This window comes from Lontra canadensis, unplaced genomic scaffold, assembly GCF_010015895.1.
Source record: "Lontra canadensis isolate GAN:19392208 unplaced genomic scaffold, GSC_riverotter_1.0 scaffold81, whole genome shotgun sequence".
In the NCBI taxonomy this organism is placed as follows: Eukaryota; Metazoa; Chordata; class Mammalia; order Carnivora; family Mustelidae; genus Lontra; species Lontra canadensis.
In genome coordinates, this window is record NW_022631075.1 from 444241 (window position 1) to 515231 (window position 70991).

General features: G+C 45.3%; 2 protein-coding genes and 1 non-coding gene across 4 annotated transcripts; 1 reads left to right on the plus strand and 2 right to left on the minus strand.

The window, feature by feature from the left end:
- Window positions 1-28254: 28254 nt before the first annotated feature.
- On the minus strand, window positions 28255-35037 carry LOC116882132 (rhox homeobox family member 2-like). Its single transcript, XM_032882367.1, has 4 exons — window positions 34905-35037; window positions 34214-34739; window positions 32815-32860; window positions 28255-28758 (listed from the first exon to the last, which is right to left on the minus strand). Exons 1-4 carry the CDS (start codon window positions 35035-35037, stop codon window positions 28444-28446), a joined length of 1020 nt encoding a protein of 339 aa, XP_032738258.1. The 3' UTR covers window positions 28255-28443.
- Window positions 35038-47577: 12540 nt separating this feature from the next.
- LOC116882164 lies at window positions 47578-47684 on the plus strand. The gene has a single exon (XR_004385563.1). It is a non-coding gene; the product is annotated as a U6 spliceosomal RNA (small nuclear RNA).
- A 1511-nt stretch (window positions 47685-49195) lies between these two features.
- RHOXF1 (Rhox homeobox family member 1) lies at window positions 49196-58284 on the minus strand. 2 transcript variants are annotated; one of them, XM_032882294.1, is made up of 4 exons: window positions 57754-58284; window positions 57141-57699; window positions 53545-53590; window positions 49196-49422 (listed from the first exon to the last, which is right to left on the minus strand). In XM_032882294.1, exons 1-4 carry the CDS (start codon window positions 57956-57958, stop codon window positions 49306-49308), a joined length of 927 nt encoding a protein of 308 aa, XP_032738185.1. In that variant the 5' UTR covers window positions 57959-58284; the 3' UTR covers window positions 49196-49305. The 2 variants fall into 2 exon arrangements, with proteins under 2 accessions (XP_032738185.1, XP_032738184.1); XM_032882293.1 differs by having other exon boundaries at window positions 57141-58284.
- Between the last annotated feature and the right edge of the window lie 12707 nt (window positions 58285-70991).

The following is a 70991-nucleotide window of genomic DNA, read 5'->3' on the forward strand; positions in this document are numbered from 1 at the left end:
CATGACCCAAGCCAAAGGCAGACATTCAACTGACAGAGTCACCCAGGCAGCCCTCACCTGGACTTTAAATTCCTTTTTTCTTATGGGGGATTAATGAATTAATAATGCAGATGCATAATGTACTTAGGTAACTGATTACCTAAAGAATATTAGTATAAAGAGTTGAAGCCTTGAATTGGAAAATATTTCCTTCTTACTCTAATCTTATATTTCTTGTTTTTCTAACTTTATATTTCATGTTGAAAGGACAATAGATAACTAGTGATAACTAGAATAACTTGTCCAAACCATAATCATTTCATGTCTAAAAACCACAATGCGGCACCTGGGTGGCTCAGTCAGTTAAGCGTCTGCCTTCAGCTTGGGTCATGATCCCTCCTGCTCTGCGGGGAGCCTCCTTCTCCTTCTCCCTCTCACTCCCCCTGCTTGCGTGCTCTGTCAAATAAATAAGTAGTCTTTTAAGAAATAACCACAATCATTTCATTTCATGTCTAAATTCTTTTTTTTTTTTTAAGTAGGGCCCACACCCAACATGGGGCTTGAACTCACGACTCTGGGATCAGTCAGATAGTTGCTCCACCGACTGAGCCAGCCAGGTGCCCCTCGTATCTAAATTCTTATTCCTTGCTCTAAAAATGAGCTAACTGGGGGCACCTAGCTGTCTCAGTCAGACGAGCATGGGCCGCTTGATCTCAGGGTTGTGAGTTCGAGCCCCATGCTGAGTGTAGAGATTACTAAAAAAGAAAAAGAAAAAAAACTTAGAAAAAAATGAGTTGATTGTGTAGCATCCAGTGAGATCTAGGTAAACCAGAAAAAAATGAGTTACAAATGTTCAAGAGATTTCTGGGCTGATGAAAGAAAACTATATGACCACAAGATGGCAATAGGATACACAGGATTTATTGGGGTGAGGCGTTTTGTTTTGTTTTGTTTTGTTTTGTTTTGTTTTGTATTGATAGTTTTGTGTGTGGCCAAGGTTTATGTGTGGAGGCTAAGGCTTCTGGTTGCCACCATTTGGAAGGGGGCTGTCGGGGGAAGGCAAGTTAACTCCTGCGGGAGAAGGGAGTCAGTGGAGAGGGACTTACGGTCTTGGTGATGTAATTTAGCAGCACCTTGGAGAGAGTCTGGGTCAAAAACCACCAAAGGACCGCAGTGGCTTGTGGTCTTTATGGCCCAGGACTTTCTCTATCTCTGTGTTGGGCCCACTGTCATGGGGTATGTAAAGCAGCCAGGCTCTAAATGGCTAAAAACGTGGTTGTCGCGTGGAAGGGAGGGGGTGGGCTGGCTGGCTCAGCGAGTAGAGCGAGCGACTCTTGACATCAGGGTAATGAGTTTGAGCCCCACGTTGGGTATAGAGCTTATTTTAAACATATATATGGTCATGGTTATTTCAGATAGGTTTAAAGCAATTGGATGCATAAAAATTTAAGTTTGGCTCCAGCAGGCTCTTGAGGTAATGGGTCTCGGCTGGCAGTAAAGAAATAAGACAACCTAGGGGTCAATAGACTGAAGCTATTTTTGGCTCATTTGTATAATGTAAATTGAAGTCATCAAGCCAGAAAAAACATCATCTTCTAAACCCAAATTCGTATTTCCTGTTGGAATAAAATATTAGTACTGGAGATAACTAGTAATGCTTCAGCACCTACTTTGCTAGAGTTAACCAGAGGTGACTAAAAAACTTGGTGAATTCAGGAAATTGTAAAATCACTCTTCTCAACACTAGCTTCCTATCTCGTTTGAATGATGAGTATTAATACAAGAGATAGTTAATGGTATCTAGGTAACAAGTTAAGCAGAGATATAAGGCGATTGTGATAGGAGACTGAGAACTGGAAAATATATTATCCTCACATCTAAATTCTTCTGTGTTATTGAATTAGTACATTAGTCCAATAGGAGATTAATCATACCTAGGTATCTATTTTATCAGAGGTATCTAGATATAACAAGATGCACTGGTATATTGATGATGTTGAAAGAAAACATTCTTCTCACATCTAAATTTTCATAACTTTTTAGAACGGGGAAGTAGTACTATAATTAACTAGAATTATCGTGTTGGGTTTATATAGAGAATTATACACTCTCTGAATGAGGATGTGAAGGCAGGGAGCTGAGAAACATATTTCTCAATTTCTCTTTTCTCATTGAAATGCAGTAGTAATATAATTAGTGGTAACTGGATAACTTTATCTAAAGACAACTGGAAAAAAACTGGAAAAGTAATTGAAATCAGGATGCTGAAAAGCAGATTTTTCTGAAGTGCAACTTATTTCTTCTTGAAATAAGATATTGGAAAGGTAGGTAAATTGTAAATAAATGAGTAAGGCATGGAGTGTCAGGTAAAATTTAATTAGAGATAACTAGATGCAACTGGAAAACTTCTTGAAGCCCAGATGCTGAAAAACACATCTCATCTCTAAAATCTTTTTTTTAAAGGAAGAATGAGTTATTGCTAGTAATAATTAGTAATATGTAACTATATAGTGTAAACCATGGGTATCTAGAGATAACAATAACTAGTTAAGGGGCGCCTGCGTGGCTCAGTCGGTTCGGTTAAGCGGCCAACTTGATTTAAGCTCAGGTCACGATCTCAGGGTCCTGGGATCGAGTTCTGCATAAGGCTCCCGGATCAGCAGGGAGTCTCCTTGAGGATTCTCTCTTCTCTCCCTCTCTCTCTGCCCCTTCCCCCTGGTCTTGCTCTCGAGCACGCTCTCTCTCTCTCAATAAATAAATATTTATTTACTGAATGGCTGAATGGCTCAGTGGGTTAAGCCACTGGCTTTGGCTCAGGTCATGATCCTAAGGTCCTGGGATGGAGTCCAGCATCGGGCTCCTTGGCGGGGAGCCTGCTTCTCTCTCTGCCTCTGCCTGCCACTCTGCCTGCTTCTGCGCACTCTCTCTCTCTCTCTGACAACTCAATAAATAAAATCTTTTAAAAAATCGTTTTTTAAAAAAAGAATAATTAAATCTGTGGGTGTGCAAAACACAACCTTACCAACTACAAATTCTCCTCTCGGAAAAATGAATTACTTCTGCAGATTTCCATTGTACCTTGTAAATACTTAATTAGAGACAACCAGAGAGAATCAGAATAACTAGTTGAAGGTAGGAAGCTGAAAATCAAGTTCTTCGCAACTCTAAACTCTCTTTACACGTCAGTGCCCTATATTTCTAGTGGTACCTTAATCTTTTGTAATCTAGGGGTAAATGATGATATTCCGAATAATAAGTCAAAACCAGGATACTGAAGAAAAGTGATTGAATCCAAGAATTTGATAATAATTCTTCTCAATACTATGTTCTTATCTAGAGTATGAATAATGAGTTAGTACTACACATCACTACTTTTACCCAGGAAAATAGTTAATTGGAGATAATTAGAGAGATATGTAGATGAAGTCAATGAGTGAAAACACATTCTTGTTAAAACTCACCTCTTTCTTGTTAGCATAATCAGTTAGTTCTATGTAAGCTGTACCTAGGTAACTACCAAACTGGAGACAACTAAAGATAACTAGAAAACAGAGAAGCCCAGAAGCAAGAAAACACATCCTTCACAATTCTAAATCCTTACTTCTTAAAAAAGAAAATGAATGTGTACTCTAGATCAAATATCTATAGTGGTACCTAGGTAGGTGACAAAATAAAGTTAATGGGAAATTACCAAAGGAAAGATTTAAAAGCAGAAATTGGGAGTGCCTGGCTGGCTCACTTGGTAGAGCATGCGATTCTTGATCTTCGGGTAGTGAGTTCAAGAACCATGTTGAGGGGCGCCTGGGTGGCTCAGTGGGTTAAGCCTCTGCCTTCGGCTCAGGTCATGATCTCAGGGTCCTGGGATCGAGCCCCACATTGGGCTCTCTGCTCAGCGGGGAGCCTGCTTCCCCCCAACTCTGCCTGCCTTTCTGCCTACTTGTGATCTCTTTCTCTTTCTCTCTCTCTCTCTGTGTCAAATAAATAAATAAATAAAACCTTTAAAAAAAAAAAAGACCGATGTTGAGGGTAGAGTGTACTTTACAAAAATTATATTGGGGCACGTGGATGGTTCAGTTGATTAAGTGTCTGCTTTTGACTCAGGTCATGATCCTGGGGTCCTGTTTTGGGCTCCCTGCTCAGTGGGGAGTCTGCTTCTCTCTCTGCCCTTCACCCTAGTTGTGCTCGCTCTTGCTCACTGTCTCTCTCTCAAATGAAGAAATGAAACCTTTAAAAAACAAAAATTAAAAAATTATATTAAATTAAAATAAATAATTAAAATGAGAAATTGCAAATTCATGGCTCACTACTTGAAGTTCTTATCCTTTGGTATAATAATGAGTTAGTACTATAGATAGCTGGTGTACTTATTTTATAAGTTACGGAGAGGTAACTGGATATAATTAGAACAAATATTTGAAGCCTGAGATCTGAAAAACACAGCTCTATAATGCTTTGTTCTAATTCCTTGCTGGAACACTGTCTTAGAACTGTAGAGCCCAGAACTGAGACTATAGGACTATCACCTAAAAAACTAGGTATCTAGGAATAACTGGAGATAACTAGAATGACTAGATTAAGCCAAGAAGCAAAAAAGCATTCTTCTCAACTCTAATCATATTTCTTGTTGGCATAATGCATTAGTACTTTGATAACTCATGACACCTATGGAATAAGTAAACTATAGTTCGTGATAATTAAAATAATTAGTTGAATCCAGAAATTTGAAAACATATTCTACTCAACTGTTTCTTCTTATTTCTCTTCGGGGTAATGAGTTACTACTACAGATAGCCAGATTATCAGGGCAACTAGTGAATTAGAAATAAGTGAAGATAAGTAGAAAAACTGGTAGAATCCAATAACCTAAAAAACATTTTCTTCAAATTTAAGTTCTTATTACCAGTGGAATAATGAGTGAGTACTATGGTTGTCTAGTGGTACCTAGGTAATTAGTCGTATAGAGTTAAGTAAAAATAACCAGAATAAATATTTGAGACCAGGAAGTTAATCAAGACATTATTCTCAAATCTAATTTTTATTTCTTTTGATAACATTGAGTTAGTATTATTGATAATAGTAGAAACTATTTACTAAGAGGTAGCTAGATATATACTGAGAAGAATAACTGAAGCAGGAAGTTGAAAAACGTTCCTTAAAAAAATAAGATTTTATTCATTTATTTGACAGAGAGAGAGAGAGACAGCGAGAGAGGGAATACAAGCAGGGGAAGTAGGAGAGGGAGAAGCAGGGAGCCTGATTTAGGGCTCGATCCCAGGACCTTGGGATCATGACCTGAGCTGAAGGCAGATGCTCAACAACTGAGGCACGCGGCTGCCCCTGAAAAAACATTCTTATCACTAGTATGTATTAATTCTTACTATTCTGTTTTTTAAAAACATTTATTTATTTGGGGGGGGGCACAAGCCAGGGGGAGGAGCAGAGGGAGAAGCAGACTCCCCGCTGAGTAAGGAATCCAACTCTGGGCCATGATCCTACTACTCCAGGATCATGACCTGAGCTGAAGGCAATCAATGACTGAGCCACCCAGGTGCCCCTAATTCTTACTATTTTTTTTAAAAACTGATTTATTTATTTTAGAGAGAGCATGAGCAGGAGGGACAGAGCACAGAGCCCAAGGTGGGGCTAAATCTCACCACCCCGAGATCGTGACCTGAGCAGAAACCAAGAGTCAGTAGCTTAACTGACTGTGCCACCCAGGCACCCCAATTCTTACTATTTTATTTATATTTATCTATCCATCCAGTCGCTCATTCTTACTGTTACTTATTCATTTATTCTTGCCATTGTTTATTTATTTAGCACTATAAATTGCTGTTGCACCTAGGTAACTAGTTTACTAGGGATAGTAAAGATACCAGGATATTTGTTTGAAAAACCATTTCTCACAATCCTGATTCTTATCCTTATGGTCATAGGTTTTGTACTATAGATTACTTAGCACTGGGCAACTAGTTAAACTATAATAACTACAGATAAATAGTTGAAGCTAGAATGTAGAAACCACAGTAAACTCAGCCAAAAATTCTTATTAACCATTGAAATAATACATCAGTTCCTCAATTTTCCAAGACCGGTTAGGGAAAAAGTCATCAGGTAGCTGAATTTCTCAGCCCTCTATTGCAAAAAATGTCTTCACTTTTGCTGTCAAGCTATTCAGTAAGCCCTAAGTTTAAAAAGAAATAAAAACCAAGAAGCAAGGATCTAGCTATGAAGCCAAAATAATTCCCTGGAAGACCAGTATGGCGAGAAGGCAATAAGCACAGTTCCTATGAAACATTACAAAATGCCTTAAGAAGCACATAAAGTTAGGGGCGCCTGGGTGGCTCAGTCGGTTAAGTGCCTGCCTTCAGCTCAGGTCATGATCCCAGGGTCCTGGGATGGAGTTCTGCAATCGGTTTCCTTGCTCAGCAGGGAGCCTGCTTCTTCCTGTGCCTGCTGCTCCCTCTGCTTGTGCTCTCTCTCTCTCTCTCTGACAAATAAATAAATAAGATCTTTAAAAAAAAAGAAGCATATCAAGTTAAGTTTTGAACTAAATGCAAATATGAATTGAGCTATGTCCAAGTGTGTACTAACGCAGAAAAGAGAGGTGGAATTAGTTACAAAGGGCAGTTTACTTATTTTTTTAAAGATTTTATTTATGACAGAGAGATAGCAAGAGAGAGAACACAGCACAGGGGAGCTGGAGAGGGAGAAACAAGCTCCCTGCTGAGCAGGGAGCCCGATATGGGGCTCGATCCCAGGATGCTGGGATCATGATCTGAGCTGAAGGCAGACACTTAATGACAGAGGCACCCAGGTGCCCTTATTTGTTTTTTTAAAAGATTTTATTTATTTTTGCAAGAGAGAGAGAGAGGGAGAGGGGTGGGGGGGGAACAGAGGGAGAAGCAAACTCCCTGCTCAGTAGGGACCCTGATACAGGACTTGATCCCAAGACCCTGGGATCATGACCTGAACCGAAGGCAAATGCTTAAACCAACTCATCCACCCAGGTGCCCCAAAGGGCAGTTTATTTAAAAATTCTGGTTCAAGGCTGCCTGGGTAGCTCAATAGGTTAAACGTCTGACTCTTGAATTTGGCTCAGGTCATGATCTCAGGGTTATGAGACGGTGCCTGCATGTGGCTCTAAGCTCAGTGGGGAGTCTGCTAGAGATTCTCTCTCTCCCTCTGCCCTTCCCCCCGAGCACAGTTGTCCTACCTTTCTCTCTTTCTTTCAAACAAATAAATAAGTCTTTAAAAAAAATTTTTTTTAAATTCTGGTTCAGCGTGGGAGGTGTTAAGCTTTCTTTCATTTCAGCACAATTCTTCCATCAACCTAGGTTGCTGGAGTTGACATTAAAATTGTCCTTAGTCAAAGAAAGTAGGACTAGATAAAGGACTAGCTGGGTGATAGGGCAGTAGCAAAGAAAAGTCCCCTTGAAATGTAAACTGGATCGCTCAGGAAAGGGACAGGGATTCTGCGTCATTCTCCTGAACCTATACCTCCATGTAGATGCTATATTCGGCTCAAAATCAATGGATTCCATTATTGATATGTATTAGGTGACCCATAAAACATATAAGTGACTCTGAGAAAACAAAGTACAGGCAAAGCAGAAGCTAGTCAGCCAGAGTAAACCCATGTCTCCACGAGAATTAGGCAGACATTAAAAACGGAAGGAATGTGATTAATATGGAGGCAATGGAATCTGGTCTTGATAGAAAATAATAAAACAATTCATAGCACTCCACCTTTCCATTCTGGTTGTAAAGAGTACTCCCAGAGGATTCCAAAACAGATAGTTTTTTTTTTCAAAGATTTTATTTATTTATTTGACAGAGAGAGAAAGAGAGAGAGAGATCACAAGTAGGCAGAGAGGCAGGCAGAGAGAGGAGGAAGCAGGCTCCCTGTTGAGCAGAGAGCCGGAATCAGGGCTCGATCCCAGGACCCTGAGATCATGACCTGAGCTGAAGACAGAGGCTTAACCCACTGAGCCACCCAGGCGCCCCTAGTTTTTTTTTTTTTTTTAAGATTTAATTTATTTATTTGAGAGAGAGAGAGGCTGCGCACATGTGCGCACGAGGTGGGGGGCAGATGGAGAGGGGCAAGTAGACTCCACCTGAGCAGGGAGCCTGCCATGGGCTTGATCCCAGGACCTGGAGATTACAACTTGAGGTCAAGTCAGACACCTCACTGACTGAGCCACCCAGACGCCCCCTAACAGAGAGCGTTTTGACTTAATGTCTTGAAATGTGGTGTTACTCGAAGATAGAAGGGACTGTAAATTTAACCCTAGACCCCCCTGCTTAAGTAAGACTTGGAAGGAAGAAATAAATATTGAGTATTTGACTTTTAGAGTCTGCGGAGTATGTTACAATAATTAATATTCTCTTGTGTTCAATTTCTAAATCTTATAATTTGTTCAATTTATATTCTATTAAAATATAATGTCAGAATACAAATATTTTAAGCAGTAGGACCTAGTGAAAACATAAACCACATTCTTACACCTTCTTTATGGAAAGAGTGAGAAAATAGTGCTCTTAACTTTCCACAAGTTTATACTTTGTGTACTCTGCAAAAGATGAAGGAAAACCATTTTATGTCCATATCTTGAGCAGCCAGGGTTAACTCAGTTTTAATATAACCTTTATATATAATATAATCCAGATGCTGTCAAGAACGGCTCAATGGGTTAAAGCCTCTGCCTTTGGCTCAGGTCATGATCTCAGGGTCCTGGGATCAAGCCCCGCATCAGGCTCTCTGCTCAGCAGGAAGACTGCTTCCTCCTCTCTCTGCCTCCCTTTTTGCCTACTTGCGATCTCTGTCTGTCAAATAAATAAATAAAATCTTAAAAAAAAAAGAACATAGGGACTTTCGAACAACCAGGAAGATCATACAACATGATGCCTTTTTTTTTTACACCTAGATAAAATAGACTATTGGACAAAATATTTGTCTGTAAAATTTTATCTGTAAAAAAAATTTGTAAAAATTTTTCACACCTAGGGGGTGCCTGGTGGCTCAGTGGGTTAAGCCTCTGCCTTTGGCTCAGGTCATGATCTCAGGGTCCTGGGATCGGGCCCCGCATCGGGCTCTCTGCTCGGCAGGGAGCCTGCTTCCCTTCCTCTGTCTCTCTCTGCCTGCCTCTCTGCCTACTTGTGATCTCTGTCTGTCAAATAAATAAATAAAATCTTTTAAAAAATTTTTTTTCACACCTAGACAAAATAGAGTAATAGACAAAATAGAGTAACTTCTTTCTCTAAAACCCTACAGTCTCTCCTTTCCAGATGACTCCTCTGCATAGCTTTGTTTCTTTTCGACTCTACTACACGGATGTGAATTCAGCTTTGCTGTGTATAAGCTGGCCTGAAAGTTATTCAGAACAGCCCTTCTCAGATCCAGGCAACTCCTCTGGCTCGAGGAGGAGAGATTACAACGAGGGCAACATCTCACAGATACCTGTTGTACACAGTGAGTGCAGTGACGGGTCAGGGATATTAGTCAATTTAAGAGATGATACATTCAGGCCGCCTGGGTGGCTCAGTTGTTAAGCATCCGCCTTTGGCTCAGGTCATGATCCCAGGGTCCTGGGATCTAAGCCCTGCATTGGGCTCCCCAATCAGCAAGGAGCCTGCCTCTCCCACTCCCCTGCTTGTGTTCCCTCTCTTGCTGTCTTTTTCTCCGTCAAATAAAGAAAGAATATCTTTAAAAAATAAAAAGATCGGCTTCCTATTATACTGCCTAAAAATGTATGCTGTCCCCCACACTGGACTTCCAGAACTTCATGGCAGGGCTTGTTGGCTCAAACTCTCTTATATCGTGCCCGTCCCCCAACAGGTAATGTTGCAGAGGTTCCATACACATACACTGTTACTCCATACACTGTTAATACACCCAGTGTCACCAAAGCACGGCAGTTTGGAGCAGGGACTTGATGTCAGACAGACAACCACGTGAAGATTCAGCTCTATCACCTGCAGGCACAGGGACCTTGAACAAATCACCTACCCTCTCTAACACTCAGTTTTGTCATCTGTAGGCTGGGAATAGTTACAGAATATAGATAAGACGTTTAAAGAACAAGAGATGTTGTCCTTCCTCACTTCTCTGTCCCAAGAATGAGATGTAACATGGGCCAAATCGTAATTCCTACCAAAATAAGCTACAAACAGAAAGCTTATAAAATTATATTAAGCTGTTTTCTCCAGGTTTCAGCCTTAAAATGGGAGCTGTCATTTAAAAAACAGGATTACTGATCTCTCTAGTACCTTCAAGATCCGGCACATGCCACATTGATTAGGTATTTTATTTACTGCCAGTACTCTAAATCATAGATTTGGAACACATGGCCAAGGAAGCAAAAAGCTTGAGTGAATGAAGAATAACTGTGTTACAATTGCAGTGCTGTAGGAGGCACTGTGTGATTTGGTTTCACATACCTTTGAACTAGGACTACTGGAGCGCCTGGCTGCCAAGGTCGCAAGACCATGCAAACTCTTGATCTCCCGGGTGAGAGTCTGAGCCCCACATTGGGTATAAAGATTTAAAAAAAGAAACTTAAAACAATAAATGCGAGTGCTGACATGTTCTAAAATAATTTATTTCTGCCAAGATCTTGGTTTCGAGATGCTATTTCTCATTAAGGAATCAGGGTTCCTTGGTAAAAGGGCTGATCTTAGGTCTGGGACAGGAAAAGTAAGAGTTGTTCAGGAAATCTTTGCTCCAGAAAATAAGTACCTGCTCAGAGACTAGTAAGGCCATGCCAGAAGGGATCACAAGTAGTTTAAAAGAACTTCTATTAACAAATATGGGACTCAGCCATCAGAGAGAATAATCAAAATAAAGAATATAAAATAATGGGGGCACCTGGGTGGCTCAGTTCATACCTCCGGGTCATGAGATGGAGCCCCATGTTGGGCTCCATGCTGAACACACAGTCTGCTTGAGATTATCTCTTCTCCCTTGGCCCCTCCCACCTGTGCTCTCTCTTTCTCTCAAATAAAGAAATAAATCCTTTTTAAAAAGATTTTATTTATTTATTTGACAGAGAGAGATCCCAAGTAGGCAGAGAGGCAGGCAGAGAGAGAGGAAGGGAAGCAGGCTCCCTGCTGAGCAGAGATGCGGGTCTCCATCTCAGGACCCTGAGATCATGACCTTAGCCGAAGGCAGAGGCTTTAACCCACTGAGCCACCAGGTGCCCCAGAAATAAATCCTTTTTTTAAAAAAAGATTTATTTAGAGAGAGAGAGAGAGAGAGAAGCAGACCCCTGCTGAGCAGGAAGCCCAGGGGCTCCATCCCAGGACCTGGAGATCATGACCTAAGTTGAAGGCAGATGCTTAACCTACTCATAAATAAATAAATCTTTAAAAACTAATTTAAAAAATAGAAGAATACCAGCTGAGATGGTGACTGCACTTACCGTGGTGAGCATTGCATAATGTATAGAGTCATGGAATCACTATGTTGTACACCTGAAACTAACATAGCATTGTGTGTCAACTACGCTTGATTTTTTAAAAAATGGATACTGGGAAAAAATTACGTTATTGTTAATAAACTCTAGCTAGGCATTGTTGACTGTCATGGTCTCTAATCTTCAAAAAACAAAAAATATAAAAATATTTCTAAAAAACTACCAGTTTATAAAGGAGAAACAACATTAACATTTATGAAGTAATCTTGTCAAAATTTTTAACCTGAATTGATTCAATTACATTGATAGAGTACCCTGCAGTTGATGGGAAATACAGGAAATATGGGGACAAATTAAATGACACCATAATCAAACAGAGTAATCCGGAAGGTGGGACAATCTACAAGACAACTTTTCAGAAAGCCAATGTCATAAGGAAGAAAGGTGGGAGATAGATGTGTCATAGAGTAAAAGACTCTGAAGAGACATAACATCTAAACACAACGTAAGTGCAATGCATGACCTAGATACTTATTCTGAAAATAGCTATAAAAGACAGTTGAGACAACTGGGGAAATTAGAATACAGGCTAGGTCTATATGACATTGCTGTTGTTTTTAGATGTGGCAATAGCATTGTGTTTATGAAGGAACATACCCTTTTTGAAGAAGATGTCTAATGGAAATATTTAGAGTTGTAAGTATCTAAACAACTGACTTATTTTCTCAAGGTTCAGGAGACACAGAGAGAAAACAAATATGACATTTAAGTTTTTAAAAAATGTAGGTGAAAGATGTGCCAGTGTCATTATCCTAGTATTTCTTCCTTTTTCCTGAGTATCTGAAATGATTTGACAATAAAAATAAACCAGGAAAGGAGCCCCTGGGTGGCGCAGTCTTTTAAGCGTCTGCCTTTGGCTGAGGTCATGATCTCAGGGTCCTAGGATCGAGCCCCATGTCGGGCTCCCTGCTCAGCGGGGAGCCTGCTTCTCCCTCTTCTCCCCACTTGTGCTCTCTCTCGAAATCTAGGTCTCTCTCTCAAATAAATAAAATAAGTAAAAATAAAATAAAATAAAACTGGGCAAGGAAAGGATATAAAAATAAGTATTTCTAGACATGGTATATGCTCCCTTCATAAAATTCATTTTCCAAGAAAATTATATAAAATATTGCTAATACTTGTAACACATTTAAGGGGATTTCTAAATAAATTTGAGGACTTAGTTAAGCACCAGATTTATGTTCTGCAAATTACACACCCCGACAAAGTTACTCTTGTACCTGGGAAAGTCTATAGACGATACTGGTTAAAACAGGCAGAGGCAGGATCACTAAAATGCTTCTGAGGGTTTGGTCTCGACAGAGAACCCAAGCAAATCCTGCAGAAATATCGCATATAGCTAGTACCTGTCATCTCATCTTGTTATGCCCACCAATTTCTGGATAGAAATGAAAGGATATGAAATGAAATGAAGGATAGAAATGAAAAACATCGGAACTATAAAACCAAAAAGAGGGGTGCCTGGGTGGCTCAGTGGGTTAAAGCCTCTGCCTTCGGCTCAGGTCATGATCTTAGGGTCCTGGGATTGAGTTCGGCATCGGGCTCTCTGCTCAGCGGGGAGCCTGCTTCCGCCCTCCCCCCCCCCCCGGGCCTCCCTCTCTGCCTACTTGTGATCTCTGTCTGCCAAATAAATAAATAAATAAATAAATAAATAAATATCTTTTTTAAAAATAAAAAAATAAAACCAAAGAGAAACTCACTTCTCCAAAGAGATCCAGTACAACCATTCCCTTTTGTCATGAACAACTGAGATAGACAGGAAGCATGACAAATACCTTTTTATTTCATGTTTAATAGTGAGGCTAGTAAAACAAAATACTTGGCAGGCACTCCTCAGCTAAATAATTAGCAAACCTTCTTTTTTTAAACATTCATTTATTTATTTATTTGAGAGAGCGACAGAGTAAACAGAGGGAGAGTGAGAGGGAGAAGCAGATTCCCTATGACAGGGAGCCCGATGTAGGGCTTGATCCCAGGACCCTGAGATCATAACCTGAGCGGAAGGCAGGCACTTAACCAACTGAGCCACCCAGGCCCCCCATAAATAACTAGCAAACCTTCTGATAAGTAATAGGTACAAACTAAACACAGATGCTCCAAGTGGATTATAGTAGTTACATGTTCATGCCAAAATTGAAAATTGCTGAGGCGCCTGGGTGGCTCAGTCATTAAGCGTCTGCCTTTGGCTCAGGTCATGATCCCTGGGGTCATGGCTCCCTGCTCTGCGGGAAGCCTGCTTCTCCCCTTCCCACTCCCCCTGCTTGTGTTCCCTCTCTATCTCTCTCTCTGTCAAATAAATAAGTAAATAAAATCTTTGAAAAATAAAAAAAAATTGAAAATTTTATTTTCAATGTGCAATTTAAACTAGTAAATGATTTTTTTAAAATCCCAATCAACACCTGGTGCCATGCCCTGCACTCTATCACAAGGTCTGAGGCATGTCATGAAATGATTAAGTATAATGAAAATTTCCTCAGTTAAGTAGTTAGGGACTTATCACTAGGTTAAATTGTCATAAACACAAGGGACAATAAAATCTGAAGCAAACATCATTATATCTCTATTGAAAATGTTAAGATTCTTCTTTTTTTATTTTTAAGATTTTATTTATTTATTTGGCAGAGAGAGAGGTGGGGGGAACATAAGCACGGAAGCTGGAAAGGGAGAAGCAGGCTTCCTGCTGAGCAAGAAGCCTGACTTGGGGCTTGGTCCCAGGACCCTGGGATTATGACCTCAGTCGAAGGCAGCCACTGAAGGATTGAGCCACCCAGGCGCCCCAAGATTCTTCTTTTATGCAGCAAAAGATTTACCTACTCAGATTAGTAGAAAAATGTCTACATTTCCAGGGCTTCACATCAGGGTGCTGTATCCCAGGATAAGCGGGTCTGAGGACAAAATTAGAAAAGTGTGTGTGTGTGTGTGTGTGTGTGTGTGTGTGTATGCGCGCGCACGTTTGTGTGCAGTTTAGTCTTACAAGCCATTTGACTTTGAATGGGTGTGATGTTGAGAACAATCAATATGAAATTAACAGTTATGAAAGCACTTTGAGGGGCGTCTGGCTGGCTCAGTTGGTTAAACGGCTGCCTTCGGGTCAGGTCATGATCCCAGGGTCCTGAGATCGAGTCCCGCATCAGGCTCCCTGCTCAGTGGAGAGCCTGCTTCTCACTCTCCCTCTCCCTGCATCTCTGCCACTCCGACCCTACTTGGTCTCTGTGCTCAGCGGGGAGTCTGTTTGAGATTCTCTCTCCTCTCCCTCCACCATCCTCCTCCCCGTTCATGCTCTCTCTTAAATAAATAAGTCATAAAAAAATTTTTTTTAAAGGACTTGGCAGATATAATTAAGGTTATGGACCTTAACAGAGGGAGATTATCCTGGGTTAGCTGGGTGGGGCCCATCTAATCACACAGCAGCTTTAAAAGCAGAAAACTTCACCTGCCTAGAGGCAACAGACGTGAGGCCAAAGGAACAACTGGGAGAGATTCCGATTGTGAGAGGGACTCCACCAGCTTTTGCGAAAGGAAGAGTACACAAAAAGCACGAGAAGGAAGTTTCTAGAAGCAAAAAACTGCCTCCCAGCCGACAGACAACAAGGAAATGAGGTCCTCGGTCCCCAAACAAGGAATGGAATTTCACTAAAAACCTGAATGAGCTTAGTAGTGAACTCATCCCCAAAGCCTCCAGAAAGAAATACAGCCCTGCTTCTATCTCGATTTCAGCCCTGCCGCATTGTAAACGGGATCCAGCGAAGCTACCTATTACCTAGACTGCTGACCTACAGAACCAGGAGATGAGAAACTTGGGTTAAGGGACAAAGTCTGTGGTCATTTGTTACGGCTGCAGTGGTCAATTCATACACGCTAAGTTGGGGAGGCTTCTGAGTCTAGATCTGGGGACTGTGGGAAAGCGCTCATTGACTGATCAAAGATACGTGCCATGGAAACAACACGGAGGTGGCTTATAGGGTTCATCATTTGTCACTCATGATGGACATGCTGTGCTCAGGGGTTGAAATTACCTAGCTCTTCCTTCTGCCAGGAAAGCCCTGCACAGCGCCCCCCACCCCAGATACCCGTAAAGGCTTGTTCTCTCACTTTCTTCTGGCCTAAACTCAAAAATTTCATCTTTTACCCTTCTCCTGGAAACATTTTACACCATGTCCCTGCTCCATTTTTTTTTTTTTTGGCTTTGGCTGTTATCACCTCGTCATACCTTATTTACTTGGCTTACCCCCTGTGTCCCCACCAGTAGAAGCAGGCTCCGTCCAGTCGGAGGTTTCTGTGCCTTCTGTTTGACGATATATTCCCAGAACCTAGAACAGTGCCCAGAGCCTAAATAGCTGTTGAAATGAACATTAAAATGAAGAGGCTTTTTTTTCTGGTTTGTCAAGGTCACACATCCCAGCATACAACGGTCACCAGTATTCCAGTTCTCCCCCTGATGCTATCACACAAGGAAATCCTTCAGCTTCTGGGCCAATTTCGGTGCTTCGATATGTAAAACTGGGTCACTTCAAGAGCCAACCAAGTGTGGCTGTCCTTTGCTTACATGCTATAAAAAACCAAATTAACCCATCTCGAGGATGTGGGCTGCAGACAGCAAGCTTGTTGAATCTGATCCAAGTAGTCTTGGATTTTGATCAGAATCAGAAGAAAAAGTACTTTAATGCAAGAGTGTACCCATGTCATAGCAGTTTCTGGGTCAAGCTCAACAGCGAAGGCAGGTGTTTCTTGAACTGTACACATGGATGCTGCAGGGCCCATCTGAAAGGCTGCTTTGGAAATCAGATCATGGATGACCAAGTTCACTGCCTCAATTGCCCCAAACCAGAGTGCCCTTCAGTGACCACCTGCAATCATGTAACCGCTTACCCGTCTGGAAGCTCACTTCCCAATTCCACTTCCCCACAGGAACCTGCTTCTCCAGGACTCCATTTTAGCGGTTCACCAGGACATTCCCAGGCCTGGAGCCAGGCCTTAATCTCTTCTCTGTCCAGCAGGAACTCTGCTTGTGTCTCACTTTAGGGTTCAGCAAGTCAGAACCCATCTCTGCTGACCCTGAAATCAGCAGTCCTCGGCAGGGCAAGTGCTATTTTGTAATGCTGGCCATTTATTTACCTTGTAAACCTGCTAAAATCCCACCATCCTTAGGAATGTTCTAGCCTTTCTTTTTGCGAGCTTGCTTTTGGCTCGGGTCATGATCTCAGAGTCCTGGGATGGAGCCCTGCATCTTTGGGCTCTCTGCTCAGTGGGAAATCTGCTTCTCCCTCTCCCTCTTACTCTGTGCTCTCTCTCTCTCTCAAATAAATAAACAAAATCTTTAAAAATAATAAATTAATTTTAAAAATAATAAAATGCATTTTTAGGGAGGAGGAAGAACTGTGGATTGGTAATGAAGTGTTTCTGATTGTCTACAAGCCCATCCATCTAGATACTCCGCAATAATTATTAGAAATAGAAAGGTACAAATACTGCTATCATTCTTATACCTGTTACAAGCCCCCCAAAGAGTCTGACTATCAGAGGGAAAGCTCACATTCCTCAAGTTTAAGCAATCAAAGCATGAAGCATTTGATCCTTGGGGCGCCTGGGTGACTCCGTCAGTTTAGCCTCTGCCTTCCACTCAGGTCATGATCCCGGGGTCCTGGGGTGGAGCCTCCCATGGGGCTCCCTGCTCAGAGCCTGGTTCTCCCCTCCTGCCGCTCTCCCTACTTATGCTCTCTCTTTCTCAAGTAAATAAATAAAATCTTAAAAAAAATGAAGCATTTGATCCTTTCTTCCTTTGAAGCGGTCTGATCAGTTTAATTTGGAAAGGAAATATGGAGGATTTTCCACTGAAGATTTATTTTTATTTTTTTAAGATTTTTAAATTCATTTATTTGACACAGAGATAGAGACAGTGAGAGACAGAACACAAGCAGGGGGGGTGGGAGAGGGAGAACCAGGTCTCCTCCGACAGGGAGCCTGATGCGGGACTCGATCCCAGGACCCCGGGATCATGACCCGAGCCGAAGGCGGACGCCTAATGACTGAGCTACCACCTGCCCGCACAGAAAGGCCCTTCCACTGGAGATTTAAAATATTTTTCAGCAGAACAACTGTGATTAGAAAATTTTTTTAAGTAAATGTATAAAAAATATACCTCCCATAGGACAACTTCTTTAAAAATCTGATGATTTAAAAGTAACAAGGAATAAAAAAAGAAAAAAGGGGATAATGGTGGACTGGGTTATATCCAACTAACCCGCTTGCCAAAATAAGTTATAGCCAACTAACCCGTTTGCCAAAAACAATGATAAATTCTAGCAAAAATGAAAAACTGCAGGCCTTGACGAGTGACCTAAGAGAGGGAGAAACTGAAGGGGATCAGGCCGTCGGAAGAAGGGAAACATCCACATCTAGCAGGTTTGTCGCCCTGCAGTAACCCCCAGGCTGTACAGCTCGTGGTCACAGAAAGTGAGCAGAAGCTGCAGCGTTCAGGGGTGCTAGATTGGCTGTAAATGTCGAGGATAAACTAGGAAAGGGAGATTCCATGGGAAGTCCTCAAATCTGCATATAAACTTCTCTCGGATTCTTTAAAGACTCTAAACTCTAAAATTGTACGTGTGTGGGCTTCAAATCCAAAGAGCGCAGGGGCAAAGCGACAACTGGAAGGTTAAAAGATAGGCACCAAGAGTCCAACGGTGTCCACTGCCATGGAGACAGACACAGGAGTTTATTCAACCCAAGTTAGGGGCTCCAGACAAGACATCATGGTTCCCAGGGAAACCACAGAAAGGCCGCATTTTGGGATGAAAGAGTGCATACATGGACCAAGAGATTCTCCCTAAAAAGAAAGGGAAAACTGAAACAGACATGTACTAAAAAAGGATAAAATCTGTCAGTAATAAAACTACTTGCTAGAGGGACGCCTGGGTGGCTCAGTGGGTTAAGCCTCTGCCTTCGGCTCAGGTCATGATCTCAGGGTCCTGGGATCGAGCCCCGCATCGGGCTCTCTGCTCGGCAGGGAGCCTGCTTCCCCCCACCCCCCGCCTGCCTCTGCCTACTTGTGATCTCTGTCTGTCAAATAAATAAATAAATAAATAAAAATCTTAAAAAAAAAAACAAAAACGGAACTACTTGCTAGAACAACCCATAACATGGTTTAGAGGAAAATAATAGAAAACCCAGACTACTAAACACAGAGTTTCCACAATGGTCAGGGAATGAATGAAGGAATGAATAACTAATGAAAGTAAAACAGTAATCACCAAATTCCCCTAAGTTGATCTGTTTATTTAATGCAAGTCCTATAAAAATCCCAGCAATGTTTGTTGCAGACATAGGCTAGCACATTCTAAAGTTTATATGGTGGGGCACCCGGGTGGCTCAGTTGGTTAAGCGTCTGCCTTCGGCTCAGGTCATGATCTTGGGGTCCTGGAATTGAGTCCTGTGTGGGGCTCCTTGCTCAGCGGGGAGCCTACTTCTCCCTCTGCCTGCTGCTCCCCCTGCTTTACTCTCCCCCCTCTCTCTGACAAATAAATAAAATCTTTAAAAGAATAAAATTTGTGTGGATAATCAATTGACCTAGAAGAGCTAAAAGAATTTCTTAAGTAGGCTCCTTGCCTAATGTGGGGCTTGAACTCATGACCCTGAGATCAAGAGTTGCATATTCTACCAACTAAGCCAGCCAGGCACCCCAGAGCTAAAAGAATGTGGGGAGGGGGAATGAAAAGGGGTGGAATTATTCTATCAGATGTTAAGTTTTATTATATGCTGAATGAAATTTAGAAAGTGTGGTACTGGCAGAAGGGAAGAAACATAGATCAATAGAACAGAACTGAGAGCCCAAACACAGACTCACACAAATATGCTCACATGTTTTTGTCAAAGCTGCAAAAGCAATTCAGTGGAGGAAAGATAGACTTTTTTTATAAAGATTTTATTTATTTATTTGACAGAGGTCACATGTAGGCAGAGAGGCAGGCAGAGAGAGAGAGGAGGAAGCAGGCTCCCCACTGAGCAGAGAACCCGTATTGGGGCTCGATCCCAGGACCCTGAGATCACGACGTGAGCGGAAGGCAGAGGCTTCACCACCCAGGTGCCCCTGCTTACTTGGATTTAATTTGTTCTTCTTTCTCTAGGTTCCTAATGTGGAAACTTAGATTATTAATATTATTATTTTTTAAGATTTTATTTATTTATTCGACAGAGAGAGACACAGAGAGAGAGGGAACACAAGTGGAGGGAGTGGGAGTGGGAGAAGCTGGCTTCCCGTTGAGCAGGGAATCGATCCCAGGACTCTGGGATCATGACCTGAGCCAAAAGCAGACACTTAATGACTGAGCCACCCAGGAGCCCCAGAAAGACAGACTTAAAAAATATATTTTAGGGTGCCTGGGAGGCTCAGTTGGTTAGGCGGCTGCCTTCGGCTCAGGTCATGATCCCAGAGCCCCGGGATTGAGTCCTGCATCAGGCTCCCGGCTCCACGGGGAGTCTGCTTCTCCCCTCTCATGCTCTCTCTCAAATAAATAAAATCTTTAAAAAAAAATATATATATATATATATAATTCATTTATTTGTCAGAGAGAGAAAGAGTGAGGAGAAGAAAGGGGAGCAGCAGGCAGAGGGAGAAGCAGGCTCCCTGATGAGCAAGGAGCCCCACAAGGGACTGGATTCCAGGACCCCAAGATCATGAACTGAGCCAAAGGCCGACGCTTAACTGACTAAGCCACCCAGGTATCCAGGAAAGATAGACTTTTAAACAAATGATGCTGGAGCAATTGGACATCCATAGGTAAAAAACTGACCTTGAACTAGACCTCATATCTTAAGCAACAATCAACTCAAAATGCATCATGGACTTAAATGTAAAATTTAAAAACTTTAGGAAAAAAAACATAGAACAGAATATTTGGAATTTAGAGCCGGGTAGGGGGGGCAGGGGGGAAGACCTTCCCACTAACTGCGTAAAAGAATTTAGAGAACCAGATCCAGGAAGGGAGTGATCACCATAGACAATGACATTATAGTATGAACGAACTCCAGTGGATAGGGAGGAAGTTAGCAAAGTCTGTTAGAATTTTTCTCTTTGTTCCATTGTTTCTCTATGACCCTTAAAGATCTGTTAACAGACATTTACTCTTTCTAGTCTTCCTGTGAATTGTCCTCCTTCCCTTCGAAGCCCCAGACTCCTAACTCCTCCTCAGTGCAGAAAGACATTTATACCTAATTTCCCCTGACAGTCTTTGGAATCTCTCATGCTTATGTGGGTTCTCCTTGTATATGCAATTTTGATTCTCCTGTTAATCTGTCTCATGTCAATTTAATTCTTAAGACTGTGAAGAGTACCTTGAAGATTAGAAGAAACAGACTACAAAAACAATTTCAAAGTCCCACCCACCTCACAAAGGTGGAAATGTTAGGTGAGAATTAATTATGTCTCAGGGATATCACACATTCAAAATTCTTTACCTACCAAATACTTTAGTCAATGTTCTATTGAGACATTTCTAACATCTCAGATTTTTATCTTCCTTTTTGTGGTCCTATTATGAAGACATTGTATGGAATTTGTCACTAGCTGGAGATGACTTTAACCTCAGGCTGGATCCTTCCCTGTGGTCATTCGAAATACTTTTTCATAGGCTCAGTCAGTGATGGCTAATTTGTGCCTCCATAAGATCAAGGGGTGATTGACTGAGATCATAGAAAAGCCTCAATTATCCTAAAAAGATAATTTGAAAATAACAAATGAAACAAAAAGAGTAAGAAAAGGGCTTCCCGGGTGGCTGAGTCAGTTAAGCAGCCAACTCTTGATTTTGGCTCAGATCGTGATCTCAGGGTCCTGGGATGGAGCCCCACATGGGCCTCCTCCATCAGCGGGGAGCCTGCTTCAGACTTTTTCTCTCCCTCTACTCACTCCCCAATTGCATGTGTGGACTCTCATTCTCTGTGTGTGTGTGTCTTGACAATAAATTTAAAAAATCTTTTAAAAAATAGTAAGAAAAGAAAGAGAAAAAGAAAAGTCAGAGTGGGTGCATTTGCTTTGCTGCCCGCACAGAGCGTAATCTGTGATGGAGAGGGGCTGCGGACCAGAGGTAGGGAGGTCACACAGGCACCCTACAAAGCAGGCCCCCGGGACCAGGGGCTGGGCTCCCAGTCAGCTGTGCCCAGACCTGGAGACGCCCAGGCCTCTCTGCTCTGTGGAGCAGGCAAAGCAAGCTCAGAGGAACAGGCACCCTTAAGTTTGGGTGAGCTGATGTTCCCCAGCTTGGGCTGGCACCCTGCTCTCTCAGTCGGGTCTGAAGGGAAAAGGAGTCACAAGACGCAAGTGAGGAAAAACACATAATGTTCTCCTCTGTTTCCAAACTCTACAACGCTTTGAATTTGCTTTTTAAATTTTTTTTAAGGTTTATTTATTTGATAGACAGAGATCACAAGTAGGCAGAGAGGCAGGCAGAGAGAGAGGAAGGGAAGCAGGCTCCCTGCCGAGCAGAGAGCCTGATGCGGGCCTTGATCCCAGGATCCCGGGTTATGACTTGAGCCGAAGGCAGAGGCCTTGACCCCCTGAGCCACCCAGGCGCCCCTGAATTTGCTTTTTTTAAAGATTTTATTTATTGGAGAGAAAGAGAGAGAGAGCACGGCAGAGCACGAGCAAGGGGAGCGGCAGGCAGAGGGAGAGGGAGAAGCAGGCCTCCCACTGAGGGGGGAGTTCCCTGTGAGGCTCCATCCCAGGACCCTGGGATCATGACCTGAGCTGAAGGCAGACATTTACCAACTGAGCTACACAGGTGCCCTGAAGTTTTATTCTTTTATTTTATTTTTATTTATTTTTCACTTTTTTATACTGAAGTTTAAAAAAATGAATACATATATTACAAAAATAGCTTAGAAAGTCACTAAATAGGCAAACCTGGATTGTATGGTATTTCTACTCTGTTTAACCAAATAGGAACAACGCTTAGGAGAGGGGAGAAAACGTGATTTCCAAGTTGTCACATTCTAACATTCAGAATGTCTGGTTTTCAAAAAAAAAATACAAGGAAAAAGAATTCTAAAAATCATATGGAATTACAAGGGAATCTAAATAGCCAAAACAACCTTTAAAAAGAAAATAAAAGTTGTAGGACCCAGGGTCCTGAGATTGAACCCCCCATCAGACTCCCTGCTCAGCAGGAAGCCTGCTTCTCCCTCTCCCACTCCCCCTGCCGTGCCTCTCTCGCTGTGTCTCTCTGTGTCAGATAAATTTTAAAAAAAATCTTTTAAAATAAATAAATAAATAAATATACAAACAGACAAATAAATAAATAAGGCTACAGTAATCAAAACAATATTGTACTGGCATAAGTACATCTTATGTATATAGACATCTTATGCCTATCGACATACAGATCGATGGAATAGAAGTGAGAAACCAGAAATCAACCCATAGATCTATGGTCAGTTGATTTTGGATAAGGGTGCCAAGTCCATTCAATTGGGAAATAATTGTCTGTTCAGGAAATGATGGCCAACTAGATATCTATATGCAAAAGAATCAAGTTGGAAAAATACCTTAAATCATATACAAAATTTAACTCAAATAGGAAAAAAAATACTTAAATAAGAATTAAGATTAAGAATTATACTTAATACTTAATTAAGTTATATATATTAATACTTAAATTAGTATTAAGATTATAAAATTCTCATATATAGTTACATAAAACTTATATATATATATATATAGAGAGAGAGAGTTATAAAATTATAAAACAACTTCTCTTCAGGAGGAAAAAGGGACAAACTCATGATCTTGGATTTGGCAATGAATTCTTCAGTATGACACCAAAGCATAAGCAACAAAAGAAAAATTACATAAATCGGATTTCCTCAAAATCAAAAACTTTTTGTGCATCAAAGGACACTATTAAGAAACTGAAAAGAGGGCGCCTGGGTGGCTCAGTGGGTTAAGCCTCTGCCTTTGGCACAGGTCATGATCTCAGGGTCCTGGGATCGAGTCCCACATCGGGCTCTCTGCTCTGCGGGGAGCCTGCTTCCTCCTCTCTCTCTCTTTCTGCCTGCCTCTCTGCCTACTTGTGATCTCTGTCTGTCAAATAAATAAATTTAAAAAAAAAAGAAAGAACTGAAAAGATGGGCATCTGGGTGGCTCAGTTGGTTAAGCAACTGCCTTCAGCTGGGGTCATGGTCATGGGGTCCCAGGATAAAGTCCCACATAGGGCTCCCAGCTCCAAGGAGCTGGGAGCCTACTTCTCCCTTTGACCTTCTCCCCTCTCATGCTCTCTCTCTCTCTCACTCTCTCTCAAATAAATAAATAAAATCTTAAAAAAAAACCTGAAAAGACAACCGACACAATGAGATAAAATATTTACAAATCATGTAATCTGGTAAGATGTTAGTTTCTAGAATACTTAAAGAACCCTTACAACTCAGCAATGAAAAGATAAACTACCAAATTAAAAATAGGCAAATGATTAGATTTTTTCCCCAAGAATATGTCCAAATGGCCAACAAGCATGAAAAGATACTCAGTATCTTTAGTTCTTAGGGAAATGCAAATCAAAACCACAAGATAATACCTCATACGCATTAGAATGGTTGTAAAAAAAAAATGGAAGGGCTGGCTCATTTGCAGGAATGTGCAACTCTTGATCTTGGGGTTTGAGCCACATGTTGGGTTTAGAGATTACTTAAAAAAATGGAATAAAATAAGTGTTGGTGAGGATGCAAAGAGACTGGAACACTCACACATTACTAATGGGAATGTAAAATGATGCAGTTGCTGTATGTGGCAGTTCTTCAAAAAATTAAACAGAGAATTACCCTATGATCCAGGAGTTCTACTAATATGTATATACCCGAAAGAACTGAAAATGGGTATTCAGGGGCATGTGGGTGGCTCAGTCGGTTAAGAATCTGCCTCAAGCTCAGGTCATTATCCCAGAGTCCTCCGACAGAGCCCCGAGGCAGGCTCCCTGCTCAGCAGGGAGTCTGCTTCTCCCTCTCCCTCTCCCTCCTGCTCCCTACTGGTGCTCTGTCAAATAAATAAAATATTTTTAAAAAATGGGTATTCAGGGGCGCCTGGGTGGCTCAGTGGGTTAAGCCTCTGCCTTCGGCTCGGGTCATGATCTCAGGGTCCTGGGATCGAGCCCCGCATCGGGCTCTCTGCTCAGCAGGGAGCCTGCTTCCTCCTCTCTCTCTGCCTGTCTCTCTGACTACTTGTGATCTCTGTCAAATAAATAAATAAAATATTTAAAAAAATTAAAATAAAATAAAAAATGGGTATTCAGACAAATAATTGTACATAAATGTAAATGGAAGCACTATTCAAAACAGCCAAAAGATAGAAATAACCGAAATTTCCATCAACTGAGAAATGGATCAACAAAATGTGGCATATTCACATAAGGGAATATCATTCAATTCAAAAAAGGAATGAAGTACTAATGGTTGTTACAAAGTGGATGAACCTGGAAAACATGGTGCTAAGTGAGAGAAGACAGACACCAAAGGCCACATGTTGTATGATTCCATAAATATTAAAAATCCGGAAGAGGCAAACCCATAGAGACAGAAAGCACATTAGCGGTTGCCAAGGGAGGGATGGGGAGTGACTGCTAAATGAATGAGGGGTTTCATTTTGAGTGATAAATATGCTTTGAAAGTAGAGGGTGGTGATCGTGGAGAACATTATGAATGTATTACATGTCACTGAATTGTATACATTAAAATGGATAATTTTATGATGTTTGAATTTTACCACAATTGAAAAAAATGATATAAGGGAAAAACAATCAGTATGGAAAGACTGTGATAAAGGGCACAAGTGCAGTAAGAATCGGGACAACACATCAGTTTGAGTGTCCTAAGACTCTTATAGGTACTGTGTTCCCCCAATCCAATCCCACTCCCACTAAATCTAGATTGTTTCAGTTTGGGTACATATTGATGAAGTTGGCAATAACAGAATAAATATCGAGACGAAAAGCCTTAGGGTATAAAGGAGCTACATCTAAAAACTGATAATTAATCCTTTTATACTTTTCATTTTTCCTAAAATTTGTTTCAAATTTTGAATTGTGGAAGGCTTGTAGATATTTTTTTTCCCTGTAGAAAATTAAGATCTAATATCCAGATTTCAAGATCAGGTAGAGCCTAAAACCATATATTACTTTGGCCTTAAGCTTTTTATACCAAAATTAATGCAGATGATGTAAGTGAGGCTTTTAAAGATTTTTTTTTGTATTTGACAAAGAGAGAGATGGCAAGTAGGCAGAGAAGTAGGCAGAGAGAGAGAGAGAGAGAGAGGAAAGCAGGCTCCCCGCTGAGCAGAGAGCCGGATGTGGGACTCAATCCCAGGACCCTGAGATCATGTCCTGAGCCGAAAGCAGAGGCTTAACCTACTGAGGCACCCAGGCGTCCCAAGATTTTTAATGAGCAATAAAAACATGACCTTATCAAGTCACCATTCCATCTGAGGTCATCTGGTAGTTAAATCTCTTAGGATAGTCATGACACAATCAAGGAAAGAGGACACATGAATAGAGATATTACAATTGAAAATAGCCAATTTCTCTGCACAGAATCTATAATTACCCAATCTCTATATTGTGCACATGAAACTAATATAACATTGTATATCAACTATACTTTGAGAATAATTTTTAAAAATAAAATTAAATTTAAAATACCCAGTTCAGGGGTGCCTGGGTGGCTCAGTGGGTTGGGGCCTCTGCCTTCAGCTCGGGTCGAGATCCCGGGGTCCTGGGATCGAGCCCCGAGTTGGGCTCTCTGCTCCGTGGCGAGCCTGCTTCCTCCTCTCTCTCTCTGCCTGCCTCTCTGCCTACTTGTGATCTCTGTCTGTCAAATAAATAAATAAAACCTTAAATAAATAAATAAATAAAATAAAATACCCAGTTTAACTCTAGCATCTGACACTATTAAAATACAGGAAGAAAAAGAATACGTTAACCTCTATCAACACACCAATAAGCTGTTTCAAAATAGCTATTTGGAGTACAGATCTAGACAAAGCGTAGTGAGCCTGAAAACCTCCAATTTGAGAAAATGGCTAACCTTTGGCAGGAATGCAGGGATTATGCCGTAACCTTAGCAAGGCAGGCTGGAGAGCTGGTTCTTGAAGCTATAAACAATGAAATGAATGTTATGGTTAAAAATTTTCAATTGATTTGCTAACTGAAACTGACCAAAAAGTAGAAAAAAGTAATGCCTATCGGTTTTTTATCAAATTCCCTATTTAATTACATAGCCACTGGCTTATATTCAGTTTCTCATTAATCCTCAATAGACTTTGGCTTATCAGCCTCAAAAAGGAAGTTGTTCTGATTTGATATATTGAAAAATATTAATTTACAGCTTAGCTTTGTCCCTTGGCACATGACAGATTATTAAGTCTCATTATACTCTCATGCGAGCCTTGTATTTGATGACATGAAAAGTGAATCCAAATTTTTTCAAGTTAGGGTATTATTTTATTGTGTATATTATATATATATATATGATACAGAAATTTGACTATTGTAATTACTGATATGTACTGCTAGTCAAGTGTAGTAAAAATATTTCATGCTGTTAAAAAAATTCGCTATTTACAGCAAAGGTCCTGGAAAAAGCGACACGAAGATGATCTTCACCAACGAGAAGATGGTGCTCCACTGCTCCTGAGAACACACCTTGAGAGGGAGATGAAGGATGGGGTCCAGGGTCCTCAGCTAAAGGCTGCGGCCACACAGGTCTCTGCCGGGAGGAAAGAAGTGAGTCACAGCGGCGGCTACGCAGAGCCCACACCGTCGCCCGCCGGGGGAATGGGGGCTTCGAAGAAACGCTACGCTTTCCCCATCCCGAGGCAACACCCCGGAACCACAGCTAGCACGAGAGGGGGACCAGGCGGGAGATCGCGGACACCTCCGCTCACAGAAGCCGCAGCGGCGCCACAACGCAAAACTGGGGTACCGGGGGAGACATTTTGGGTGCACCGGCAAAACTCGTCCCCAGGGCAGGGGTCGTCCTGGCAACAAGGAGGGTGGTGTGTGCCAGTGTAAATAACCCGATCGGGCAACAGGTACACGCCCTCGGTTCCGCAGGAGCCCCTCTCCCTGACCGAGTCCCAGCGGACAAAAAGCCGTCCTTGCATAGCCGCGGGCTTGCATCGTCCGCACCCAAGGACCGCGGGCCACCGGCAGCATCTCGCCGAAAGGGGCCGGGCGGCTGGGAGCTGGCGACCGAGCGATGCCTGCCCTCGGCCTCTGGGGAGGGGGGAGAAAGGGTGGACAGAGAGCCCCGTGCTGGCCTTGAAAGGGGCTCCTCTCGTGCTACCCTTGCGGACGCAGGACGCAGGACCCTCCCGCCCAGTGCGGTCGCCGCGTCTACTCCACCCAGAGGGCCGGCGGCGGACACCACTTGCGGAGCTCCAGCAGCACGCTCGGCGGCCGCTTCTCCGCGAGCCCCGTGAGTAGCCCCTTAGAAGTGTCCCTTCCAGATCCCGGGTGGGCCTCAGCTCCTCAACGCCACTGGGGCTCAGCACAGCCTGGAAGCACACTGTTCTCTCCCTTAGAAGCTAACGCCACCCGGTCTTGCACGGCGGCGCCGTTCGGCTGGGGCGGGGGCGGGGCGGTGTGGAGGGCGGGGGAAGACGGGGTGCTGGAGGACACGGTGGGTCCTTGTAAGCCGGCCGAGGGCACTTGGGGAAACTTCAGATGGCCATGGCCTCCTGATGGTGGCTCAGGCACGCGGGTGCGTGAAAGCAGCCCACCCCATGCACTGACCGCACGGCGCACACAAAACAGATACACAGAGAGTGAATTCATAACTTTATTGAAAAGACAACAAGTGCCCCCAGATAGAGGGTCCGTGACTTTGCACTTCTCTCGAATACATTTAGCGGGCATTTAGTGAACTGCTCTTTCGGGTGAGCTCCACAGAACGGGAATCGGCTGCAAATGTTGCCCCGTGGGAAAAAACGGTCACAGAGGCCATTGCGTGGGAAAAGAGCTTACAAGAAAACCATGGACGGGGGATACCCGGGAGCGACCACGGGAGGGCAGCCGCAAGGCGGGTAAGGCGGAGGACGCCAGGGCGGAGGAGGCAAGAAGACAACAGGAAAGGGTGGCATGGGCGGCGGGGGGGGCCCCAGCAGCACTGGCTCGCGAAGAACCCACATGTATTCCGGCTCCTGAATGAGGATGGCACGGCAGGGTCCACCCACGTTAACGACGACGGGGGGGGGCATGGCCACGGGGGGCATGTTTCTGAACCTCAGTGCCCTCTGATGTCTCCTCCACTTGGCCCTCCTATTCTTAAACCAAACCTTCAATCAGAGAGAAAGAGGGATCGTTTTAGTACATTGAGCATTGAACGTCATCCATGAAAAAACACAGCGGGCTACTCTCTCTGCCCTTAAGCTTTGCAACTGCATGGGGGAAGCTATTTCCTCCTTCCTAAAACAGCTTAGGCAAGGTAGGGCCATGGGCCCCTCCCCTGCAGCTCCCCCCGACAGGGCACCCACCATGTGCCAGGCTCTGGCTCAGCTCCCTGCTTTGACTGGCCTACCAGCTTGCATGTGACTTCTCCCCATTCTCAGCAGCAGGTGCAGCTGAGGAACTGCTCTCTGTCCCTGCTGTGACTTTTACCCCTGGGATGCCTGTGTCCTCCCAGCCGACCGACAGCTGTGCGGTGGCCGCTACTCCCTAGTGACTAGGCAGGTGTCCCCCTGCTTCTGGGGGAAGCTCAGATCGTTCAAAGGCCCTGCTGAGGGGAACAACCCCCATTTTGAAAAGCCCATCTTCAACACAGACTAAGCAAATAATCCAGAGGAACGTGCTGGGTCTTGCAACAACAGCTTTCCTTTAAGGATGACAGAAGGGTCATTCCTCTTCTGAAACCTCTTCCCAGTGAAAAAGAGGGCATTGTGAGCGAGGCTTTGGGCATGGAGGGCCCAAGAGCCTGTGGCTGGTCTTGCTGGGACAGAAGGAAGCTGGACACTATCTGAATATTATAGATGTTGGGGACAATGCCTGTTTACATGAACTAGGACCAGAGTGATGAAATTCTTATATCCTTGCCCAGCCAGCAGCCTGGGGGCAGAGAGGCATGCCGCCCTCACTGTGCCCCATTCGGCCTCATGCACCTGCCCCACCCTCCAGGCTTTCCTGGGCTCAGCAGCCTGTCAGCTCCCTCTGCTCTGGTTGCGCTTCCAGCACCCTGGACAGGACCCCTGCTCTCTTGCTCTAGCTCTCTCAATCAATCAATCAATCAATAAAATCTTAAAAAAAAAAAAAGGAAATTCAAAGCGCTGTAGAGTTTGGAAACAGAGGAGAACATTATGTGTTTTTCCTCACTTGCGTCTTGTGACTCCTTTTCCCTTCAGACCCGACTGAGAGAGCAGGGTGCCAGCCCAAGCTGGGGAACATCAGCTCACCCAAACTTAAGGGTACCTGTTCCTCTGAGCTTGCTTTGCCTGCTCCACAGAGCAGAGAGGCCTGGGCGTCTCCAGGTCTGGGCACAGCTGACTGGGAGCCCAGCCGCTGGTCCCAGGGGCCTGCTTTGTAGGGTGCCTGTGTGACCTCCCTACCTCTGGTCCGCAGCCCCTCTCCATCACAGATTACGCTCTGTGCGGGCAGCAAAGCAAATGCACCCACTCTGACTTTTCTATTCCATTTTCCCCTTCTTACTTCTCTCTTTTCCCCCCAAATTATCCTTTGATTCCACTCAGGCGAGAGATGGCCTCAATCACCCCCTGATCCATGGACCCACAAAGTAGCCATCACCCACTGAGCCAATGAAAAAGTCTTTCCAATCAGCACATGCCAGAATCCAGCCTAAGGGCTAGTCCCCACTAGTGACAAATGCCACACAATCTCTTCGTAAAAGGACCACAAAAGAAGACCAAGATCTCAGGTGTCAGACATTCCTCTCCGGAATGTCCACTAACCTGCTTGGTGGTTTCAGAAATTAGAATGTGAGTCCTATCCCGAAGGCATCATCCTCGTCTGCCGCTTCCCCCTGTGCTCCCATCCCACGGCAGCCACCTGGCTGGACAGGCCTCCACCTTTGCTAGCTTGGTGGGACCTTGCTGGAAAGTGTTGTTTCTGTCTATTTGCTCTATGAGACCGATTTCAAAGGTGGCACCTCCCCCCTCCCATGTCCACCATAATACACCATCTACTATTTAAGAAGGTTTTCAGGCTGACGGATCTTTCCTCTCTCAGGCTGAAGGAGTTCCAGAAAATGAAGACGTAGGCCCGCCACTCTCCACACCTGTTTGCCAAATACTTAAAAGCAACAGCTCTAAAAATAAATTAATGAAATTTAAGATTTTTTAAGTAAAACAAAATATTTTCTTCAGTTGAAAAGTGAAATTGCCTTCGTCTGAATCCTAGAGCAAAAAATCGTATTATATTGGGGCGCCTGAGTGGTTCACTGGGTTCAGCGTCTGCCTTCAGCTTGGGTCAAGATCCTAGAGTCCCAGGATCCAGCCCCATGAGGGGCAGCTCCCTGTTCAGCAGGAAGCCTGCTTCTCCCTCTGCCCCTCCAGGCTGGTGGGCTTGGGTTAGCCCGGTGGTGTGCTCACTCACTCTCTCAAATAAATAAAACCTTTAAACAACAGCAAAAAAGTAATCATATATATTAAAAAAAAAAAACAAAAACAAAACAGCAACAGACCTAGACACTTGCACTAAAAACAGTTAAGAGTAAAAAGAAATGTCTGAACTTTTAAAATTAAAAAAAAATGTATACTGACAGAATAAAATTGTTTTGGTCTGAATCCTAGAGAAATAAAATCATAATATTAAGAGGGAAAAGCATAGCAGGAGCCCCAGGCGGTTGTACTTGACGCCCTACCCTCCGCCTAAGTCTCAGCTTCACTGGACAGAAGGTAGTTGCTTATCTGCTGTGTCATATGTGTGAAATCTTCCCTCAAGCCTACGCCAAAATATTTGTAAATTCGCTCCTTATGCAACGAGATTATGCTTGTTTTCAAAAAATTAGTGTAATTCAGCTCCTTAGTGCATTAATTTGAATGATTTCCACTTCAGACTCCCTCCCGACGTGACCCGATGATGAAGAGGGGCCCGCATGATAACCCTCTCAGGAGTGGAACTGTACGTGAGTAGGTGCGCTTGCGGCTATCCTTTTCTTTCGATGTGTATAAAATGTCTATGTTTCTGGAGCTATTATTATAAAATAACATTCCATATTATATATATAAACATATATATATTACAAAATAAAACCCATTATAAAATGGGGTACAGATAAATGTATTATATATATAATATCTACAAGTCACATGAGTAATTATACAGGAATATATATGAATTACATAAATATACCCTTATACTATAATACTTAAATAATACATGATGATGCTGTTGTAGGAAACCATTACTATATATATACTATATATTACTATATAATGATATTTCTGTATCAACATATGACCATACCAATCAAGAACTAGTATCACTTAATAATAAATATTAATTGTAATTGACACAATAAAGAACACTCTACTGGCTCTAGTATATGGCAATTACATACTACATAAGACTATAATAATAGTATCATGGATAATACTTATATTAATTATCTGTGAATTATATAAATATATTTTGTATTAGCTACAACAATTAGGTCACACTGATATATATGTGTATGTATGTATATATATATATATATGTAAGTACTCATCTGTTACTGAAAATACTTAAAAAAATAGACTTCTGATATTCTGCATATTCCTTGTATATACGTTCAACATATCAAATATATCTTCTGTCTTAGGTAAAGATATACGCATCTATTCTATGAACTAATGTACTTCATCCAGTATACAATTGATATGCATACTTACTCCATTCGATGTATTTCTATCTTACATATTGGTATTAGATATAAGTACGTAGGTAGGTTTGTATATAGATAACTATTACCTATAAAGATAGTGCGTATACTATATATATGCTCTGTAATTCTGGTTACATTTCTACTTACACTATATTTAAAAATTTATATAAATACAAGTATTCTATGTCTAATTCAGTGACATCTAAAAGTATATATACGTACAGTTTATACAAACATATATGTGTATTTTATACAAGGGATACTATACTATACTGATTTTTCCATTCCTTTAGGAAATCGCATTCCCTCTGGAAATGGGCAATTTCCCTAGCCTGGGCTTTCTTTCTCCCATTCCCCCTCACCCCCACCGAGACCCAGAAGTTCAACACTTATTTCCCAAAACTAGCAAAGGCAACAAGACCCGGGAAGGTGAAAAGGTCTAGGACAGAGGTGCCCAAGTCCTGAAGCCTGTTGTAGAACCGCTCCCAGCCAAATGGTTTTTTTCTGGTTTACTGACCTGCACTCTGGCTTCAGGCACATTCATGAATCTTGCAAGCTCCTGGCTGAGGGGAGAAAATCCCAAGTACTCAGGATTGGGAGTTGGGGGTGAGTTAAAATAGAGGATTTTTCCTTCCTCTTCCTAAAATTTTTCCTCAGGGAGGCGTCGGTGACATCTGATGGACCAATCTCTACATTAGAAAAAGTCACACCATTTCGGGATTTACAGTGAGATTCAGGTGACCAAGAATGGAAGGAAAGCCAGGGCTCCCGGCTGAAGGAGGCAAAGTCCCCAAGAGCACGGGAAATTCTAATTCAGTTTCTTCTGGTGTTACCAATTACAAAATGAAGAGGATCTCTCTCTACAGACTTCCGATCTTTGCTCTTACCCATTTTATGGATTAACTTAGAGCCCTCTCATAAGGTGCTGTCCCTCCATCTCTCTCTCTCTCTCTCTCTCTCTCTCTCTCCCCGACCCCACTCCCATTTCTCTCTCTGTGATGATCAAGTTCGAGTACATTCCCACTGGGTGCTAAGAGACGGCACCAACTGCTGTTCATTCCTTGGTGGTGTTATTTTCAAGTTTTGGTGCACACTGACGTCCCCCGTCCTCCCCCCGCAACCCACCCCCCCACCGGCGGACGCCACGCCCCCACCACTCTTCTGGACCCTCTAGGTTGAGCTTTCCCGCAAGCAACATTTTTCCCCCCCGCAAGCAACATTTAATTGTCCTTTTTTTAACTTCAGATTTTCAGATTTTCATTTTAAATAATCTCTACGACCGGCGTGGGGCTGGAATTTAAGACCCCAAAGTCAAGAGTTGCAGGCTCGACCGACCGAGCCAACCTTTTCTTTTGTTTTTCTTTCGTTTTGCTTTAACTTTTAAGGTTTTTCAAGACCTCTAGCAAAATCTAAGGGAAGGCAGAACATTCAGGAATCCAGACAGTTTCCGACTGTAGTCTTAAAAATGTAAAAATGGGGGCAGGGGCCTCACGGTGGGTGTAGAGATTCCTTAAAATGAACAATTTGTACAAAAGTGATGACGAGCAGGTTTCTGACGACGTTAAAGAGAGGTCGGCTCGTAAGCCCTTCGCTCCCTCGTCTCAGACCTGCGGCCCTCGTCCCCGCCAGCCTGCTTCCAGCAGGACCTTCCTCTACTAAGGGCGGCGGACACTTTGCGGGCCGGACGCGTTCAAATGGGCGTGAACGTCCGCCTTCAGCCCCCGCCCCCGCCCGCGTGCCCGGCAGCCTGGAGGCCGCTGGCCTTTGCGTCCGCGGCGAGGACCCACACGCTGAGAGTCTGCCCGCGCCCGCCAGGGCCGCCCCGCCCCACCGGCCGCCCCCCTCCCCCCGGGGCCCGCGCCTCCCCCGGGGCCCGCGCCTCCCGGGGCCCGCGCCCAGGGCCGCAGTCCGCTTACCGCATCAGCGCGTTGGGATACTGGGTGCGCTGGAACAAGCTCTCCAGCTCCCGCAGCTGCAGCCGGCTGAACTGGACGCCATGGGCCGCCGGTGCCCGGCCTGGGGCGGCGGCCTGGGGCGGCGGCCCCTCCGGCGGCGGCGGCCCCTCCGGCAGCGGCGGCCCCTCGGCCCCCTGTGGCCCCTCCGGCTCGGGCTGGCCCTCCTGCCCCTCCTGCTTCTCCGGCTCTGGCTGCCCTGGCGCAGGCGGTGGAAATTCTGCGGCCTCGCGGCCATCCGCCGGCTTGTCGACGCCGTCGCCATCACTGTCGCCGTCGCCATCGCTGTCGCCGACGCCATCGCTGTCGCCGACGCCATCGCTGTCACTGACGCCATCGCTGTCCGCCTCCTCCTGGACTTCAGCGGCTCCAGGGCCCCGCTCAGGTGCGAACTCGGGCCCCGCTTCCGCTGCCACTCCCTCTCCGGCGTCTCCGGGAGCCTCGGGGTCTCCGGGCTCTCCGGTTAGTGACATCGCCTCAGGCTGGGTTTCTGCAAAGGACGAGATCCACACAGAAAGATCAGGGCGTCGGAGCCCGGGGCTGTGGGAAGGAGGGGGTGAGGGACAGCCTCTGCGGGGTGACCGGACCGCTCCCCTCGCCCGGGGACCTTGGTCTCTGGGGCTCGACGCCGGCGCCTGTCCCAATGGGCACGGACCTTGTGGCACTTCCCGCTCCTCGTCGACGCCCAGGCTGAGGAAGCCGGTGCCCTTGTCCTGGTCTGGGCCCGGAGGCTCCATATCCCTGTTGCCGTTTGGCACAGATTCCCCATCAGACCCTGCGAGATCCATGGGTGACGCAGAGAGCGGTGGCCTGCCAACGGGCTTCCGCCAAACGGTCAGGCGTTGTCAGGTTCCGGGAAGTCTGAGTAGCCGCCCTCCCTATATATACCCCCCACCCCCGGCTGCGGGGGGGTGGGGGGTGGGGGTGGGGCTCGCCGAGGTGCGCATGCGGCTCGGGCTCGGGCCCCAAGCTTGCCTGTGCACTTGCGAGGGTACTCCCGGAGGGAGCACTTGGCCTAGGGCATCCGAGCCGTCGCGGCCTAGCTAGAGAGGCTGAGTCTTCCAGTCGGCGCTGGGCTCACACGCCCCAGACTGGTGGCCTGTGCCCCCCAGGGAAAGTCGCCGCGCTGGACCGTGCCAGCCCGTGTGGGCAGGGGAAGACGCAGAGCCCACCCTAGCTCTGGAGACCCCGCCGAGGGCTTGGGAGAAGGTCTCTGGCCAGCCCTGCGAATCCAGCAGCCGCTACTAGGCAGGGAATAGTCATCCGAGGACTGTGATGGGCTCTGAGGTGGCACCGTCTGAGGCTTTTCGGGGAGGCGGCCCAAGTCAGAGCCCGCCACACCCCCGGGTCCCCGGGAACGGGAGCTGGTGCTGGGGTCTCCCGAGCGTGTCTGGTGCCCAGATGCACCGTGCGGATGAAACCACGCTTGCCCCTTCACAGGGGGCTGGGCCTCTGGGATTTTAGTCCCGAAGCCACACTTCAGGTCGGGCTGCGAACCTGCATGGGGCTTAGCGCTTTCCAAGTCGGCTCAAACTGGGCAGCCCTCCCACGGGTTGGGGTTTTGTTCAGTTTTCCTCGTTCAAACGTTGCTCTTCTCATCGCCACCATGGATGCCCAAACCCCTTCGAGCTCAGCGTCTATACCTCCGCCTCGAGACTCTCTCTACAAGCATGCATGTTCTTTATGGTGGGACCCTTTGGATCTGGGTCATTACCCACTTTCTGGCCTTTGCCCCCCCGCCCCCCCCCCCCCCACACAGACACTCTCCTCCCCTGGGTTTTCCAAGAAATATCTTCCTGAGCCCTTGCTGAGGAATAGATGAATTTTATTTCTTGCTTTTTGTTTTTCTTTTCCGTTCTTGTTTTTGTTTCTTCTAGCGAGGATACATCCTTATTGGTTGGAGAGTTGAGTTGAGCAAGTTTTTGGTTTCTCCAGGTGAGTCCAATAAAGGGACAGGGCCCAGAGGTTTGGGGGATGGAAGGAATCGATGATAGTGACTATACAGTTTGTCCCAATTCAGTAAATGCCAGGTGTCCTGCATTCTTTCAGAAGTGAATTTTACATCCAAAGAAGAAAACCCTAAGCAAATACTGAGCTCAGCATGATGGTAGGCATGATTTTTTTCTTTTTTTTCAAATGAAAGAGAGCAGGCCCGATTGAGGGCTCTGTGGTTTTCCCTTCTGGAACTGTTTTATAGATGCTCCAACACCTGTTACTATCCTAACTATTGGAAATAGCTCCTAGGCCCGGGTCCTGTGCCGGACAATGTCCGTGAAGGACCCCACGATCACCGCACAGCCGAGCTCACCACTCTAGTTGAAATCCGAAGCTACAGCATTCCCACGGGCTCCCGAGGGCATCGTGGGCCCAAGGTACCTCAGCCACCGCGCCTGAGGGGGAGAAGTGGCCCTGCCTCGTGGTCCTGGAGGATGGCTCAGACACCCACCGCAGGTTTGGGGACCAGTCCCTTTTCACAGGGGTGGTAAGGGATGGAGACTGCACTACCCCCTCCTGACTCGAACCAGATGTCTCCTCCTGGGCTTTGGTCTTGTTGAGTGCCGCCGGCCTCCGACCGGCAGCCCCTGGCCAGGTAGCCCGGGCACAATTTTGACCCGAGGCTACTTATTGTGTGAGAGACCTCAAGGGCTTCCGTCCTATGCCTGTTGGCCTCCCTGCGGTCTCCGCGTGCCCTTTCCTGCCTCCGTCTCCACGGAGCGGTCCTGTCTGCTGCCCTTCAGTCTCTCGTGGGACCCTCGGCCTCTCTCGCCCTACCTGGGCATCAGGTGTGCTAGCATTTACTTACGCCGTTTCCTTCCATCACTTCACCCTTGGCACACCTTAGGAAGCAAATGAAACCTCGTCCTTAGCGAAAATAGCCCCGAGTCACGGTTCCTTGGGCCCCGCTCATCGGAGGGGGGCTCTGGAGCCAGAGGGATGCCGGCGGCCTCCGGCTCGCTCATCCCTTGCGAGCTGGCGGGGCTGCCGATCTGCTTGGTCTCACTCTGCCCTGGTTTCCTCGTCTGTAAGAGGAGAGCAACGACCTCGGCAGCGTGCTGCCGGAGTGACTGAGGTGACACACAGGAACTATGGCCGATGGCCCTGCCCTCCCCGATCTGGACTGCAGCCCGTCTTGTGTTCCTTTGCTCACAGGCGCCGTGAGAGCAGAGAGCCGCTGGTTCGTCGCCGGCGGTCGGCAACGAGGACAGATCGTGATCTTGGGACCTAAGGTCTCTAACCTTACCTGTCCCGTGGGGCTCTGTTTCGGTTTCTTGTTTTCTTGTTTTCTTTTTCTTAAGGAATCTGTCTACCCAGTGTGGGGCTGGGACCCCTGACTCCAAGATCAAGAGCCACGGGCTCCCCCACCTGAGACAGCCAGGCTTCCCCCACCGTGTCCCTTGGTACCTACACGGGCTTCAGGCAGTAAACCTGTGTTGGCCGCTGTGTTTCCAGGGCCCTCTGCCAGGCAGTGCGGGGAAGGAGTCCGGTCCAGACCCAGCCGTCCTGACGCCCTGGTTCTCCCAGCCCAAGAGAGAGACAGAAGCTGGAAGTGATGGAGTCCCAGCAGCACTAACGCGCTCTGCGACCCAGGTAAATCAGCTGACCTGTCTGGGCCTCCCAGGCCCCCTCTGCGAGATGGGGATCACGATGGCCCCTGCTCTCCCGAGGGGAGCTGTGGCTCTTACTCGAGGTGATGCAAGTAAGGCCTAGGGGGAGGGCTCGGTCCGCTGGAGCCCACGCTGGAGTGAAGGGGCGAGGCCTGAGAGGGGTCAGACTGGACGTGGGCCCTGCCTGTGGTCAAAGGAGCCGGACAGGGCATCTCAGCCGGGCTCCCGAGCGGAGCTTCGGACCTGTGCTTGCTCGTGCTGGTGACTTCCCGGGAGTGCTCCCTGTGCACTGCAGCCTGGCTCATGGGCGTTACCGCTGTCCCGTGAGGAGGGCTGGGCGCTGGGTGCCGGGGGTGGTAGAAGCATCGCGGGTTTTTCCTTTTGGCCTTAACCAAGGCAGTGCTGGCTGAGAGAGGTTCGGTGACTTTGGCAAGGTGACACAGCTTGGTGGAGGGGGCCCAGGAGCCAAACCTCTGCAGCGACTGGTCCTAGCAGCCCCTGGTCCAAGCCGATTTGGCTTCTGGCGAGTCGTGGGGCTTCCCTTCCACCTCAGAGGCCGTCAGAGTCCGGTCCGTGGCAAGCAGGCTGTGCCTTGAGCTTCGGGACAAGGGGGTAGTGTGAGCAGCCCCAGCAGGGAGGAGAGGAGACGTCTGAACTTGTCTCGGGGCACCCGGACACGGCCGGAGGGCTCTGGAGTGTGAGCTGGAGAGGAAGCTAGGGAGAAGTCTGCAGGGAACTCTGTACTGCGGGGCCAAAAGGTTGCAACGTCAGGTGGGGCCCGAGTTCGAGGAGGGCGTTGGAATGTGTACCTTTGGGATGATGGAAGCTGACAGTGGTTGGGCAGGGGGGCGCCCTGACGAAAGCGCGGTTGTAGGATGAGTTTCCGGGGGCGGGGGGAGCCTCCGCTGGCTCCCGGTTCCGTTCATTGTAGTTAGTGGGGGTGGGGATCAAGGTCCGGAGCCAGAGCCCTTACTTGGAGGCCACCGGTGTCCACGAGGTACGTCGGGAGTTCCCTGGATTTGGAGTGGAAAATTCCGTGTGTGGTGGCATTGCAGTGATGTGTACCTTTCATCAGCTAGAGGGGGGACAGTGCCCCTAACCACCCCCCCCACCTCAGGAAACATCAGAGGAAGGACCAGGGGCTTGAGTAGAGTAAGCGGCTGTGGACTTGGGGCACACGCTTCTGGTTTCAGGGCGCAGCCTCGTTCGTCTTCTTTCCGGCTCTCTCTCTGCTCACTGCATGGCAGGGGCAAGGCTGACTGTCCCTGTGCCTCCGTTTCCCCAATGGGAAATAGGGCAACGATCCCTGTCACTACCACTGCCACTAGAATAATGACAATCCTCCCACGGACTTCTTATGAAGTCAGAATGAAGTATGGAAAGATGGCTGCCTTTTCTCTCTCCTTCCTCCCTCTCTCTCTTTCAGCCCTCCCTCTCTCTTTTCCTCCCCCATCACTTTATCTCTTCTTCCCTTCTTTCTTCCTTCCCTCCCTACCTCTCTCCCTCATCTCCCCTTCCTGTTCCCTCCTTCCTCCTTCTCTCCCTCCTCCCTCCCTCTCTGTGCCTTCTCCCTCTCTTTCCCTACCTCCTTCCTTCTTCCGTCTTCCCACTACCTCCTCTTATTCCATCCCTCTTTGTCTCCTTCTTACCCTCCCTGCCTTTCCTCCCTCCTCCCTCCTCCTTCTCACCCTTCCTTTTGCCTCTTCCCTTCTCTCCCTCCTCCCTCCATTCCTCTGTTTCTTTTTTCTTCCCTATCATGTGTGTTTGTGCACATGTGTATTTAAGTGTGTCAGTCTGTGTCTTTGTACCATGAACAAGCTTCAAAGATATAAGCAAGTCATCGAAAAAAAGATAATACATGATTTGAAATCACATATCATCTAGAACAAGGGAAATGCCATACCTAAGTAACAAAGCAATATGTGGGAGTTCAGTAAAGGTAGAATTTATATTCAGTACAATTCTGGAAACATAGTCTAAAGAGGTAGACTTTAAGATTACTCTTGAAGCATGGATAGAAGTTCTTACTGGCCTTCCTCAGATAAACTCTTCCTCCTCAATAACAAAAGTAACATATCATGGAGTGCATGGCTGGCTCAGTCAGTAGAACCTGGGGCTCTTTTTTTTTTTTAAGGATTTTATTTATTTATTTAGAGAGCAAGAGGAAGAGAGTGAGCACAAGCAGGTGGAGGTGGAGAGGGAGAGGGAGAAGAAGCAGTCTCCTTGCTGAGCAGGATCCCAGGATTCTGGGATCGTGACCTGAGCCAAAGGCAGAGGCTTAACAGACTGAGCCACCCAGGCGCCCCAGAGAGGGAAAGAATCTTAACCAGACTGTGCTCTGAGCAGGGTGCCCCTTGGGCAGATCCCACCCTCCCAGATCAGGATCTGAGCCTGAATCAACAATCAGCTGATTAACTGACTTAGCTGCAGGGGTGCCCCATCATAATCTAATTCTAAATAAAAAGTTAAAATAATAATAATAACAATGAAATAAACCTACTAATTATTATCTATTCCCATGTGAAAGGTGCCCTCCCTGTACCAGGAGGTTAAAAAGTCCTGAGGACTCGGGGCGCCTGGGTGGCTCAGGTCATGGTCTCGGGGTCCTGGGATAGAGCCCCAGATCAGGTTCTCTGCTCGTTCCCAGGACCCTGAGACCATGACCTGAGCCGAAGGCAGAGACTTAATTAACCCCGAGCCATCCAGGTGTCCCTCAACACTTTTTCTACAAGTTTTGTTTTTTTCTTTTAAGATTCCACATGTATATGAGATCATACAGTATTCGACCAAAGAAGATATTAGCGGAGCCCTCCGTCTACTTTGCAAACATGGTAAGAGTTGTTTTATGAAACCAGTGTTGGAAATAGGCAACTAGCATCAGCCTATACCTTAGTTTGCCCGCTTTGTGCTTTGGCTGTATTGATGCAGTTTTGACCTCCAGTAGACCTGGGTCTCCCCAAAATGAGCTCCGAGACATTGGCTTCTTTAGCCCACATGCTCATACAGCAGAAGGAGCAAATGCTAAGATGGGAAGGGGAAATGAGGTGACAGACAGGGAGAGGCTTCTGCCAAGGCTCTCCATTGAGGCTGCCTGGGTCAGCATGAGGCCTGCTGTCTGTTGGGCCACCCTGCAAACCAGAACATGCCTGTCACCAAGGTCAGTGGGGACCAGGGTAAAACCTCGTCTGGGGAGAATTCCCTCTTCCCATGCTAACTGTGAGGGATCCCGCCAGTTGTCTCAGTTCGGCCCCCAGTAAGTGGAGCTAACTCCCCATTCCATGGAGCCAGGCAGCCCTCTTTCCTCTTGACACCTGGATGAGGTCCTCAGGGACAGCCTGGGCCTGGGTGTGTGTGTGTGTGTGTGTGTGTGCGTGCGCGCGTGCGTTGGGAGGGAATGGCCAGGCCCTCCTCGGCACTGCCATTTCACCTTCTCTGCCTTTAGCATTGTGCGGGTGGTTACCGACAAAACAGACCGGAGCTTGTCCTCCTCACTGTCGGGGTCATTGTGCTGCCTTCCCCTGGAGCACACCGGTCCTCCTCCTCCGCGGATCTTCTCTGATTTGTCTCCCCAAGAGGTCGAAGCTTCTGCATTTCCAGGCAGTGTCCTTGCTGGGTAGTCTGCCCGGAGAGAAGTGGCCAAGGGCCAAGCCCAGTGCGTCTGGTGGTTTGAAGCACCTGTTCGGGAGGACAGCCGCCTCCTTCCTGGGAGGGACAGAAATGTCAACCTCCCTGCCTTTAGTCACTTCAAGTGACACTAGCCAGCTTGGCCCAAGGGCTGGGGACTCCATGGCCTTCTGGGATGAGGCTAGAATGACATCTTCCCCAGCGGATTCCAGCGTGCCAGCAGCAGAGGCAAGCCTGCTGTTTACTGAGGTGACGGCTCCAGGAACGCTTGGGTTCTGGCTTCAGCCGCCATCTCTGCCTTCGTGGCTCCTTTACCTGCCACGGGGGCCCACAGGGAAAAGGACATGCTCTCAACTCAAAGTACTATAGTGGAGGAAAAAGAACTTTCCCTTCACCCTTCTAGGTTGGGCTGTGCAGGGGAGCAATATTTGCCCCCCTCCATGTGTCTCCTTGGTACGTAGATTCGTTTTGGTAATTTTTTTAAAATTTTTATTTATTGGGACGCCTGGGTGGCTCAGTCGTTAAGTGTCTGCCTTCAGCTCATGTCATGATCCCAGGGTCCTGGGATCAAGCCCCATATCAGTCTCCCTGCTCAGTGGGGGGGCCTGCTTCTCTCTCTCCTGCTCCCACTGCTTGTGTTCCCTCCCTGTGTGTGTGTGTGTGTGTGTGTGTGTGTGTGTGTGAAATAAATAAAATCTTTAAAAAAAGATTTTATTTATTTATTTGAGTGGGAGAGAGAGAGCACAAGCAGGGAGCTGGGGGGCAGAGGGAGAGGGAGAAGCAGGCTTCTGGCTGAGCAAGGAATGGGACATGGGGCTCTTTCCCAGGACCCTGAGATCATGACTCCAGCCAAAGGCAGCCTTAACCAACTGAGCCACCTAGGCGCCCCTTGGTAATTATTTTTAAGAAATAGAAAACTCAGATTTTTTTTGGCCTCCCCTCTCATTGCCCAAAAGAATTTATTTTTTAAAGATTTTATTTTAAGTAATCTCTTGTCCCAGGGTGGGACTCGAACTCAACAACGCTGACATCTAGAGTCGCACAGTCCACTGACAATCAGCTGAGCACCCCTAACTGCCTGAAAGAATTTAGATTGAGCACCTGTTCCAGAAAGAGAGCTATCAGCACAGGTAGGGACAGTATCGTATAAACTCGGCGAGGTTGTCCCTCTGGCAACCGCCAGTGTGTGTTTCTATTTCTGTTTTTGGTTTGTTTGTCTTCTACTGCCCACCAGGCCCCTGGGATGTCGGCCGGCTATGCTAGGGAGTCAGGCTGAGTGCCAGGAAGCTGGTCCCCAGGATCTGGAAAGGACTGAGAATGAGGACGCTATAAACCTAAGCCAGCAGCCCCGATCCCAGAGCACAGCCGATGGCTCCTGGTGTCATAGATTCCAGAGAAACTGAGTAACTCTCCAATCGTATCTTTATGTGAAGGGAGAAAGGCGGTGATATTTGGTGAGCAAGAGGGCACACCAGGACTCCATGCCTTAAGTGAGGGATGGCTGTATGCTGGGACAGAGGGTGAAACCTTGATTGGAGAGCACTTTGAAGGAGAGCTCTGTGCGCAAAGGTGGGGTGAGTGCTGAAGCTTTCAACCTGGGTGAGCGCTGCTCCTTTCTGGGTGGCTCCAGGACCATGGCAGGGCATGGCTGCTTAGAGGCCAGACCTCAGTGAGATGAACTCCGGACGCTCTCTCTCACGGGTCACCCACTGCTCTGCACTTGTGTTCCGTCCTCTGTCATATGAAGGGAATGGACTGGGATGCTGGTGTAAGTCCCTTACGAAACAGTGATGACGGTGATTTCTTCTTTTAACACGGGTGTCCCCCCAGAAGACACAGAGGTACTTTGTTTGGAAGAGCAGCACGAGATGGTGAGGCTGGTTCTCTGTTGTTGCTGAGCTTTTCCTACAGGGCCTGTGAACATTTGTCTCACTTGCCCCATGCAAGTGAGCTTGTGTGAGAGTCGCACAAAGGAAAATGAGTACCAGTTTGCCGAGAGGAGGTGGCTGAGGCAAGGACTGGCTCTCTCTGGGACACCTTGCTGCCTTGGCTTAATGGGAGCAGCCAGAAGTCTCAAAGGAATCCCCAAACAAAAGTAATGGCACACGGCATTCCTAGGACCACATTCCTAGGACCAGGGGTGTGTTACCATAGCAACTGATTCTGAGGTGTCCACTCAAGGTTTTGAGAACTCCAGTCCCATCCTGGGCTACAGCAAGTCATATGAGACCAAGTTCGCCTTACCTACCAGGAAAGGCTGTGAAGGACTCTCTCTTTGCTCCATTATTCCACGTCCAGGACTCCAGCCCTTCTTAGAGATGTCACATCGTCACCAATAACTACATGCTAGGTCAGTCCATGCATGGGGTACTCAGAGCAAGCCCAGTGATAAGCACAGCGCCCCACGATCAGAACTCTGGCAAATGTATTTCTGTTCTTGTGAAGACAACTCGGAACAGATTCCATTCCTCTATTTTGTATACATTTATAGTAATATTATTTTTGTTTAAAAAGTCACTTCTCATATCTATTTGGAAGGACCACTTTTTTTTTTTTTTATCCAGAGTCACGGGCTCTACCAACTGAGCCAGCCCAGTGTCCCTGAGAGACCACACTCTTGTGCTGAATTTTTTTTTTGTTTTAAGTAATCTTTATGCCCAACATGGGGCTTGAACTCAGGACCCAGAGAGGAAGAGTTGCGTGCTCTACTGACTGAGTCAGGCACCCCCACACTCTCGTATTGAGATATAAAGAGTTGTTTCTAGTCCCTTCCTTTGCCCCTGGCCCTTTGTTGCTAAGTACTTATAGTTAAAACAGTTGTCTGGAATTTTGATTGTCAGGGACTTCCAAGTGAAATCTCCAGTGTTCTGATCATAGTTGTTTAAATCAAGATCTAGGTTACGTAAATCTAATTTTAGTCAAAAAACATATCCCCCCAAATAGTTCACGCCTTCTTCCTACTTAATTTGACCATCAGCTTTACCATTTGAAAGTTAGCTGGCATGTGTTGTTTATTATGGAAAACTGTAGAAAGCAAGACTACATCGAGAACTATTAGATTACTATAAAATGCTGAATCTGCTGAACTCCTTGAAGATTGTACTTACAACTTTTCAGCAAAAACCAACATCTATAGTAGCACCTGGCTGGCTCAGCCGGTAGGGCATGCAACTCTTGATCTTGGGGTTGTAAGTTTGAGCCCTTTGTTGGGTGTAGAGATTACTTAAAAAAAAAAAAGGTTTAAAAAAACTAACATCTACAAAAACAACCCATTTCAAGTCGATGAAGTTGTTGGTTGCTAGTTTCTTTTTCCTTTTTTTAAGAAAAAAGATTTTATTTTGGGGGCGCCTGGGTGGCTTAGTCCGTTACGCATCTGCCTTCAGCTCAGGTCACAATCCCAGAGTCCTGGGATCCAGCCCCATGTCGCTCCCTCTCCCTCTGCCTGCAGCTCCCCCTCCTTGTGCTCGCTCTCTTTCTCTCTCTCTCTCTGTCAAAGGAATAAATAAAATCTTAAAAAAGTATATTTTATTTTTAAGTGATCTCTACACGCAACATGGGGCTCAAACTTAAAACTCTGAGATCAAGACTCGGATGCTCCACCAACTGAGCCAGCCACGCGCCCCACTGGTAACCGGTTTCTAAAGATTTTTTTTAATAAATCAAAGGTATTTCCTTATATTAGAATAACTAATTCCTGAGCTATGCTTTCAGGATGTTTGAAATGTACATTAAGAGAAATTTTCTTGGAGCTCCTGGGTGGCTCAGTCAGTTAAGAGTCTGCCTTCAGCTCGGGTGGTGATCCTGGGGTCCTGGGATTGAGCCCCATGTGGGCTCCATGCCCGGTGAAGAGTCTGTTTCTCCCTCCCCCTCACTCATGGTCTTGCTTTAGCTTGCTTTCTCTCTCAAGTACATAAATAAAATCTTTAAAAAAGGGGGGGGAATAACCTTCGGGGCATTCATTAATTTGGGGGATTAATGAAGACCTTTCTTTGTAAACCTAGACTAAGTGTAAATTTTTATCTGCAGCCCAATTCTGTGTATTTCTTATGTTTCAAGCCACCACTCTGCCTTAATACATCTGGGATCTGAAAGGAAAGACAAGTTTAAAAACACGTGTGACAAAAATGCCATGCACTTACAGGAAAGGTATCCTTTCTTGTTGTTGTTTGTTTCTTCCTGACAGCATGAGCTTCAAAAAAGAATGTTCTTTGCTAGCGTGTGTCAGACTGAATGTGAGGGTTAACTGAGGGATTTGTGCTGAATGTTCTCCGGCTTTCAGTCTCTGGGTGGGAAAGCTGTGTGTGGTTTTTCCGGCTGTGACTAGAGCAGAGAAGGGATTAGGACTGGGTCTGACGGTACCTGGAGCATACTGGTACAGACCCCGTAGTTCTGAAGGTGCTTAAAGCATTGAGAAACTCGATATTTAAAAAAGAAAGACGGGGCGCCTGGGTGGCTCAGTGGGTTAAAGCCTCTACCTTCAGCCCAGGTCATGATCTCGGGGTCCTGGGAACGAGCCCCGCGTCGGGCTCTCTGCTCAGCAGGGAGGCTGCTTCCCCACTTCTCTCTCCACCTGACTCTGCCTACTTGTGATCTCTGTCTGTCAACTAAATAAATAAAATCTTAAAAAAAAATAAAAAAGAAAGACATGGGGCGCCTGGGTGACTCAGTGGGTTAAAGCCTCTGCCTTCATCTCAGGTCATGATCCCAGGATCGTGGGATCGAGCCCCGCATCGGGCTCTCTGCTCAGCGTGGAGCCTGCTTCCCTTCCTCTCTCTCTGCCTGCCTCTCTGTCTACTTGTGATCTCTGTCTGTCAAATAAATAAATAAAATCTTAAAAAAAAAAAAAGAAAGACAGTGGTCAATGATGAAGTTCTAGAACCTAGGTGAGGTTCGATGGGGTGAGGTCTGGAGCCGATGTCTAAGAAAGAATTCTTAAGACGTCTCTGGTGCAAAAAGGTGGTTTATTAAAGCACGGGGACAGGACCCGTGGGCAGGAGAGATGCTGCCCCGCTGTCCTGAGGAGTGGCTGATTATATACACAGGAGTTAGGTAGGTGAGGACAAAGGGGGTGTTAAGAAGGGCTGTCACGGTAAAGAAGACTGTCAGGATATTGGAGGCCTGGTTATTGTCAAGCCAAGGCCGTTTTTCCCTCTAATGAGGCACTAACATGAAGATAATTGGGAGTTTCCTGGTGGAATGTCACATTCCTCTTATCAAACATCCTTGTTAGTGAGACTTAGGTTTAGAAGAAATTTAGCTTTATTTACATTTCCTTTTACCTCAGCCTCCTTCAGTTTTTATGGAGGGGAGGGCGACCTTAGGGCTTGAGGAACTGAGTTATTTGCCTCTGGAAATTGGGCTGTTGATAAGACAGCTTCTTTGTTGTAAATCACTAGGACATTTGTAGACCTGAGGGAGACTCTTGTCTTGCAGGATCGTGATCTCTGCAAGTTAACTATTTGTTTTTCTTTTAGGGCAGCCAGGGGTGCCTGAGGAATGTCACACATATTACCGAGAGGAGCGGGTAGACAGGGGGTGCAAGGTGCCAGCTTTTGCTTTGTCCTCAGTCAGCCTTCTGCTCCCTCATCAGTCAACCCTAGGAAATGCTTTTTGGTTTCAAGATCATCTGGTGAGAATGGCAATGGGCATGTCTGCACAGGAACATTCTTGAATTTCCCTCACTCCCAGCAAGGCCTGGGGTCTCTGGGTAACAGTAACATCCCCTTTGTGGAAGCCTGACATTGCAACCACTTCTCTGACATCTTGTCACTCACGAGTGAGAAAGATAGGAAGAAGGAATAAAACATTCATGGCCACCATGGCCAAGAGCACATGCTTTCCCAAGAAAACAGAGCCTTCCACACTGGGAACGTACAAGCACTGTGAAACTGGTCTCTGATCAACTCCCATGAGGGGAAACTCTGATGTGACCAGGACACCTGGTCTGTAGTTTCTGCAATCACTTCACATGACCACGGCAGCCACAATTGATCGCTTTCCACACAGAACTCCATGAAACAAGCCTCGCATTGCTACAGATTAATCAAAAACAAAGGTGGAACTGAGAAAAAAGTAATCCTTTAAAAAAAAAGTGGGCCTGTGCTCGCTTCAGCGGCATGTACATTAAAATTGGAACAATACAGAGACGGTGAGCACGGCCCCTGCATAAGGGTGAGGTGCAAATTCGTGAAGCATTCTGTATTTTAAAGAAAGAAAAAAAAAGTAGGCCTGGCTTCTTCACTTCACCAACCTTTCCTTGTTTTTCTCTACACTGACATTTGTACACAGAGAATCCAGCAGGAACAAAGCAAAGGTATGCCTGCTTCTTCTCAATGAGGGATTATTCTAGAACACTGCTCAGGAGACGTCTCCTTACTCTTGCTTTGAGCAGCAGTAAACCAGCTGGTCCCCTTTCAGTGTTGAACAACAGGAATTGGGTTCCTCTCAAGGATGTTGAAGGTGACAAAATACTTTTAAAGGCGTGATGGTCAGCTTCTGAGCTGGAGAAAGATCGATAAAATGCTATCCTGGGGCGGTGTGGCGGGGAGGGGAGTGGTGGGGATGGAAGAAAAGGGAGAAGAGCCTCTTTCTGGCCTTGATGGAATCTCTTCTCATTTTTCTGCTGAAGCAACAGAACCTGTGTGCCAGAATGGCTTCTATTCCCCAGTCCCCTCCACAAAAAGGGAGGGTGGTGAACAGAATTTGAAACCTACTGGTTCGGTGTTTGGTAGCCATCTTCCCCTGAATCCCTGTGAGGAGCTTCTTAAGAGGTTTCCCCAGAGTCCAGTGTTCAGCCCGAACATGTCAGCATGAGTGGAGCTAGTCTCCTCCAGAAATGACACTGTCCTCTCACTAGGGACTCACCCCACCCCATCTTGCACATATCTGTGGTCCCAAAGGGGCAAGGTGGGGATAAAGGTGGGCCGAGGGATAGAAGAGAATATATGGGTCAGGGCAAGCTCATCATGGGTCCTTGGTGAGCTTCTGTGACGTGCAGGGCCCACACAGAGCGATTCCGGGATGTAGCCTCGTGAAAGGAAACCTTTGTGGAGGCCAAGAAAAACAAGGCTGTACCCACCTCAAGTCTAGCCCTGACATAAGTCAGCCATCTTGACAAAGCAAAAGCTGGCACCTTGCACCCCCTCTCCACCCGCTCCCCTCCCCTCAGTAGTATGTGTGAACAAATAGTTAACTTGCAAAGATCGTGATCCTGCAAGACAGGATTCTCCCTCGGTTTACAAATGTCCCAGTGCTAAATCTCACTAGCAAGGACGCTTGATAGGAGGAATGTGACATTCCACCAGGAAACTCCCAGCTGTCTTCCTGTTAGTGCCTCATTAGAGGGAAAAACAGCCTTGGCTTGATAATAACTAGGCCTCCAATATCCTGACAGTCTTCTTTACCCTGATAGCCCTTCTGAATATCCCCTTTGTCCTCACCCACCGCCGAGTCCACCCCTACTCTGCCTTTAAAAACTCTGACTGTAATCTGGTTCAGGGTCCAGGTCCCTACTCCGCTGTGTCGGGTATACTTGGGCCCAAGCTTAAGCTTGTCAAATAAACCCTCATGTGATTACATCGGTGTTGGCTCCTTGGTGGTCTCTCAGACATGAAAACTCGGGCATAACACCTTGTCGTTCTGTTTCAACGGCATTTCCTTATCAATTTACGTACAGAACCTACTTGCCCCCATTTGGTTCACAAAGACAAATGCATGCAGAACTTGCCTCTTTATTGATAATGCAACTATAAGGGAGATAGGGTAGTAGGGTGTCAGTGACACAAGAAGAACCTATCTCCAATTTGGCTTCTGAACGAGGGTGGCATTCTAGGGCCCATCCAGCATGAAGATGAAAAGGTGGTCCAGGTTAGCCCGTGGTGCATTTCTGAGCGTTGCTGCTCTCTCATCTCTCCTACACTTGGCTCTTCTGTTCTTAAACCACACCTGCAATCAGAGGGGAAAAGGGATCAGTTTAACATACTGGACACTTAATGTCATTATAGAAAAAAGCTTACATGCAACTGTATATGTCATGGAGATTTTATACGTCACACCAAGGGAAGCTATTTACTCAGGAAAGTTAACACAAGACCCCCTCCCTTTAGCTCATCCTTAGTGAGCACCAGCTATGTGCCAGGTTCTGGAATAGGCTTATTGCTTTGTCTCTCTCCTCCCGATTTTAATATTCAAATGGTTTTTTTCAGGTATTGGACGCAGGTCTAGCTAATGACCTGGTCTAGCCCTGGGTCTTTGTTGTTGACCCAACACTTGGTAATAAGGTAAAAAAAGGTCTGTATCCTGACAGCAGATCCTCAGCCATCCAGTTACCTTCTGTCCCCTCCTCACTACAGAGAGAGTTTTGGGGTGTTTTGGGGTGCAACATAGGCATTGTAAATAGTGGGCCCTCTTGAAAGTTATATTGACAGGAACGGTCCCTATTTGAAAGGCTTATCTGCAGCACAAAGTCAATTACTAATAGGAGGAAAAGCGTTGGTTTTTTAGACAGATTTCCTTCAAGGATGTCTGAGGGGTCATTAGTCCTCTGAAACCTCTTGACAGTTAAAAAGTAGTCTGGCAAAGGAAGGCCCTAGTCTTGGGGTCCCATGGAGTTCGTGGGGTCTCATGGAGCATGTCTAGCTGGGACACGAGAGTTGCTGAAACCATGAACACTGCCTTGAATTTAGCCTGTAGTGTTAAGGAAAGTGTAGACCAACTTGACTGAAATTAACTAAAATGCTCACCGATCTCTGGCCACCCAGACCACCGCGGCCACTGTCAGTTCCGCATACTCCAGCCTGGCCCACTCTACAAACCTTCCCGGGCTCAGAGCCAGGTCAGCTTGCTCTACTCTGAATACAGTTCCGGGATCCTGGACTGCAAGTGTTGCTGTCTGGTGGGCAGCTTATCCTAGATACTGCTATTCAACCAGGATTTCCCAATCCCACCCCTTATCCTTTTTTTTTTAAGATTTTATTTATTTATTTGACAGAAAGAGATCTCAAGTAGGCAGAGAGGCAGGCAGAGAGAGAGGGGGAAGCAGGCTCCCCGTTGAGCAGAGAGCCCGATGCAGGGCTTGATCCCAGGACCCTGGGATCAGGACCCGAGCCGAAGGCAGAGGCTTTAACCCACTGAGCCACCCAGGCGCCCCCCACCCCTTATTCTTAAGGCAAGAAGGTAGAACACGCATTTTAGGAGGACAGTTGACAGCAATGAGGGTAAGGGGTCATAAAATGGTTCCTTCCTACATATCTGCCAACTATTTTTGCAAACAAACACACAAACAAAACTGTCAGACTTCACTGTCTTCTCAGTGTCCTAGTTGATGGGGTTAACATTGTATTTAAATCCTTTCAGAAGTTCCCAAACTGCATATAGGGCTTTTTCTCCTGGCCTGAGGCCTCATGTTTGCTCTCCTACTTTAAGATTGGTGGTATTTGGGGAGGCCTGGGTGGCTCAGTAGGTTAAGCGTCTGCTTTCAGCTCAGGTGATGATCCCAGGGTCCTGGGATGGAGTCCCGCATCAGGCTCCCTCCTCAGCAAGGAGCTTGCTTCTCCCTCTGCCTACTGCCCCCCGCCCCGCTTGTGGCTCTCTCCCTCTCTATCTGACAAATAAATAAATAAAATCTTTTTTTTTTAATTGGTGGTATTTCTGCAGCAGAAATACATAATTTCAACAAGGCCAGTGTAATAGAGCTTGTTTTGGGGGGATCCAAGTGTACCAGTGGTCAGACCTCCATAAACATAAAGTAAAGCCCCATAGCTAGCTGTAGTCTCAATGTTGGTTTCACAAAAACAGTTCTATTTGCAATACAAAGGAGGAAAACCATATATTAAGTTTCTTGGGGGAAATTCATGCTGTAAGGTTTGGAAATACATGGGAACACTAAGTTTTTTCCCTGATTTGTTTCTTGGGGCTTATGTTCCCTTCAGAATGCCATGGAGAGAGCACACATAAACCCAGGAAGAAGAAAAAGCTAGTTCACCAAACCTTACATTTTCCTTTTCCTCTGCACATGCCTTGTCAGCTGAAAAAGTGCTCCCAACCTCCTCCCAACTTTTCCAATCTGAGCCAGGCCTGGGACCCCAGTATCTGGGATTGGAATGTCATTACTCAATGGTCAGCTTTGTGGGGCTGATTTTCAGATACTCCTACCACCAGATCTGCAACTCCTTCTCTTTTAAAAAAATTTTTTTTAAGTTTATTTATTTATTTTTTTAGTACTCTCTACACATAACGTGGGGCTCGAACCCACAACCCTGAGATCAAGAGTCATGTACTCCTCCAACCGAGCTAGCCAATGCCCTTCCAGCTCCTCACATGCACTCTGCAGCAAAGCCAACACGCCCATCCTCATTTCCTTTCCTTTCTGTTTTGGGCAAATACCACTTTGAAATAACTCAAATGGGTTTGGGGGTTTGTTTGATTTTTTGGTCACCTTTTTATCCCATGACCTACAAATTAGTCAACACAGCCTGAGGGAATAAAAGTATTTAAAAATAACATTGTTTTTAAAAAGATAACATAATGAATCTACCTCGAAATAAGGCCCACCCAAACCCCAAACAAATTCCACAAAACTCAACTTTTCAAAATAGTATCGCCAAAATGAAAAAAAAAAAAAATCTTTGAAGTTTAGAAGTCCTCAAGAGAATATCTCTTACACATTTAGCAGATGCGTAACACTGAATTTGTGTTGTGTCTGTAAGGTCTGTTTTGGCTATATATAAGTCTTCTCTAACCTTTTTGCCCTTCTTAGGTCAATTACCATTCATTCAATATTGGTTTTTTGGCTTGTTTCTTTCATTCTTTAGACAAATTTCCAAAGCTTGCAAACTCTTCCCCCCCCCAGTCTCACATATAACGTGTATTCACATTCTAGCCACGCTTTCAGGTTGATACATCGAAGTATTCCAGAAAATTAAAACGTAGAGCTACCACTCTACACCACTTTACCAAACACTTAAAAACAATGGTAGGAGGCCCAGGTACTTGGACTTTGAAGCTGTCTCCCCCGATCGGTCTCAGCACCACTAAACAGACATAAGTTACTTATACAATGTGTTCTGAGGATACCTTTCTCCCTCACCCCAATGTTTATAAATTCACCCACTTAGCTAAGAGTTTGTTTGCCTTTAATTTAGTACAAGTGAACCCTCTCATAACTGGCTCCTCTCTGCATTAATTTGAACACTTCCACAGTCAGCCTGAGCCCCAGTATGACTCCACACAGAAGTACTCTCTGAAGGGTATCTGTTTGAAGGAGTTGAACTCTATCAAATATACACATATACATGTATATATGCACTATAGAGACACAAGGATATACCATCTATAGGTTTGCAAAATGCACACATGCACACATGTATATGTATTTAATTTTGCATAAAGAATAGGAGAAGCAATTCATTTCTTCTTTTCCTTTGAGAAATCATGTTCCCTGGGGTGCCTGGGTGGCTTAGTAGGTTAAACATCTGCCTTCAGCTCAGGTGATGATCCCAGGGTCTTGGGATTGAGCCCCACATCGGGCTCCCTGCTCAGTGGGGAGCCTGCTTCTCCCTCTCCCTTTCCCTCTCCCCCTGCTTGTGTTCCCTCTCACTGTGTCTCTCTCTATCAAATAAATAAATAAAATCTTTAAAAAAAAAAAAAAGGAAATCATGTTCTCTCTGGTAATGTCAAATATCCATAAGCTGGAGTTCACATATCCCGTTTTCTACCCACAAAGACTCCTAAAGTCAACTTATTTGCCAGTGTTAAAAAAAGACAACTGAAATGCACCAACTTGAGAATGTCTAGGACAAGAGTGTCTGAGTCTTTATTTTTAAAGATTTTATTTATTTATTTGACAGACAGAGATCACAAGTAGGCAGAGAGGCAGGCAGAGAGAGAGGAGGAAGCAGGCTTCCTGCTAAGCAGAGAGCCCGATGCAGGGCTTGATCCCAGGACCTGGGATCATGACCCAAACTGAAGGCAGAGGCTTTAACCCACTGAGCCACCCAGGTGCCTCTAGAGTGTCTGAGTCTTAAAGCCAGTATTAAAATGGCTGCCACACCATCCAGGTTTACTGACCTGCACTCGGGTTTCAGTCACACCCATGCGTCTTGCAAGTTCCCGTCTGAGGAGAGAAAACCACACATGTTTAGTGTTTGGAGTTGTGGATAAAATAAAATGTATAAGATACATATTATGCTTGCTTTAAAATGTGTACCCTCTCCCTCAAGACCCTCCCCAAGTAAACTTTTCTGTTATTTCCAGCTCCAGGCTTGCTTCATAGATGGTTTCCCCTCAAAATTTGAGGTGGCATCAAAAACTTGGAAGTCAAGATAAATAATTTTAATGCACTATTTTAAAAAATAAGAATTGATGCAAAAAAATCTATGGTGAACAGATTATCACAATTTTATTTTTTTTCTATTATTTTTAAAGTAGGCTCTATGCCCAACATGGAGCTTGAACTCGCTACCTTGAAATCAAGAGTTGTGTGCTCTACTGGACTTAGCCACCCAGGTGCCTCTCCCTCTAAATTTTATTTATTTATTTTTTAAATAGGCTCTATGCCCTATGTGGGGCTCAAACTCATGACCTCGAGATCAGGAGTCACACGGTCTTCTAACTGAGCCAGCCAGGCACCCCCTCCCTCAAGATTTTATTTTACTATGTTTTAAAAATATTTTATTTATTTATTTGACAGAGAGAGCACAAGCAGGGGGAACAGCAAGCAGAAGAAGAAACAGACTCCCCTCTGAGCAGGGAGCCTGATGCAGGACTCAATCCCAGGAACCTAAGATCATGACCCAAGCTGAAGGCAGACGATTAACTCACTAAGCCACCCAGGCGCCCTGTCCTCAAGATTTTAAATGAAAGCATCCAGCACTGCAGTTGCAGGAGACTACCTTATTCTCCTTACCCTATTCCAATAAAATATTATTTACAAAAAGCCTCCAACACAGATAATAAAAGGAAAAAATGTATAAATTAGAGTACATCAAAATTTAAAACTTCTGGGGCACCTGGATGGCTCAGTTGGCTAAGTGTCTGCCTTCAGCTCAGGTCATGATCCCAGGGTCCTGGGATGGAGTCCCACATCAGGCTCCCTGTTCAGCTGGGAGCCTGCTTCTCCTTCTCCCTTTGCCCCTCTCCCTGCTTATGTTTGTGCTCCCTCTCTCTCTCTCTGTCAAATAAATAAATAAAATCTTAAAAAAAAAAAGACAAATACTGCTTAATTCCACTTGTATGAGGTGCTTAGTGTAATCAAAATCATAGACAGAAAGTAAAATGGTGGTTACCAGGATTCCAGATTACCAGGAACAGGGGAGGGGGTGCACTCAATCAATTCCACCTGCTGAGACACCCAGACACCTCGAGTATACAAGTCTTGATCTCGGGGCTGTGAGTTCAAGCCCCACGTTGGGTATAGAGATTACTTAAAAATCAAATCTTAAAAAAAGATGAAAATAACAAGTGTTGGGGCGCCTGGGTGGCTCAGTCGGTTTAGCATCCAACTCTTGATTTTGGCTCAGGTTATGATCTCAGGGTCGTAAGATCAAGCCCTGCATTGGGCTCCTGGTGAGTGTGGAGCCTGCTTAAGGTTCTCTGTCTCCCTCTGTCCCTCCCACTGCTTGCACACACACACACACACACATACACACACTCACTGAAAAGAAAATAAAAAGAAAATAACAAATGCTAACAAGAATATGAAGAAATTGAAATCCTTGTGCATTGCTAGTGGGAATATAAAATGGTGCAGCCACTATGGAACACAGCAGAACAGCTGCTCAAGAAATTAAAAACAGGATTACCATATGATCTAGTAATTCATTTCTGGGTATATACCCAAAATAATCGAAAATAGTGACGCCAACTGCTAATTGCGCACCCATGTTCATAACCGCATTACTCATGATAGCCAAAAGGTAGAAGCAACTCAAGTGCCCATTAATAAATGAACAGATAAATAAAATATGGTATTTACAAATAATGGAATATTACTCATCCCTAAAAGGGAAGAAAAGTCTGAGACATGCTACATCATGGACAAACCCTAAGGACATCACACTAGGTGAAATACACCAGTCATAAAATGAAAAGCACTGTGTAATTCCACTTAAAGGAAGCACCTACAATAGTCAAATTCATCAAAACACAAAGTAAAAAGGTGATTGTCAGGGGCTGGGGGAGACAGGGGAATAGTGAGTGTTCACTGTGTATTCTTTTAGTTTTGCAAGGTGAAAAGAGTTCTGGGGGTGCCTGGGTGGCTCAATCATTAAGTGTCTGCCTTCAGCTCAGGTCATGATCCCAGGGTCCTGGGATTAAGCCCCGCATCAGTCTCCCTGCTCCACAGGAAACTTGTTTCTCCCTCTCCCACTCCCCCTGCTTGTGTTCCTTCTCTCACTGTCTCTCTATGTCAAATAAATAAATACAAATCTTTTTTTAATAAATAAATAAAAATGATTACAAAAAGAGTTTTGGAGATTAGTCGTACAAAAATATAAATGTAATTACTACTACTGAACTGTACACTTAAAAATGGTTAAGATAATAAATTTTATCTTTATGTATATTTTACCACAATTTATTGTTTTTTAAAGTTTGTTAAAATTTTTTTAGTAATCTCAACACCCAAGTGAGGCTCAAACTCAGGACCCCCAAGATCAAGAGCTGCACCCATCCTCCTATTGAGCCAGTCAGGAACCCCTATTTTACCACAAGTTTTTAAAGAAGATTTTATTTATTTATTTGACAAGAGCAAGAGAGGAAGAAAGAGAGAGCACTAGCAGAGGGAGCAGCAGGCAGAGGGAGAGGGAGAAGCAAACACCCTACAAAGCCGGGAGCCGGATCCGGGGTCGGTCCCATGATCCCGGTATCATGACCAAAGCCGAAAGCAGACACTTAACCGACCGAGCCAGCCAGGCGCCCCGAGTCTTTTTTTTTTTCTTTTCTTTAAGTTTATTTAAGTACTCTGTACTCCCATTTTTAGTATATGTGCTGCCGAAACAAGCACAAGTACTCTGTACCCCCAATGTGGGGCTCCTACTCACAAGCATTGGAGTCAAGAGTCGTGGGCTCTCTCAACTGAGCCAGGCAGATGCCCTACCACAATTTAAAAAACAAAACCAGGGGTCCTGGGATCGAGCCCCACATTGGGCTCTCTGCTCAGGGGGGAGCCTACTACCCCCCCCCACTTGTAATCTCTGTCTATCAAATAAATAAAATCTTTAAACCAGAAGCGCCTGGGTGGCTCAGTTAAGCGTCTGCCTTCTGCTCAAGTCATAAGCCCAGGGTTCTGAGGTCCAGTCCTACATCAGATTCCCCACTCCACGGGAAGCTTGCTTTTTCCTCTCCGCCCCTCCCCCCACCACCACTTGTGTTCCCTCTCTCGCTGTCTCTCTCTGTCAAATAAGTAACCAAAATCTTTTTAAAAAAATAAAAAGCAAAACCAAAGACCACCCACCACATTTTCCAGACTTGTTTCACGTAATTACCCTATAAAAGTATTTCCCTTGATGCACCGAAGGCGTTCTCCTTCCCTCAGCCCTTTACCTTTGTTTTAAGAGGGAAAGGAGGAGGCTGAGGGGTAGGGGTAGGTGGAAGGAAAAAAAGATTCCTGGAAATAAGCCCAAGGTCCCTGGAAAGCCAGACACCTCCCGGGGCAAGCTTCTCACCTTGCGACCACATCTGGGTATTGGGTGTGCTGGAAAACGCTTTCCAGCTCCTGAACCTGCATTGGCGTGAACTTATTGCGCTGGACTCCTCGCCTGCTCCGGGGCTGCGGAGCCTCAGCAGCCGCTGCTTGTGGTAGCTCTTCGGGCTGCTGCTGCCCCAGCTCCTGGACGCCACCGCTGACCTCGTGGTCCCCTTCGCCCTCACAGCTCACGATCTCTTCATGGTTGATGTTTTCTTCATTGTGGATGTCGCTTTCAAGGTTGACGTTGCTTTGAAAGTTGATGTTGCCTTCAGAGTTGAGGTCTCCTTGAAAGTTGAGGTCGCCTTGAAAGTTGGGGTCGCCTTGAAAGTTGAGGTCGCCTTGAAAGTTGGGATCCCCTTGAAAGTTGAAGTCGCCTTGAAAATTGGGGTCGCCTGGAAAGTTGAGGTCACCTGGGAAATTGAGGTCGCCTGGAAAGTTGAGGTCGCCTGGAAAATTGAGGTCGTCTAGAAAGTTGAGGTCGCCTGGAAAATTGAGGTCGCCTGGAAAATTGAGGTCGCCTGGAAAGTTGAGGTCGCCTTGAAAGTTGAGGTCGCCTTGAAAATTGAGGTTGCCTTGAAAGTTGAGGTCGCTTTCAAAGTTGAGATCGCCTTCGTAGTTGACGCCACCTTCGTGGTTGATGTTGCCCACAAAGCTTGGATTTCCTTCAGAAATGTGGCCTCTTTCGGCTTCTGGTGCTGCGCCCTGCACAGATTCCACTTCGTACATTCCCAGCCAGTAGCTGGGGTCGTAGTAGTCACCGGGGTCATAGTAGCTGCCTCTGGGCAGAGGCTCCATGACCGTGGTGAGCTGAAGTCCAGCGCTTCCACAAACCCTCTGGTGGTTGAGAACAGAGCTGCAGAGTTGCTGGTCCTCTTTTGGCGCCTTCTGGGATTCCTCAGGGTTTGGGGCAGGTTCAATGCCCGCGCACGCCCCCTTAAAGGATTGCTATTGGCTTTCCCTTTCCCGCCAATTGCGGTGGGTGGGACTTACTTAGGCACACAAGTGGTCGGGGCGTGGCCAAAATGTAGGCACTATGGGAAAGATGGGTGTTGGTAGGGGGCTGGCGTGTGTGGAGAATGGGGGCTCTAATTTACAGCTCAGTTTACCAGTCCCCGACTTGACCAGAGTGTCAGCTCTGAGGAAGGGGCTGTACTGGATGATGCAAACTCATCTGGGGGGCAATGGATTGGGGTGGGGGAGGGCTTTGGGGGGGAAAGGTGGGGGCTTCACACTACCTACAGGAATGCTGGTAGAAAAGTTTGGAAAAGTCTCGTGGTCGAACCCTCTCTCTTTGGCAGCCTGCACACACCACAGGTTAGAGATTAAGCTAAAATGATTAACTGAGTTTCTGCAAGGACACGGAAAGCAGAGCCTGCCATGTTCCCGGGGGCGCCGGGAGTGGGATCTCGGGGCGGGGTTTGTGAAGCATTCTGGGTAAGATGCGCTTCACAAGAAATCTAATATGCCTCTTGAAAAAGTTCAAGTACTCCAGATTTTTGGTGATGAATTCACATCAGAGTGCAAGTGTAGACCCCGCCCCCCCCGCCAGTGCTTAATGCACCCAAAAAACCTAGTACATTTTACTAGCTTTGGATACCACAATGGAGGGATGCATCTTCACTAGTGTTCCACGCCAGTCTGTGGTAGCAGGTCCCCAGCGCAAATTCTGCCGGTTCCTGGGCTGGGCTCCTCATCAACCCAGGTGATTTTCCACCTTTCCCCGCTGCTGGTCCCTCTTTCCTCGCCCTCCCCCCGGACTTCTCCACCCCCTTTCTTAAAAATATCAACCTGGGGGCGCCTGGGTCGCTCAGTGGGTTAAGCCCCTGCCTCGGCTCAGGTCATGATCTCAGGGTCCTGGGATCGAGCTCCGCATCGGGCTCTCTGCTCAGCAAGGAGCCTGCTTCCCCTTCTCTCTCTCTGCCTACTTGTGATCTCTGTCTGTCAAATAAATAAATAAAATCTTTAAAAAATATATCAACCTGATCTCGTGCCCCGCATTTTTTTTTTCTCCCCACCGTGTCCTTCAGTGTTATCTAACCTCCGTCACTCATGTACCCCGGCTGAGTGTTGCTCTAACTCCATACCAACCATGCTAGTATTTACTTAAAAAATTTCAAGCTAAATTTAATTTGCTTTTTATTTTTATTTTAAAATTCAAATGGAGCCCTATCCTAAACAAAGGTAGCCGGGAAGCTGGGGCGCCTGGCTCAGGCTCTTGATTAAGTGTCCGACTCTCTCTCTTTCATTCTCTCTCTCTCTTTTTTTTTTTTAGATTTTATTTATTTGTCAGAGAGAGAGAGAGAGAGCGCACACAAATCAGGGCAGCAGCAGGCAGAGGGCAGGCAGAGGGAGAAGCAGTCTCCCGGCAGAGCGGCAGCCCCATGCGAGACTGGATCTCAGGACTCTGGGATCATGAATGGAGCAGAGGGCAAACGCTTCACCAACTGAGTCACCCAGGCACCCCTAAGTGTCCAACTCTTGATCTCAGCTCAGGTCTTGATCTCAGAGCCGTGATTTCAAGCCCGTGTTGGGCTCCATACTAAGCATGGAGCCTACTTTAAAAATAAAAATAAAAATAAAATAAAAAGATGTAGCCAGCAATCATGGTCTGATGTGACAGGTTTCTGAGAACAAAAGCTCTGGTGCCAGACCACAGAGTTCTACATCCTGGTTTTGCTCACCATGTGCTATCTGGTTAATTTGGGGAGCTGCTTATTCTTAGTTTGCTTTGGTTTAATCGTCTTAAAAATGGGTATAACAATTGTAACTACCGATTGTAATGGGGTATGGTGAGGATTCCTCAAGGTGACAATAACAAAACTTCACAAATGACCATTCACTGAGTGGCCTCACATTTCTACTTCGGCCCTGTTCATCTCTTTTTTTCCATATGAGCCCAAGAGGGGAGAGAGAGAGAGATTGAGATCGTGCCATGTGTGGGATGAAAAGAGGACATTTTCTTGTGAAAATAATACCTGCATCATGTCTTTTTGCACATGTATGTGCTTCAGTCCATAAGCCTAAGCTGGCTGCTTCAGGTTCATGCTCATTTCACTCAACAGATAGATTCTCTTTCTAGACATAATGCATTTTCTTCCTAGAATCCAGAAAATAATGCAATAATAGTTGCCGTGTATTAAATGCCTATTCTAGGCCCAACAGAGAGATAAGCACTATAAAAGTTACAGTCACCAGCACGACAGAGTCTAATTCACATTTTTACCATGAGATTGTTCTGGCTTCCTAGGGTAGAATGGTCAGAGGAGGGAAAATGGGAAAGCATGGAGACAGAAAGGTAATGCAACATTGCACTTTCAGATAAGAGTGGTGAGGTTTAAGGCCTGCAGGAAAAGTGAAAGTTTTGGGGATGTGTTTTTGAGGTGGAGTTAAGAGAATTTGCTGATGGATCGGATGTTTGGAGTAGAAGAGACTACATGCATTAATTCACAGAACCCTCCTGAAAGCCTAAGGATACAGGCACTGTTATCATGCCCATTTTTCAGGTGAGGAAGTTGAGAGACAAGTTCACGCAACTGGCTCAGGACACACAATGGGTCAGGCTTTGGACCCACACACTCTTTTTTATTAAAGATTTTATTTATTCATTTGAGAGAGAGAGAGAGACAGAGAAAGCGCAAGCAGGGAGGGCAGAGGGAGAAGAAGAAGCAGATTCCCCGATGAGCTGGGAGCCTGACGTGGAGCTGGATCCAGGACATGGAGATCATAATCTGAGCTGAAGGCAGATGCTCAACAATCTGATCCACTCAGACGCCCCCGAACCCACACACTCTTAACTGCCTCTTCCTCATTTTTTAAATTTAAATTCAATTTGATTAAACTATACTGTATTATTAGTTTCAGAGGTAGAATTGAGTGATTCATTAGCTGCACATGACACCCAGAGCTCATTACTTCAAGTGCCCTCCTTCATGCCCATCACCGTTACCCCATCTCTCCACCCACCTCTCCTCCAGCAACTCTGTTTACTAGAGTTAAGAGTCTTGCTTCTTCTCCATTATTAGTGGCCTTTTCCAGTTCCCCACCATGTACCCCTTTCCCTATTTCATTTTTTTCTTATGCTATTTCATTATCTTTTTTCTCCTTTCTCCCTCTTCCTTGACTGAGGATAAAACTCAATGATCTCAGTTACCTCAATGAGTGTCAGTTACTTAAAGATGCAAGTGACCAAGTCCTGTCCTGTGGACCCTAGATGCTGGGAACGGCTAGGGGTCTCTCCGTGTTCAAAATCACCATGAAGACCATGGTCTCCAGTATTGTCCCTGTTGTGAGGCCACAGCTCAGTGGGTCTATATCTCTACCTAATGTGCCAAAAACAAAAAATGAAACAAAACAAGGGGCCCCTGGGTGACTCAGTTGGTTAAGCGTCTGCCTTCTGCCCAGGTCATGGTCCCGGAGTCCCAGAAATGAGCCCTGCATCAGACTCCCTGCTCAACAGGGAGCCTGCTTCTCCCTCTCCCTCTGCTCCCTCTACTCCTGCTCTCTCTCGCTCTCAAATAAATAAAATCTTTTTTTTTCCCAAAGATTTTTTTTATTTATTTGGCAGAGAGACACAGCAAGAGAGGGAACACAAGCAAGGGCAGAGGAAGAGGGAGAAGCAGGTTTCCTGCTGAGCAGGGAGCCAGATGCGGGGCTTGATCCCAGGACCCCTGGAGCATGACCTGAGCCCAAGGCAGGCACTTAATGACTGAGCCACCCAGGTACCCGAAATAAGTAAAATATTTTAAAAATTTGATAATTTGTTCATGATAATTAATTTTGATTTTTTTAATTGTGAAAAAGGTATCATTTATCAGGAAACTTGAGGTTTTGATGCCCCTTAAATTTATTTTTTTTTAAAGATTTTATTTATTTATTTGTCAGAAAGAGAGAGAGACAGAGAGCACAAGCAGGCAGAGAGACAGGCAGAGGCAGAGAGAGAAGCAGGCTCTCCACTGAGCAAGGAGCCCAATGCCGGACTCGATCCCAGGATCTTGGGATCATGACCTGAGCCGAAGGCAGCGGCTTAACCGACTGAGCCACACAGATGTCCAGACCCTTAAATTTAGTGTGGAGGAAAAAACATCTCTACGGCAAGGCCTCAATCTGAGTGTTACCTAGCAATGTACTGTGGGAGAGTGTGATGCAAGAGGAATTGATTGATTGATTGATTTGATTTGATTTGATTTAAAAAAAAATAAACTATACCCCCCAATGTGGGGCTCAAGCTCACGAACCCCAAGATCAAGAGTCACATGCTTTACCGACTGAGCCAGCCAGACACCCCTGGAGTATGTATTAATTAATTCATTCATTTATTTTAGAGAAAGAGAGAGCAAGAGGAGGGCCAGAAGGGAAGACTTTCAAGCAGAATCCATCCTGACCCTGACCCAGGCCTTGATGTCAAGACTGGGAGACCATGACCTGAGTTGAAATCAGGAGTGCGCCACGCAGATGCCCTGTCCCCTCCCAAGGATAGGTATTTAAAAGCACACAGGAATTGAAGGTGATGTATTTCATTTCTTCTACAGCTCCCAATGCGGAATATTTGTGGTTTGAGCCCCTCAGAAAAGAGCTTGCCGAGATGCATGCATGTGACTGAAGGCAGCACCCAGGCTAGTATATCTGGAAAAAAAAAAAACAACTATTTGGTGAGAAATAATTAGCCATGTTTGGAGAATAATTTTTTTTAAGATTTTATTTTTAAGGGGCGCCTGGGTGGCTCAGTGAGTTAAGGTCTGACTCTTGATTTCGGCTCAGGTCACAGGTCTCTGTGTCATGAGATCAAGCTTGAATCAGACTCCTCAGCAAGAAGTCTGCGGACATTCTCTCCCTCTACCCCGACTTGTGTGTGTACTCTCTCTCTCTTTCTCTCAAATAAATAAATGAAATCTTTTTTTTTTAAATTTTCTTTTTCTAAAGATTTTATTTATTTATTTGACAGAGAGATAGAGATCACAAGTAGGCAGAGAGGCAGGCAGAGAGAGAGGGGGAAGCAGGCTCCCCGCCAAACAGAGAGCCCAATGTGGGGCTCAATCCCAGGACCCTGAGATCATGACCTGAGCAGAAGGCAGAGGCTTAACCCACTGAGCCGCCCAGGTGCCCCAAATGAAATCTATTTAAAAAAAAAAAAAAGATTTTAGGGATGCTTGGATGGCTCAGTCACTTAAAGTGTCTGCCTTTGGCTCAGGTCATGATTCCAGTGTCCTGGGATCAAGTCCTGCATCAGGCTCCCTGCTCAGGGGAATCTGCTTCTCCCTCTGCTTACCGCTCCCCCTGCTTATGCTCATTCTTCCCTCTTTCTTTCTCTGACAAATAAATAAAATAAAATCTTTTTAAAAATGAAGAATAAAAAGAGATTTTATTTTTAAGTATTCTCTACAGCCATTGTGGGGTTCCAACCCACAATCCTGAGATAAAGAATTGCATGTGCCACTGACTGAGCCAGCCAGGCGCTCCTGGAAAATAAGTTTTGAACTTTGGGTTCACATATCCCATTTGATAACGGACCCTAACATGAGTGGAAAATGAGATATGTGAACCCCAGTTTATGGGAATTTAATATTACCAGGGCGAATAAGATTTCCTTAAAACAAAAAAACAGGGCACCTGGGTGGCTCAGTCGTTGGGCAACTGCCTTCAGCTCAGGTCATGATTCCAGGGTCCTGGGATGGAGCCCCACATCGGGCTCTCTGCTCAGCAGGGAGCCTGCTTCCCTTCCTCTCTCTCTGCCTGCCTCTCTGCCTACTTGTGATCCCTGTCTGTCAAATGAATAAATAAAACCTTTAAAAAAAAAACCAAAAAAACACACAAAAACAAAAAACAATGAAACTACTTCTAATCTCTGTATAAAAATGTATATATATATTTAATAAATAAATTTATTAAAAGTAAAATAAATATAAATTTATAAATAAATAAAATTAAATTATTTATGTAAGTATTTAAATTTTTCTATGATATGGATAACATATTAGTAATGTATAAATGTTATATTTATATGTAAGTATCTATTTTCATATGTATATGTATGTATACCTATATTAGGGGGACTTGTATGTGGAGACTCTCTAGAAGACGGGGATAATAGTGAAGTATCTGCCATAGAATTGATGAGAAAAGAAACGACATAACATACAGAAGTATCTGGCCCAATGTCTAGCCACAGAAGAAGCCCTCAGAAATGTTCCCTACTGGGGCACCTGGGTGGCTCAGTGGGTTAAAGAAGCCTCTGCCTTCAGCTCGGGTCATGACCCCAGGGTTCTGGGATCAAGCCCTGCATCGGCCTTTCTGCTCAGCAGGGAGCCTGCTTCCCTCCTCTCTCTCTGCCTGCCTCTCTGCCTACTTGTGATCTCTGTCTGTCAAATAAATAAATAAAATCTTCAAAAAAAAAAAAAAAAAAAGAAAGAAATGTTCCCTACTGGAGCACCTGGCTGGCTCAGTCCTTCGAGCAGCCGACTCTTGGTTTTCAGCTCAGGTCATGATCTCAGGGTCCTGGGATCGAGCCCTAAGTTGGGCTGCACGCTTGCTGAGGAGTCTGCTTGAGATTCTCTCCCTCAGCTCTTCCCCCCACTTGTGTGCTCACTCTTTCTCAAATAAAATAAATCTGTTTTTTAAAAAAAGATTTTATTTATTTATTTGACAGACAGAGATCACAAGTAGGCAGAGAGGCAGGCAGTGGGTGGGAGAAAGCGAGCTCCATGCTGAGCAGAGAGCCCGATGTGGGGCTCGATCCCAGGACCCTGAGATCACGACCTGAGCTGAAGGCAGAGGCTTTAACCCACTGAGCCACCCAGGTGCCCCTCAAGTAAAATAAATCTTTAAAAAATGTTCACTACTATTATCGCATAATATATCCTATCACCACAGTATAACCTGTGCCATATGTGGCATAACGGAAAGAGGCATGATTAGAATTACACACTGAAATATCTCCAGATGAAACTATGTGATGTCTTGATTTGCATCAAAATAATCCAGGAGCTTACGCAAGTATGTTGGAGATTTTATTTACTTATTTGACAAAGAGATAGAGCCAGAGAGCACAGGTGGGGAGAATGGAAAAGGGAGAAGGAGAGGCAAGGTCCCCGCTGAGCAGGGAGTCTCATGTGGGGCTTGATCCCAGGACCCTGGGATCATGACCCAGTCGAAGGCAGACGCTTAACTGACCGGTAGCCACCCAGCTGCCCCTAACTGAAATCTGTTTTCTCAAAAAGCGTGCTGACCATCCAAAGAAGGTCTGCAGGATAGATGCCGGCAGCAGCTGCCAATTTGCAACCTTTGCATGAGAAGCTAACATTAAACAATTTCATTCTCTGGAGCAGAAGAATGTCACTGAAAGCACTGAAAAGAAAGAAAGTAAGAAAGAACAAACTCTTCAATTCATCGTCCTAGGATGCCATTGTTCTACCCTCTTCCTTCTGTTTGTAAGTCCTGCTCTCATATAAGCTTTGTTCTCTCTCTTCTCTGTCCCTGGCTGTGAGTATCTTTAACTTCATTCTTCACTCTGCTTATCTAGTTCTGATCTCAAATTTCTGACCACTGAGGACCAAGACATCTGAGTGTCCAGGACAGGAGGTCTTACGTAACAAATCAGACCTCACATGACCTGATCATACGTGCTGGAACATTTTGTAGCTGTTAAGGATAAGTGGGCATCTTCGGGAGAGTCTTAAGAAATATTATGCCTCGGAGTGCCTGGGTGGCTCAGTTGGTTAAACGCCTGCCTTTGCCTGCCCAGCATCCTGGGATCGAGCCCCGCTTCAGGCTCCCTGTTCCTCAGAGAGCCTGCTTCTCCCTCTGCCTCTGCGGGCTGCTCTGCCTGCTTGTGCTTTCTATCTCTCTGTCAAATAAAAAATAAAATCTTAAAAAAAAAAGAAATATGCCTTAGAGACAAGGTAACAGACTGAGAAGTTCAGAGTACTCTGGAGAAGAAAAAAAGGGGGATTTTGTGAAACTAATATCTCTTGTGGTGAAGAAACAACTTCCTGAAGTTCAGCAGTTCTTTCGATCTCCTATGTTTCTTTTTCTTCTATTAAATGAAGTAAAATTTGGGGTGCCGGAGTGGCTCAGTCGGTAAAGCGTCTGCCTCAGGCTCAGGTCATGATCCCAGGGTCCTGGGATCGAGCCCCGCGTCGCCCTCCCTGCTAGGCAGGAAGCCTGTTTCTCCCTCTCCCATTCCCCCTGCTCGTGTTCCCTCTCTCGCTGTGTCTCTCTCTGTCAAATAAATACACTTGATCTTAGCCAAAAGGTCGAGAAGCGATTGTCAAATAAATAAATAAATAAATAAAGTGTTTTTTTAAATTTAAAAATAAAACAAAATAAAATGAAGTATAATTTGAATGTAATACTTTTTAAAAAGCATATGTAGTATGATTCCAGTCTTATTAGATTCTCTCTCTACATACATGCATCCATTCACCCTTTCTTCTTCATCCTTGTGTGCCTAGGGATATCCTTGAGAATATCAAGCAATATTGAATATCACCAATACCAACCCTGATTATTTTTTTTCTTCCTGAGATGTGAGTAGATTTGTTCTTTCTGCTTTGGACGTCTATGAATTCCTTGAATTTTCATAATGTCAGTTATCACTTATGATCAAAAGTATTATATAAAAGAACAGAACAGAAATTCAAAAAATTTTAATGCATCAATATTTTAATCTTGATTTTTTTTCAAAGATTTTATTTATTTATTTGACACAGAGAGAGAGAGATCACAAGTAGGCAGAGAGGCAGGCAAAGAGAGAAAGGAGAAAGCAAGCTCCCTGCAGAGCAGAGAGCCAGCCCTATGTGGGCCTCGATCCCAGGACCCTGAGACCATGACCTGAGCTGAAGGCAGAGGCTTAACCCACTGAGCCACCCAGGCACCCTTGATTTTCTTTTTTTTAAAGATTTTTATTTATTTATTTGACAGACAGAGATCACAAGCAGGCAGAGAGGCAGGCAGAGAGAGAGGAAGGGAAGCAGGCAGAGAGCCTGATGCATGGCTCGATCCCAGGACCCTGGGATCATGACCCGAGCCGAAGGCATAGGCTTTAACCCACTGAGCCACCCAGGTGCTCCTAAAGATTTTATTTATTTATTTATTTATTTATTTGACAGAGAGAGATAGTGAGAGATAGCACAAGTAGCAGAGCAGCAGAGGGAGAGGGAGAAGCAGGTGCTCTGCTGAGCAGGGAACCAGATATGGGGCTTGATCCCAGGACCCTGGGTTCAGGACCTACGCTAAAGGCAGACGCTTAACAATGGAGCCACCCAGGCACCCCTTAATCTTCTTGATTTTCAAGATGGTGAAATAAACTTGGATTGGCAGATAAAGCGTAAAACTTTCCCTTATATTTGAATTTCAAACAAATGACAAATAACGTTTTCATATAAGTATTTCCCAAATGTTACATGGAACATTCTTATTGAAAAATATATTTTTGTTTATCCATAATTAAAATGTAATTCAAAATCTTTAAAAAAGCGGGGGGTGCCTGGGTGGCTCAGTCAGTTAAGCGGCTGCCTTTGGCTCAGGTCATGATCCCAGGGTCCTGGGATTGAACCCCATGTCAGATTCCCAGCTCAGTGGAGAGTCTGCTTCTCCCTTTCCCTCTCCCTCTTCCCCTGCTCATTCTTTCTCTGTCTCTCAAATAAATAAATAAAATATATTTTTGGGGATCTCTCTCTGTCAAGTAAATAAATAAAATATTTTTAAAAAATATACTCTGACTTGACCATTCCTTTTTTTATAAGTTTTTATTTGTTTGTTTGTTTATTTATTTTAGAGAGAGCGCTACCGGGGTAGGAGCAGAGGAGGAGGAAGAGGAAGAGGAAAAGTCTCTCAAGCCGATTGCTCTGAGCCGGCGCCCAGCCTGATGCAGGAGCTCAACCTCACCAGGACCCTGAGATCATGACCTAAGCCAAAACCAAGTGTCCCACGCTTAAGGAACTGATTCCCCCAGGGGCCCAGAGCCATTTTTATATGCACACACATATATACGCAGATGTACACGATACAGTACACACCCTATATTATATAATATGTGATACACACACACACACCCTAATGCAAGCTGAATTGACTATTGTCCAAAGGGGAAATGACTGTGTCTGTGAAATGTCTTGTGGCCCATCGCCCTTACCTTCAGTCATTTCAGGCACCTGGCTGAGAAAAGACACAGTCTCCTGTTCAACTTAGACTCCAAGAGGGTCCTGAGGAAACGGAAGGGTGCAGGGAACGTGTTGCCTCCGTGGCTCATTTCCCTAGATGCACACAACTGGTCCCGTCTTGGGCAGGAGCCCACTCTAGGCACAGGAAGGGCTTTGTTGATTTCCCTGGCACTAGTTTCAAGTCTCTGCTTTGGGCAGATGCATGGCATTGCGTCCTGGAAGCAAAGGAACGGCTGGCAGCAACAGGGGCTCCAGAGGGAAGCGTGGCACTAAGAGTCCCGAGCACAGCAAATCCGCCTTCTTGCCTTCAGTCTGGGAACTGGAACGGCCTGAGCCATCAGCGGGGTGGCCTCGATCAAGGATCTCCAAACCAGTCCCACTGATCCCACTCCCAATCCCGCAGCCATCTTCAGCCTTCTGTGCCAGGGGGCACCCCCTTCCCTTCTGTCGTGGCCGCTCCCCGCACAGAGCCCTGGCCTCCTGGGCTAGGAGAGGGAGGAGGTGAGAAGGACGCGCCTTCGCCTTGAGAAGCCTGCCTGGTTTCAACGTCCCTTTCATAGTTCATCCAGTTCGGGAGTGATCCCATTTAAGCATTTTTTTTTTTTGGCCTAAGTTTTTTTTTTTTTTTTTATTGGTATTCACTTCAGAAACTTGAATCCACAGATATAAGCAGTATATTACCAGAAAGTTACAAGTAAACACAGATTATACATGCAAATTTCTGTTCACAAAGGTCACATGTACAGGTATGTGAATTAGAAGCATGCGTCTAGATTATGTCCAAACTGTTTTAAAATGCAGAAATGTAAAATTACATTTTGAAATATGAAGAGATGGTCTACACACTTCAAAAATCAAATGTTGCTTATACCAGATGTATGACAGCTACAGGATTCAAGTGACAAGCAATAAGATCTCAAGAAATTAATACTGCTCAAAGAGAACGGGAGTATTTTTTACATTTCACTGAAAATACATTGACTACTAGAATATGAAATCTAGCAGGAACTTAGGGGAAAAAGTTACAAAAATCTAAAGCCAATTACTTAGTATTTCTTATTACCTAAACAACAACTTAGTATTTCTTATTACCTAAACAATTGCCTTCTTTGCTCCCATTTTCATCCTTATCTTCCACCCATCTGCGTCAAGCCCTTATAAATCCTACTCCCTTACATCCTCATTCTTACTCTGGTCCCTTCATAAGGCGACCTGGTCTCCCACTCAACCTTCCACCTCCCAACTTGGAGTGAACATGGCCAAGCACCTCCTGCCCTCTGGAATTTACTTGTTTTAATTTAATTTTACTTTATCTTTTTTCCCAGCCAGATCAGGTGATCCAGCCCTGGCTATCAGTGGGGTGACAGATGTCACAGCCAGATAGATCTCCCTTCCATCAGGAATTTACTCACTTTATATTCTCTTTCCAGAACACATTTTTTTCCACCACTAAATTAAGCTCATGGAATGAAGGAGCCCTATTTTTTCTTAAGTTTTTTATTTTAATTCCAGTGTAGTTAACATACAGTGTTACATTAGTTTCAGGTGTACGATGTAGTGATTCAACAATTCTGTACATTTCTCGGTGTTTATCATGCTAAGTGTGCTCTAGGAGCCCTGCTTTTTTTTTTTTAGATTTTATTTATTTATTTGACACAGAGAGAGAGATCACAAGTAAGCAGAGGCAGGTGGGGGGGAGGGTAGCAGGCTCCCTGCTGAGCAGACAGCCTGATGCGGGGTTCCATCCCAAGACCCTGAGATCATGACCCGAGCTGAAGGCAGACTAGGAGCCCTGCTTTACTCATCAAAGAATTCTGAGTGCCGGACACTAAGTAGGCAATCAACCACCGCTTCCACCGCTTCCTGGGTGCTGAACAAACATCTCCCATTTGAGATAATAACACAATTTATAAATGCAAATTCTTTGTTGGGAGTTGGGGAGGGTGGAGAATAAGGGTTAAGGCAGCAGAGGAGAACCAAAAGGCCTTCCTAAGTGCTCTAGAAGCCTAGCTATTGTTCCTAAATGATGGTTAGTTATTGTTCCTCTTATTATTGTTGTAGATATTCCTTTAAATGTCCTCACATGGCGTTATTTATCACCTTTATCATTTTCTTCCTCTATTTCTGTGTCATTTTATCTGAATTCTTTTAGCTTTAAGGAGGTGTAACAAATAAAAATTGCAAATATTTAAGGTATACAACTTGGTATTTTGATATGTGTATACACTGTGAAATGATTGCCCAAATCAAGGTGATTAACACACCTACCTATCACCTCACTAGTTTGCTTTTTATTTCTGGTAAGAACAATTAAGATCCACTCTCTTAGCAAATTTCAAATATCAAGCTGGTATTGTTAACCTAATCACCATGGTGTACAAACTCCAGAACATATTAATCTTGCATATATGAAATTCTGTCCTCTTGCTCCAGCATCTCCCCGTTTCCCCTAAACCCCAGGTCCTGAAAACCACCCTTCTGCTCTCTGTTTCTATGAGTTGAATTCTTTTAGATTCCACATGTAAGTGAGATCATGCACTATTTGTGTTTCCTGTGTCTGGCTTATTTCTTTCAACATAATGTCCTCCAGGTTCACCCAAGATTTTGTAAACAGCATTTTCTAATTTTTTAAGGCCAAATGATATTCCATTATGTTTAAATATATTTAATTT

Coding starts and splice junctions, on each gene's coding strand:
- LOC116882132 (XM_032882367.1), bottom strand. CDS start 35,037: ATGGATCTCGCAGGGTCTGATGGGGAATCTGTGCCAAACGGCAACAGG. Junction 34,740..34,904: donor GGAGCGGGAAGTGCCACAAG/GTCCGTGCCCAT, acceptor CGTCCTTTGCAG/AAACCCAGCCTGAGGCGATG. Junction 28,759..32,814: donor TGCCTGAAGCCAGAGTGCAG/GTCAGTAAACCA, acceptor CTCTGATTGAAG/GTTTGGTTTAAGAATAGGAG.
- RHOXF1 (XM_032882293.1), bottom strand. CDS start 57,958: ATGGAGCCTCTGCCCAGAGGCAGCTACTATGACCCCGGTGACTACTAC. Junction 53,591..57,140: donor TACCCAGATGTGGTCGCAAG/GTGAGAAGCTTG, acceptor TTCTCTCCTCAG/ACGGGAACTTGCAAGACGCA. Junction 49,423..53,544: donor TGACTGAAACCCGAGTGCAG/GTCAGTAAACCT, acceptor CTCTGATTGCAG/GTGTGGTTTAAGAACAGAAG.